This window comes from Acomys russatus, chromosome 9 (assembly GCF_903995435.1).
Source record: "Acomys russatus chromosome 9, mAcoRus1.1, whole genome shotgun sequence".
Classification (NCBI taxonomy): Eukaryota; Metazoa; Chordata; class Mammalia; order Rodentia; family Muridae; genus Acomys; species Acomys russatus.
Window position 1 is genome coordinate 32,039,391 of NC_067145.1, and position 72,089 is coordinate 32,111,479.

Genomic DNA, 72,089 nt, shown 5'->3' on the forward strand with positions numbered 1-72,089 from the left:
AAGTGCTGGACCATTCTTCCCAGGGCTTAGCTCCTCCTCCTCCTCCTCAGGAACACAGGATTGTCACAACCACAGGCGTCCTTGCTGTGTCCCTCTATCCAGCTGTTGGAAAGCCAGCTGATCGTGGCTCCAGAGCCTGGCTGAGGAGCCCTCCCCTTAGCTCCTCCCCTTCCCTTGTTCTGGAGAATGTCCACATGGCCAACCATGCATGCTTTCTACCAGGACTCATAATCTAGAATACAGAAGTCTGGAGACCGTTTCACCTCTGACAGTAGCAAGAGACCATCCCATCTCTAGCTTCCTCAGGAGCCTGCCTGGAAACACATCTTTGAGGAGTGCACAGAACCAGGGCCAATGCAGATATAACCCACTTGACTCCCCAGTTCCCCTCAGGAGCAGCTTCTTCTTTAACATATTATTTTCAAAATAATGAAGCAGGAATATGCATTATTGACAACATTGGCTGCTTCCCCAGTGCTCGTGTGTCTGTCACTGCAGAACAGAGTGCTCAAAAGCACACCACTGTAGTGGACGTACACATGTTTTTGTTTTGGTCCCAAGTGTGGGATATGTAATGGATGTAAACATGGTTTTGTTTTGATCCCAAGTATGGCATGGGAAACCAACTTGTGAGAGAACAGGTGATGTTTATCCAGTAGAAGACTAACCACCTTGTTCGAGGGCTTGAATTTTGCCAGCTGAAACACATCTTAGTACAGAGTCTTAGAGGATATATATAAGCCCAAAACAGAAAAAGGGGGCTTTTCAGGTCTTGATACTGTTTGGCTGTTCATTGCTCCACTTTGATAGGCTCCTAGAGAGGACCACTCCAGAGAACGCTTCGGGGCTCAGCCTGCTGTCCAGCCAGAACTTTGGTGGAATTGCTGGTTTGATGAAATCCTGCCGACTATGCCAGGTGAATCATTCCCAGGAACTGAGTCCGGTAGATGGGTTGGAAGGGGGTGTAAGCATTAAAGAACCTCAAATAACCTCAAATAGGTTTGGAAAAGGTCGAAGCCTACATACCACTATCATTTAGTTTGCAAATTAGGAAACACCCACTCTGGCTAACTGTGGAGAAGATGGAGGCCCTAGAAGCACTGTGGTCCCTTGAAATATTCCATCAAGTTGTACTGTGAATGATGGAGCCTCCTGTGACATGAAGATACAGAACTAGCCTCCACTTCATTGCTGGAACCGGAAGCCTTTTAAATTTGCAGAAATGTATCTGTTTTGACAATGCCAAGTAAGCCCTGAGTTGGGAAAATCTTTCATATGACATTTAACTGAATACACTGTATCAGTTCTGGACCTGCATGTCTGGCTGTCCGTCCTGCTGGACGCACACTAGAAAGTTGCTCTGAGTGAGTGAGAATGGTGCGTGGTGCTGATCAGGACCCCCCACTTGTTGCAGCCTTGCTGTGAATCTGATGCTTCTTTTATCTCCCCCAACATCTCACCAAACCTCTCCTCAAACCAGGCCCTGGTAGCCTCCAGCCCACTTTCTGCTTCTATGGAGCTATCTGTTTTATCTTTATTTCCTCCTATGGCCAGCACACTTCAGTCAGTGTGAACTTCATCCATGTTCATTTTGTTGGAGCTGACTCAACAGTGCATATGTACCCCATTTTCATCTGTGGGTAGTTACTCATGGTTAGTGCATGACAGGGTTAGCACATCCCTTATTGCTATGAACACAGGTACAGACATCTCTGGGATACATTGTTTACATTTTCTTAGGATATGCACGGACAGTGAAATTGCTGGGTCATGTGACCACGGCCTTCACACTTTTTTCAACAGTAGCCGTACTCCTCCTCGGTACTCCAGCTACCCAGCATAGGGCCCCTTCTTCATATTGCTCCCCAACATGTGAGTCTCTCATATATGTGAGGAACAGTCTTTTAATGTGTGTGGATTTCAGGCTCATATTATCAAATGACATATCTGTAAGTGATCCTAAGGAATTTATAAGATTCAATTATAGGTTGTTGAAAGAAATCAATTTTCATGTTGATTTAAGGTCTCCTAGTAAGGGGAGCAGGGGCTGTCTCCAACATGGACTCTGTTGCCTGCTTTTTGTTCACTCCCCGCTGGCAGAGCTGCTTCACCAGGTCATAGAGGAAGAGTATGCACTCAGTCCTGGTGCAACTTGATGAGCTGGGGTAGAGGATCCCCTTTTCTGAAATAGGAAAGGGGGTGTTGGGAGAGATGGAGTGAGGGTGAGACTTAGGGGGAGGAATGAGGGAGTAGGCTACAATCAAGATGTAAAGTGAATTAATTAAAGCAAATAAAATTGGGATGTAACTGGAATTTGCTTTCGGAACATTTTCGGGCTTGGTACTTCAAATTTGGGCCAGTGTCCCACGTTTGTCACTCACATTGGCACTGCTGCTTTGCTTTGCCTCCTCCAAGGTCACAGGCAATGGAAAGTGGTAGTTGGGATGTGTTGCTTTCACCAAACTGGCAGATTCTCAGGCCGGCCGTAAGGGCTTTTCACAGAGAAGAATGAATCCCTTGGTGTTGGTGTGATCAGAAATACGCTGTCTTGGCCTTGAAGGTAAAGTCGTTGTGTCTGCTCTGACATTTATTTTTTAATACATAATTTCAGAGCTCTTTCCAGGTTCCAGATGCTACGGATAAAGCCATCGGTACAACCAAGTCATCCTCAACTCTGTTGACTTTGAACTGATGGAGACAGATGGTGAACAAAGAAAAAGTCATAAGTCCTCCTAACAGCACTGCTTAGTCACTGTTCTAATGCTGTGAAGAGACACCATGGCCAAGCAACTCTCATAAAAGAAAGCATTTCATTGGTGGCTTCTCCAGTTTCAGAGGTTTCATTCATTATCATCATGGTGGGGAGTATGGTGGTACACAGGCAGATATGGTGCTTGGGAAAACAGGTTAGAGTTCTATCTGGATCTGCAGGCCACAGGAAGAGAGAGACACAAGGCTTGACCTTTTGAAACCTCAAATCTTATATACTACTATGTGAGAACAAGGAAGAGGAAGAACCAGGTGGAAGAAAGGAAAAGAAGGAAAAATGAATTTAAAAGTTGGATTTTTAAAAATAAGAAACATTTTTTTATATTGGGCTGGAGTCATGGCCAGGCCATGAAGGTGGCAGAGTCAATCAATGCCCTTTCAAACAAGTATAAACTGTTGATGTGCCCGAGATTTGTGGTGTAAATTCCTTTAGAGAAAAACACGAATTGAGACAAAGATCTTGTTTGCAGAAGATGGAGGAAAATGAAACTCTTTTACTAGGAGACAATGCAAGCACAGGGAGAGCCAAGTCTCCCCAGGGCTGCTAGGTAGGACACAGTGCTGCGTCACTGTCCTCCTCTCTGCCGCAGACTACCTGAAAACTCCAAAAAGCTAATAAGCAAACAGAAAGCCAATCAGAGGACACTGTAGACAGAATGCCCAAAGAAGAACAGAAGCCGGCGGCTAAATCCAGCCGTAATCACCCTGATCCGAGCACATGCCTCCTAAAGGCCAGAGGTCAATCTGGACACCCACCTGCTTGGGGCTGTACAAAGGTGCTCCATACCTGCACTGTCAGAGAAGGCCAGTGATAAATCTAGTCACCCACCTGCCTGGGGATGTGCAGAGGTGCTCCACACCTGCACTGTCAGAGGAGGCCAGTGGTCAGTCTGGGCACCCACCTGCCTGGGGCTGTACACAGATGCTCCACACCTGCACTGTCAGAGGAGGAAGAGTGGCAAGACCAGATTCCTATCACCATGAGCAAGGCATGGCCACCAAAGCCTGGTGCCACGTAGACTGTGAGCTGCTTCACACTCATCAACCCCGGAGATTAGGACAGCACCATGTGTCAAAGGTGCACAGGACAAGCCATGGCATGGAGCCTTGGCACGTGTCCGATGACTGAAAAGTGAGCTGGACCTGGAGCCCCACAGCAGTGTGCAGAAATAATGGGGTTATAGTCCTGACTAGCACAAGACACTGAGAACCCAGAAGATCAGAGACCGGACAAGACAGACAGTTGCCTAGTGTTGATATTCATGTGTTGGATCTTCTGGAATGAGCAATGTGAACACGCTTCCAACAAAAGAAGATGCAAAAATAACCAAGAAGAAACTTTACCATTGAGACTAAAGTGACCAGAGAAAAACTTGATAACAGCAAGAGGGCAGAGAATAGAATCTGAAAACTTGAAGACAGGATAATAGAAATCTTCCAGTGTGAATATGGGCTGGGAAACAGTTATCAGAGACCTGTGGGACTGTAGCTATTACTCAGGTCACTGGACTCAAAACACACACACACACACACACACACACACACACACACACACACACACACACACAAAACAGGGAGAGAAATAAAGGGTTGAAACACATCTAAGGCAAGAATCTACAAGTTGATGAAGCTGAACAGAGTTTCCCCAGAATATAATTCCCAACAAAATAGAGCCCCTAAAGATATATGCCAGGGCATGTGTAGATAAACTTCTATAAGCTAAAGATACTGAGAAGTCTCAGAGGAGGTGAAAGAAAATACTTCCCTATGACAGGAGATGATTCTCCAACCGAAGCCTGGAAGACAGGAGGAAAGGTGCCATTTTCAAGTGCTGAGCTCAATGCTCCATCTGTTCAGAATCTCTACTGGAGGATGGCATTCTTGAAGAAGGATGGTTTTGTCAGAACATGCTCATCCGAGGGAAAGCATTGAAATGCAAGGAGAGAAAAAAAATAAAAGAATGACTTTAAAATGGAGGAGGGATATCAGAAAAGAAAGCCCTGGGGTCAAGTGTTTCCTCACTTCCTGGCTTTCTCAAATGGTGCCCATGGTAGGACAAGCAACTCTAACTCTGTTTAGTTTTATTTTGAACATAATAGAAGTAATGTCACCAAATAGCAAAGCACTCAGCATACAACACCATCAACGACATCAAACCACCAAGTCCACCTCACTTTCCAGGCTGACCCTGGGGTCTATCACACAACCATGAGGTAGGGACAGGAAGGTGACCAACACACTCCTCAAATGGAGGTATAGTCTTCAAAGGCAACCCAGGATCCAGGCAAGGTTACTCTGTAGGGCAGGTATTAGATAGCAGCATCCTGGCTCTCTAGCAGTGACCCTTGGGCAGTTACCCGAGAAATCAAGTGAATAAGATGCCCTCCTTTCCATTGAAGTTGGGGACTGTTCTGGATGCTCCACCTAGAAGTTTTTCACATTTGCCAGTGTGGTCAAGGGAGACAGACATGTCGCCACACAGAAGGGCATCTAAGTACTCTGAGTTGCTGTTAATGTGTGTGATTACCTGAACTAAGAATACATCTGTGCTCTGTGGCTTTAGAGGTTAAACAGGAGTCAGAGCTGTAGAGATTGGTAAACAATTAAATGCAGTTGTGGATCCATGGACTAAAATTGTAGCAAGATCCATGGGCAGCATGGCAGACCCTCGTCACCGCTCCAGCTTCCCCTCCACCCACCCTATAACCGAGAAGACTTCCCTTCCCTCCAACTCTGGTCCCTTTGCTCTGAATATTTTTAAGCACCGTGGTTATAATTTAGCTTTTCTGAAAACCCAAGTCTAAATTAATTATAGTTCTGCTAAAGGGGGAAAAAGATATTAGATGGCCAAGCTGAAGTAAAACGAGTCAACTTTTTCTCTCCTTATTAGATTTTAATGGTATTATTATAATAATTAAGCTTTTCATTAATTTCTTCATGCTTATTGAGTTACAGTTCCCTGCAGATTTGAATCATATTAACATGTAATTATGGCAGTCCATTTTTAGAAGGAAATGTGGATGTGGATTGTGGAGTCACCAGGGTTCTGAGGTAAGAGAGCTAGGTAACTGGGCATGGTGGCACACCTGTCACCCCAGAACTTGGGAGACTGGCATAAGATGATTAAGAGCTCAAGGCTAGCTTGAACTACATGTCCAGATACTGTCAACAGTGTCACGAAAAAAAAAAAGAAGGAAAGGAAGGGAGGAAGGAGGGAGGGATGGAGGAAAGAAAGAAAGAAGAATTGCTTTCTGCAGTAACTCAGTGTGACCTCAGCATTGCACATATACGTATGTCAGGCAGAGAGAAATCAAGAGGTCAGTGTCCTTCAGGTTTGGGGGCTGTTGGGAAGTCACTAGTTCCTGCAGAGACTTGTTATGCTATGGTCACATCTACCTAGGGAACATTATTTGTCCCTGGTTCATCTCTTGAGCAGCCCATGATAACCTGCTACTCTACTCGAGTCAGGCTGTTTGTGGTACTATGCTCTCAACACACACACACACACACACACACACACACACACACACACACACACACTCACTCACACACATACACACATATATATTCATACACACATACACACATACATACACACATACACACATATACACACTCACACACATACACACACATATATATATTCATACACACATGCATACACACACTCACACACATATACACACAAACTCACACATACACACACATATACATGCTCACAACACACACAAACTCACACACATACACACTCACACATACACACACACACACACACATACACATACTCACACACATACACACATATATATTCATACATGCATACACACATGCATACACATATACACACATATACACATTCACACACATACACACACATATATATATTCATACACACATGCATACACACTCACACACATATACACACAAACACACATACACACACATACATGCTCACACACACACACAAACTCACACGCACATACACACACTTACACATACACACACTCACACATACCACCCCACACAATCAGGCACAGTACCACTGACCAAAGTTGCATACTCCAGCCTGGACTCAAAATTCTGCATCTTGCCCTTTTTTCCTCTAGACGGTGGGGCTCATAACCTGTCAGAGACTATGAGGTCATGCATGGTTCTCACCATCAAATCCTTCCTCCATCATCTTTCCTTTGTACATGGAAGCAGATGCCTGAGACGCTAGGTGAACCAAGATCCTGGGTCTTCAAGCCAATGCCATGAGCCAGGACCCGGATGAGACCGCACACATGATGCCAGGATGCCACTGCTACCTCTTGTTCCCCAAGCCCTATGGGAAGCTGCCGGGGGCCTTGGACAACAGTTCTGTGACTCCCTTTTAAACTGAACCTCAGAAAGTTTAGCAGAAGGTTAGCTTGCAGGGATAGGGAACTGAATGCCACTCAGCTCATGCACCTTGCCAAGAGGACCCTGGCAAATGTCCCCACATTCCTATGCTGGCATCATCCCCGATGTGCCTGGGTCTGCTTTACAGCTAGAGCAGATGGCACTAAGATGGTCGTCCATGTGACTATTGCTGAGTCCAGACTCACTGTGTGGTGTTCTCATGTAAGTGGTCTTCCTTCTTGTTTGTCCCGAGGGTCACAGTGGCTTCCTGTGATGATTTTGATGTCATAACCACTCTGAGGATGTGACCTGCATGAATGTCTCTCTGACCACAGGCATGCTCAGAGCAGCAGTTTGCCCAGAGGTAGGAAGAGGTGGCATTTGAAGTCTAGTGTCCAGATAAGAATCTCTTCATGGAGTCAGACAACTCACTTGGTTTGAGAAAGCCAAGTAAATAAAAGAAGACCAGGGAAATTCCACAGGGCCCCTGGACCACCAACTTCACCTGTGGTGCCTCCTCCTGCATGGTAGACAGCAGTTTTACCCCAGATGGGCAATGCAGAGTTCTAACCACTGTCACCCAGTTGAATGCATTGGAAAGGAGGCTCTGGTTGTCCAGTTTGCTTCACAGTGACACTTCATTATTCTCCTAGGTGTATCCTGGACACTAATGTCCCCAGGCCTTTGGATATAGCCAGGAGAGGCAGAGGGTCACCCTGAGTCACAGGCCCTACAAGGCAGAAGTGCTGCTTGAATACGATTTAGTGTGGACAGGAGAAAGAAAGGCAAATGAGGTGAGCCCTTAAATATTACCATATAAATGAAGACAGCCTGGGAGATGGCGAGATGCTTCAAACTGCTTCTTTTCTACAGAACAGCGTGCAAGCTGTGGTAGTAATCAGACAACCACCTGCTCAGGCCCACAGCGCCTTACTTTGAAAGCTATGTGGCATCTCCAAGCATACCATACAGAAGGCCTGGGCACGTAAGAAGTGTCCTGCCCCGCCCCCCATATGGATGGAGTGCACACATTTGCATTATTGTGTTAAAAAGTCCTGAGACAATTATGCAATGTATGAGTTGACATTTAAAGTGCAACAGCTTCCATGTAGACTCAGCCAGCATTTGTTCCTGCAGGGAGGGGAGAGCCAGCCATGCGCCTTCCACTTCACTCCTCCTCTGGAATAAATAAAAACCATGAGCCTTTGTGATCTGGGCTCCTTCCCGCATTAACAGTGAGGCACGAGGCATGCAGGGCTGAGATCTCTGTGACCTTGTTAACAAAACCAGGTCCTTTGGCAGATCAGATCAAGAGGAGTGCTTCCTCCTCCACCGAGTTAGGGTGTTTTTGGTAGCTACATTGACAAGTCATTGAAATGAGGCTTACGATGTCACCAGGCTACTTCTCTGACTCCCCTGGCATCCCTCCTGGGATGAGCTGGAGGTACAGTACAAACAGGGCCCAGGGATGCCTCATCCAACGTCAGAGATTCTATGTATTTCCCTCCTGCCTTGCCCTGTACCTGGGCTGATTCCTGAAGCTTTGACATAAGCAGATATAGAAAGACCAGTTGTGGGCCTCCACAGTTGCTGCTGCGGTCTAGGCCCAGTTCCCAAGGTTTTTCTTCCTCCGTGTTGCCACTGAAAATGGTTGTCATCCCTCAACTGTGACATTTAAAGTCCAGAAAGGCAAAAGACAGTCACCCAGGGGACAGTTGCCTACCAGGGTGTTGGTTTCTGAGCTCAGCCCACTACCTTGAGCACATAGCAATGGCCTTCATGCCAAATCTGACAGGCAAGGCTTCATCCAGCATGGAACAGACTCTGTTTGGTTCAGGAGGCCTCCCTGCCGAGCAGGCTCTTTGCACCTGATAGACCTGGAGGCAGACAGACCTACAGTTGCACTGACCACAATCAGCTGCTTTGCTTTGAGTGTGCTTCCTGAACAGCAAGATACATGGGCCCATGTGACCTGGGTGTGACATCATCCCAACTATGTCAGAGCACTCAGGACAGAAATAGCACTGTTTTCTTAGTATTTCCATCTGTGGCCAGTGGAATCTACACGTGCAGAAATGACAGGAATGGAGGCTGATTATTCCTAGGAAACACAGGGCTGGAGGCCAGCTTGTGTTCTCTCTGGCCCACACAACTGCAGGTACCCACAGTCCACCTTGTGTGCAGCCGCCATGCATGTGGGTGGGGGTGGCTGCCCATAGTAAGGTTGTCTGCATATCCAGAAGCCCCCACCAATGCTCTGCCTTCTTGGCTTCTTGAATTTCCCCCACCATGCAGAGAAGGGAATGAGAAGGTGTGGCCGTGGGAGGCATTTCTGCTGTAACCCCCAGGCCCCACATCCCGGACCCTTGCTAGGCTGGGTGGTCTGGTGTTCTTGACCCTCTAGCCAAGAAGCAGACCCACAATCCTCACCAGATGGTCCCCACCCATCGCAACCCAAACAGTCTCTCCAAAAGAGCAAATTTCATCCCATAAACAGCACTGTGGCCTCATTCAGCTCTCTAAACTCCAGTGTGACACTATATTCAGACATTCTGGTATGGACACCCAAAGGGACCTGGTCACCCTCCCAAGAACACTAGACAGGTTGGTCACCCTGCCCTCTACTCCACTGGCCATCTTCCTGGGATTTTTGTTTGTTGTTGTTGTTAATGCCTGGCACATAAATAAATAAATTCAGGGCAACAGACCAAGGTTTCCTATGTTCTCCTGAGGTGTTTAGGAACCAAGAAAAACTTAAGATAGGCTTAGTGAAAATTGTCATCACATCAGGTTGTCTGAGAAGGACAGGGACTGTGTGAAAGGGTAGATGGTGGCTAGCCTCACCACCCTAAGTCAAATGTGGCCCAACACTGCCTCCATGTGTCACAGCCTCGGGATATAAACAACGGAATTCTAACTTCAAAGTATGTGCTTGGGATAAACAGTTAAGTTCCTGCCATTCGCAGGAGTCCAGTACCAGCCAGTTGGAGATGGGACAGGCCATGGGAGCTGATCACATCTAAACCAGTCACAGCCGCCACGTTCCAGCCAGTCACAGTAGTGATCTCCAGCCAGCCACAGGTGGGGGTGAATCACTCTGAGCTAACCAGCCAGCCAGCTAACTACAAGGCTCAAGAGTATACCATCCACTGGATGTGATGGGTGGCACTCTCTGGACCTTGCTCTGTACTTAGGGCTGCTCAATTAATGAATTTGATTCAGATAAATTCTAGTGCTTAATTTACCTGGAGTTGTCTTTTTGTGACAATCTGGTGACTTCCATAATTAAGCCTCTGCCCTCATTGGTGGTGGGGAGTTTTCTAAGGCTAGCTGTGGAAGGCTATACATAGCAGTCTTCGTGCTTGGAAGACAGGCATTCAAGGAATATGTGAAACATATTGCCTGATCATTTCTTCTTTGCTGGTTCTGGGATGAGGCAAAATAGTAAAGGGCAGGGTAGGTATCAAAGTGGCTGGAAGGCTCTGTCTCATGCTGGTGGTATTTTAGCGTGGCCACGGTTTCTAAGCTCTGTCTACAGCAAAGTTCCCATAGATCGGTTGTCCCAAGAAACGCCTCCTAGTGTCACCAAAAGCTAGCTGCTGACTCTGCACCTGCACAGCTGCTCTTTTCCTGTAATTCTGCAGAAATGCTGCTTAATAAACATTCATGAGATCTCTGAAGCAGCCACCCATCTTTCAGAAAGATGTACTGGCAGTGATGGCTCCAGAAACACATTCTACCTGAGTGGTCCTGGACAGATGGATGAGCCTTCCTCCAACCGACATACTATTTGTGCAGAGTTGCTTGGCATGGCTAAGCTGCTCACATCAATATCTTATGAAAGAAAAAACAAGTTTCAAGCACTGTGGACAGACACATGTCATCCATACCTACAGTTTCTTTTCCTAGTGAACTGAGAGAAGTCAGCTCTCCAAAGTGCAGGCCATCCCCTCCACAAGCAGAGAGTGATACCTTTCTTGAATCTCTTCCAAAGATTGCCCGCCCTGCAGCCAGTACATACTCTCTCAGGGATTTGGTTGTCTTTGGGCAAACTGTCACGGTATAGGCTGTGGAGGCTGCTCAGCGGGTTTGAAGAGTAAACACAAATGAATTGTTCTTGACAAGCTAAGAACATGTCCCTCGCTTGTATCAGCAGTAGCATGGATCCTTCTGAGCCTCTCTGTGGCCTTCTTCATTTTTAATGACCATTCCTGAAAAAAAACAGGAAGAGCATGATGTCACCTGTCATAGTTCATCCTGGGCAGACAGGGGCTGGTGGCTACTCAGAAGGCCCCAATGCCCATGGGCTCAAGGAGGAGGACAACCCTCTTCTCAGCATGCCAGCTACTTCTCCTTCATGGATGCCCAAGCTGGGAGACCCCTGTCTTTATCTGTGAGTGGAAAAGACAATCGGATGAAACCATCAGTGGCCTTTGAACACATTTCTATCTTGTAGCACCATGTCATAGCCATTCTAGACACAAGGATATGTGTCAGCAGCCCCATGGTGATCTGAAGAGGGCATCTTTCCCTGCTAGGTCTTTAGAACACGCATGGCACAGAATGCTTCCGACCCCAGAACTGTCCCACTGGGTGAGGTAAGGCAGCTACAGACAGGTGCAGCCTCTGACATGCTGGCTGTCTCCCTGTCACAAGGTTTTAGCTCTGCAGGTATAAGAATTCAACAGGTGCCTTAGTAACATCTTGAGGCATAACCTACACCTCCAAACAGAACCCTCTAACTTCCTCAGGTGAAGGCACAACAAGATAAGAGGGGTCAGCCACACAAGAGGTCCAAACTATAAAGTAAGATAACTCTCTGGAAGGAATTTTTTTTAACTAACTAAAGAAAATCACTTAAAAATAACATTTTATCATATAGGACTTATTTGTTCAAAACCCAAACTGTAGTTAGTGTCCCATTATGAGGACAATATGTTGGGGGAGGAAGTGAAACAAACTTGATATAAATTAATTAATAACTGAATATCAAGTATAATCTTTGCTCCCTTGGGATTCTCTGAATTTTTTTCCTTAAAGTACTGCCCAAGTGTACAGGTATGTATAATTTTCATTTTTGCAAAAAATATTAATGGCAAAAATATTAACCAATCACACAAAAGAGTAACAAATTGCTGTGTGAGTAGTGGAGAGGCTGAAAGGACATAGCCCTGGAGGGAAGTGTGTAATAGGCTTCAGAATACAAGTAATGGGCTCCCCCTGTGACCAGATCTTTAGCCAAGCTGATGAGTCCAGAAAGGAAAACCTGCAGTCAAATGAGACCTGCAAGAGAATATCTACACTGGGTCTCAACAACCCCAAGCAGAAGTGACCAGATTAGATCCAATGGCTAGATACTACAGCACACTGGGGAGGGAAGAACACAGGTGTCACTCAGGGTGGACTCAGTACAGCCCAGCAGCAGGGGTGCACCTGCCACTCATTCAGAATGTCCACAGGACATTCAGAATATGATGCACAAGGCAGGATGAGGCAGTAAGGGCCAGGGTGTGCTCTGAATGGCACAGGTCAGTCTCTTCCATGGACTGAGACAGGAACTACTTGTGTAGATAAGATGCTCTGACCAAATACACACAGGCACATGTGCCCAAGCTAACCACATGTGTATATTTACCTGTGCATGCAAACGCACATATGCATACACACACGTTGCATGCTACATGCACACATGTGTACAAGAGCAAACACAGTGATAGAGGCGATTTCTGCCAAGCCTGACAACCTGAGTTCAATCCTGGGACTCATAGGTAGAAGAAGAGAAACAACCCCACAAAGTGTCATCTGACCTCCAACATATGTGCCATGACACAGTGTACTACCCTTCCCAACATAAAACAAATTACATGATGCAGTAAAAATAAAAAAGAAAAGCATATGCTGTAAACACACAGAAGTGCAGTAAACCGGTGATAACTAAAAACCGGTGTGGGTTGTTGAAATTGTAGATCGAGTTACACTTTCTGGACATGACATTTCTGTTATGATGTCACCACCGGGGACCCTGTGGGAGGCAGTGAGAAGGCCTACTAATTTAAAACTATATTATAATCTATTGTTACTCAAAGCATTTATTTTTTTTATTTCTGCAGACAGTGCACACATATTGTCCAGAATGAAAACACGTGCACAGATGTGGTGGATGCCATACCTATGCATCTGTGCCACTATCTCCCTGAGTAGTTTGCCTAGAGGAAGAGCGGTGATGGAGTGCTTCAGAGAAAGCCAGCATAGGCATGGCTTCCCATGGGCTCGCTTCTCAGTCCCTACAGTTCCACATCTGTCAGAGCAGGTGAGTCGCATGAATAAGAACAGATTTAGGTGGAGGCAAGTCCAACAAACCCAACACTGAACCCCAGGCCTTCAGCACCTGATCACCTGGCCACTCTTCAGCTGCCCTCATTCCACACTTTTCTATTGGTCCTGAGCTGCCAGCACATTCCACACCCTTTGTGGTATTGGAAACATACATCTAAACCTAGCTCTTTTTTTTTTTTTTTCACCAGAGCTGAGAACTGAACCCAGGGCCTTGCACTTGCTAGGCAAGCACTCTACCCCTGAGCTAAATCCCCAACCCCTAAGCCTAGCTCTTAAAACTGCCTGTGAAGCATAGAACCATCCTGGGCTTGGAGACAGAGTCTCGACTGTGGTGCTGGGTGAATGTGGTGTTGGATGGGGCTCGGATTCCTCTCTTTACCTCAGTGAAGCGATATCGTTTCTATCTTGCTCAAGACGTCTCAACCCAAACCCGTATGCTTACTGGATCACCTCGGCTCTTTCTTCTAGTTGAGGTATCTCTGAAGACACTGCTGACTCTGCTCCTCAGTAAGCAAAGGATCCACAGGTCAGCCCTGTAGGTGTCTCCGCTTGGGAAGCTCCCTTCTTTGGCCTTCCATCTCTGTGTGGCTTCCTCCAAACTCCAGGTGATGACATCGCTTGCTGGGATCTGACACAGTCACTTCCCTTGTAGTAGGTGTGGGGCCCCCAAATTGCCATTATCCTGAGATGGCCAGTGCTATTGTCCTTACTGAGATCCTAGTCAAGGTCCACATGACCAGGAGCCCTCCCCAGTGGCTTCCGGAGTCATAGGATGGAAGGAGTGGGCAGTGTGGACATCCCTCAGCATGGTCCTCTTACACAGGGCATTTGATTCCCTGTCGATTCCCTCTGGATATAAACTATCTGGATGTGTCACAACAGGCACTTCCATGGCCATCCTGCACTTGCTGTCAGCCAGCCCCTTAGCCCAGGGCTCAGTCACAGGAGTATATGCACTGCCCCACACTGCCCTCTCTGGTGGGACCTAACCAGACTGGGGTTGTAGGGAACATAACATCTTGAGACATCATTGCTGTGTCCTGATCCAGATATGCAGAGGGGCTTTGGGCGCTGTGACTCTCCTGTTGTTCTGCCACAGAGTAGTTAACACTGTGATAATATCACACACACACACACACACACACACACACACACACACACAAACACACACACACCACCACCACCACCACCACACCATACCACACCACACAGTAAGGAAGGTAAAATAAATGAGGTGGGCACTGGGCATAGTTGGCTTTAGGAGGGAATAAAGGCCATCAATTCAGCAAAGTCAAAGGTCAGTTAGGAGACCTTCCAAATCCCAGGTCCTCTCTCTCAACATACTGCATGTCCAATTCTGTCTTTCTGTGTAAATTACAAACCAAAGCCCAAAGAATGATGTGCTTGGCGTGTCAGGACAGTAAACTATCTGTGACTCCCTGGTAAAAGCATAGGGCCTCTGAGCTGTCAGTGTTTATGTCACTACCCCCACAGCAAAGACGAGAGGAGGAAGGAGAAAGGAGAGGATAGGAGGATTAGGAGGAGGAAATTAACAACCTTGAGACTAGAGAACAGGCCACAGATTAATCTAGAATTAAGCAAAATGAACTTCAGTGTAGAGAGAACTCCTCACCCACACGGCAGGGGAAGGAACACCAAAGACAAACAAATTGATGATTGGGATCAAGTAGACAGCTACTGTCTGCCAAGGTTGCTTATTGCATCTCAATATCAAGCATATCCAGAGAAGAAACACAACAGAAACCAAGTCTGCAGTGAGCTGAGGACAGGAAGCTTGCAGAGAGTTCATTGTCAACACAGGAGATGGTCCAGACTGTGTTCTGGATGTATCATACTGAACCATCCCCACAGCTCCTGGGCAGAATAAGCCAGCCAGACACTATCTCCATAACAGCCCTGCTGGCCTTTAGTGTCTCTGATGCCACCATACCCTCAGGGGCAGCCACCATACTACACACAACCCTGTGCATCTGCTCTGCATGAAGGAGTGCCCTTGTGCTGTCACATAGGGCTGCATCAGCTGGCTTAGCTTATGACTCGCTTTCTTCATGGAAGGAGGAACATCTCAGGCACATGTTAGGGCACTGGAGACCCCTGAACCCCTGGGAGTATCAATGTCATATTACCTGCCGCAAACAGTGAGGCTGTTGCTCAGCTGTCCAGTAGCACCTCCCACAAGGAGATCCTCATGTTATCCTCTGCAGTATGTGCATCAGGTGTGCCTGTGTCACACCATCTACTCAAGGAGATATATGCATCTTTTCTGGTATTCTGTGGTGAGAATATGAGTGATTTGAACCACATATTATTTCATGATTATACTCTAAGGGCACTTGCTTCTCTCCTGGCTTCCTGTAGTGGAAGAAAACATTCATGGTTTTGGGTAACACATCACCATATTAGCCATGAACTCCTATTAGCTGAAGCATTACTCTGTGGTTAATACATACAAGGATGCTGAACCAAGCCCCCCATGTTGACTACAGTTTGTTCATCTGCCATACACTCACCCAGTTTCCCCCCATCCATTTACTTATCCATCTATCCATCCATGCATCCACTCATCCATACTTTCTTCTATCCATCTACTCATCCACCTTGCCATCCAGATGCCCTTCCTTCCTTCTGTCCATCTACGTACTCATCCACCCACTGGCTCACCCATCCACTCTTGCCTTTCTACCTATTGCTCTCTCTATCCATTTCCCATACCTTCCAATCCACATATCAACCTGTCCAGTCAACCACTCACTATCTAGCCACCCATCCACCCATCCTCCTCCACTCATCCATCCATTGGACCGCTCACACTTGCCCCTCTCACTCAGGAAGTTCTACAGAATTATTGATTGATCTGAGACATGTCAGTGTCTGTCCTCCAGATGGAGAGTGGTACCTTGCACCCAGTAGACACTCCTAGCTTCTGTGTGTCCAGACATAAGGAATAAATCCCATGTTCTTACCCACGAGCATAGAGGGGTCTGTGCCTCCAAGGGCATGGGAAGTCCAGGGCTCTTGGGCACAGAATTCAAGGACAGAGTAAAAAAGCATGCATCTGTTTCACAGTACAGGCATGGTCTTGCAGGTACAACAGCATGGAGGGCCACAGGAGTCTGCCTGTTGACCCTGAATGAACACACGGAGTCCCCAAGCGCATCTTGCACCCAGCGCCTTTGTGTGTAATGAGATGCAGACAAGCGGTGACATGACTCTTGACCTCTCAATAATGAATGTGATGATGTTCCCTGTTACTTCTGCCCGTGAGGTTAAATGAGACTCTAAATAAACAAATAAACAAATAACCCTCCATAGAGGTCAATTACTTCACAGCTCTACTGAATTTTGCAGGGACATGAAGCCGGAAGCAACCACCAGAGAGTCTCCGCAAATAGCCAAGATACATGCTGGGCTCGGCCGAGGCTCCTGCTGCACTTAGTTGGCCCCAAACATGTGGCCCCATGTGTGATCTCCGCCTCAACATGTGTGATTCTCTCTGAAGGACAGGTTCTGGTCATTTTGGGGGACAGCAGGAAGGAGGCCCAGTGTGTAATCTAATTGCTTCTCCTCCACCCTCAGGTCTGCATATTATATTATATTGAAAAGTAATTATGCAGGGAAAGTAAAATGTCAGTGGTGCTGTCTGGCAAGCCGCGGCACAGATGTGAATTATTCTCTTCCCTGCGTCTTGCAGACATCTCTATACCTCTCTCGTCACACACCACGGTGTGTGCTCATGGGCCCGAGTATTTATGCACACGAGATGAGATTTTCAGGGTTTTTTTTTCCTTTCTCCTTCCTTGCAGCATCAAGATCCCAAGCTGAGTGGCCTCGTTGGCAATGATTGATCACCCAATATCTAATTAAACCTGATCCATCACTTATTATGCAGAGTGGAAACAAACAAACTGAAGGCAACTGTCAGCCTGGTGATTGATGATACGGCCAACACGGCTTTTGTGGCTCCTAATGTCCCGACGCTGTTACAACCAGGCAGAGCCACCACGCTGGACCAAGCGCCTGTCACACACACACACCCCAACTGACTTAAGATGTCTGCTGGATGGGGAGAGGCGTGGGGAGCTTGGATGGTAGTGAGGAGGGGTGAGGTTTGTTTGGCCTGAGCCCTATAATGGGGTCAACACCCCCGAATAGGGACCCCAAGCAATCACCAGTTGGGAGGGGTTCAAGACTGGCAGGTATGAAGGTGGGTGTGTCCATGTGTCTGTGTGGAGCATTATTGTGAGAAACAAGTGTGTCAACTGAGTTGTGTGCCCTGTGAACCCACGTGTGCACCCAGAAGCTGCAGGGGCCAGCTGTGCCAGCTGTGCCAGCAGATGACCCTCAGGGAGAGGGACAAATAAGACGTTAAAGTAACCCTAGTGGGGTTAAATTCCTTTTCTATTGTCTGCCAGGCAGGATTCTCTTAGCAACACCTCATTTATAAATTTTTCAGTTTTAATGATTTAATTATTTAAAATGCAAATAGTTCAAGAAGAAAGCCGAGAAAGTACAGATTCCCTGGTGAAGGGCCTCTGAGGGGTTGTGGGCTTCACGCCTGTTCTACTCTGCCATGTTTCTCAGCTGTCATGAGACCCAAGGTCACTTGGTATCAGTGGGGTCCTACCGGAGTATGATCAGCTGGATGGGTGGGGGAGAGACACAGGATAGGTGCCCAGGATCAAGACACACAAGCTGAGGACTGAATGCATATGAAATGAGTTCCATGTGTAAACCAGAGGAGTCCTTGGACCTCTGTGTTTAACAGGGCTCTTTGTCCCATCTACACATGATGATCAGAATGGAGGTCTGCAGACACACGCGGGTAAGACGGTCCTTCTCTCAGAGCGCCTCTGGGGGAACGTGGAGCTGTGTGACTCAACACCAAACAGTGGGGATTGTCCTTAGACCAGAGATAAGCTTGGTGGCTGAGTGGGCTTCAGGCACAGCCCTCTTGCTGCCTGCCTGGATAGCCATCTTTTTAACCCTTCTGATCTCAGAGTTGGGTGGAGCCTAAGAGACATCGGCCAGCTCTGTCTCACCAGAGGCAGCTTGGAAAAGGACAGTTAGAGTCACCCAGAGGTGTTAGCTTCCCTGCCATCTGTTCCCCAGCCCAGTTTTCTTTCCCCACATTAAGGTCATGGAGGAATAGGGGTGGGGAGGACAGGGACTCCCAGGCCTGCTCAGCACACCTGGGAGGACTGATTCTGTCTCCCTGCGCATTTGATTCTAGTGCCACCTGCTCAGTCCACTGAAACAAATGTGAAGAGATTGCAGTTGTGTTTCTTCTGGAAAGAATTGGTGTTTGTTTGAGTGTTTTGTTGGTTGGTTGTTTGTTTGCCAAACTGTAAGTGCCCTGTGGCGATGCTGTCAGTGTACCCAGGGCCTTCTTGGACCACACCAGGGTGCGTGGCTTATCCTTGTGACTCCTCAGAATAGAAAACGCCTGACTCCAAGCACCAGCCACCCGATGCACACCCTGACTTCTTGCATTTGGGCCATGCTCATTCTCTCTCAAGCGGTTACTTCACTGTGAAATGGATCCATTTACCCAGCACCAAATGGAGAGGAGATGCTGTGAGCAGAGACGCTCCGCTCAGGGGTGCGTTCGAGGTGAGGGAGGTTGTGCCCTTGAGGAGAGCATGGTAGAGGCGGAGCTGCAGATCCAGTTCCAAACCGTGACAACAGACATTTGCCTGAGCATGCGGAAAGGCTACTACCTTGTGCAGCCAGTGTGTCTCCTATCACCCTCCTCTGAAATGGGAGACTGGCCTCAAAGTTCTTTCTGTTGAATGGTGGAGTGACACACTCTGCGTAGCAAACTGCTGTGGCTGTCCCCTGGCCGTGTTTGGCACCACTAAGTGGATTACAGCATACAGTTAACTCCTTCCAGAAGCCTCATATTTTCCCCTCCACCAGCCCTTTCCCTGTCATGGGACCCCCTTCCCAGGCTTGGGGCTTAAACTCCTGATCTAGGTTTGATATAATCTATGCAGATTCTACATAATGCTCACTTTATAATTTCTTTTATTGTTTTGAGATTATATTATAATTACGTCATTTCCCCTTCCCTTCCCTTTTATCTTCCAACCCCTCCCATATACCTTCCTTGCTCTTTTCTTGTATTCATTGCCTCTTTAAATCTCTCTCACTCTCTCTTCTCTCTTCTCTCTTCTCTCTTCTCTCTCTCTCCTCTCTCCTCTCTCTCTCTCCTCTCTCTCTCCTTGTGTGTGGTGTGTGTGTGTATGTGTGTGTGTGTATTCTAAATATATAACTATAACCTGCTCTGTATTTTGTTACTTGTGTAAGTTTTCATGGGTTAATCACTTAGTATTGGGTAACCAATTGGTGTGCTCTTCCTGGGGAAAACTATTTCAACCATTCTCAGATTTCCTTAGTCACCTGTAGTTCTTTGTCTAGAGTTGAGGCCTTGTGAGTGTGTGAGCTGCTCCCCGCCCCCCCCCCGCCCATATTAGCAGGCCTTGGTTTCATCCTTGCTGAGATCATGTTTAAGCAGCCATATTGGTCAGACCTTGTGGCTGTGACTTCTGACATTTCCAGGACATGTAACCTCACAGCAAACTCTGTGCCCTTTCACAATGATCCCTGAGCTTTGGGTAAAGTTATGCTGAAGAGTCACCACTTGGGACTTTGGGTCATGGCACTGGAAAGTAAACTCTGCTGGGCATATGCAGAGCAGGAAAGTATCTCTGCAATAAGTTGAATCCATATGGACTTGTATAAACTCTGCAGAGCAAATGCTCCAACACAGCGGCCCCTGTGGCCATAACGGACTCTGTCTTGAAAGTTTCTGGCTAGCAGGAGACCCTGCCTCAAGAATAAAAGGTTGATGGTATCCAAGGAAAGGGACACACACACACACACACACACACACACACACACACATGCGCACACCACTCCTTGACACCAGAATTTAAACTGTTACATGACTACTCACTAATATCTGCCAATGAAGTGTTTCAATCTGGCCATCCTGGGGGACAGAAAAAAAACTGGAACCCAAAGTGGGTTTTCCCATCTCTGTTTTATGTGAGGACACAGTGAGGCCATAGCCGACGGAACACAATTTAACCCAGAAAGGTTACCTGGGGCTCAACTTCTGGTGACACTCTCTAAATTTTCAATTCAATTAATCTCTGGCAATTTGGTGTCTGAGCCCCATGACAGTCGCCTCTGGCTTCTTCAGAGTGACTGCCGAGGAAAAATTATCTGACACATATCAAACAAGCAAAGAACGACGCTGGACAGCATTAATCAAAACTTTCTCATTTCCCAAAGAATTAAGCATTAAATAATTAATCCCAACACCACAGGCGGCTGCAAAGGAGGCCTGATGCCTTCCTGCTGCTAAGAATTGTCCTTGTCTAAAGGACTAGATTGATATATTTATTATTTATCAGATTAATCATGGCTGGGAACATTATAGATTGGCAGCCGGACCCAGCCCATGACGGTGTCTGGTGTTATCTGAAAGGGAGGGTTATCCTGTGGTGGTGGCACAAGCGTGGTGAGGTCACTACCCCCAGCTCCCCTGTCAAAAGGCAAACATCTCCAAAGCATAATCTGTTAAAAGGAGGGAAAGGAAAGAGGAGAGCAGTGACATGAAGGGTGCCGCCCCCTGACATGATTCAGACTCTGGCTCCGGCTTGTTCCCGACTCCCTGTGGCAGTGGAAGGGACAGTGCAGAGGTCCCAGGCATCTGGGCATTGCTTCACATCTCAGCTCTTCAGCCCTGCATCTGCTTCCACGGCTCAGAGCACATCGCCTCTTCAGTCCTGGAGGCAGCTTCTTTCCGCCCATAGGGAGTGAGCGGGTTTGACTGAGGGCAGGAGCAAGCAGGTCTGGGGGAAGTTAATTTCCAGCTGATGATGGCCATAAAGCCTGTACAGTCCTGATCATCTCACAGAGACGACATGAGCTCCCTCATCCACTCCAGCAGAGCCCTCTGCACTGGGCTCCCAGCAACCTCTCCTTGACTATGAGATGAGAATTGTTCTCACTGGTAGGAATGGAGGGAACGGGGTGCCTGTGTGGAGAGGTATTTGAAGCCGTAAGGCCTCTGGGCTTATCCACAGGGATTTTTAAGGCAATTAAGGGACTCTTGGACAAACAGATTCAGGGAAAGCAGGAAAACAGGCTTACATGGGTGTCTAAGGCATTTGACAGCTGACAGGCTCTGGGGGGTGTGCTGGGATTGACACACAGCAGTTGCCCTGTGGGGCCAACAACACAGTTTGGCCATTGGAATGGAGTGGTTAATCTCTGGAAAAATTTCAGGCTCAGGGCCTCAGTTACCTTCCCTGGGCAGGAGGGTCAGACCACACCCTCTACCCATCCGAGATGATACTGTTGATAAGAGGTAAGTTAATAAACTTTGAAATGAGGAAGTCATGTCTAAAGGGACCAAAATGACCACCTTGCCTAACCTGCAGGCAGTTCTGCTGGGGTAACCCACAATGCCTCTGGAGAGACTTCAGAGAGCCCAAGCATGCTTCAGCCAAGTGAGAAACTGCCCCACGAGGAGTCTGGTCAGCACCCTAATTCCAAAAGTAAGGAATAAAAATACAGCCACAGCTATAGAATAATCATATTGTGTAACATTGACACAGTCATATGATAGAAAATACTGGGATACTTATTTCATGTTTCTACAATCACCACTGGGGGCAGTGAATGAGATTCAACTGCAGGATGCTCTCTTAGATGAGACCCTATAGCGGCTGAAGGCTGCAAAGCCTTCTTCAGAAAATGAGCCCTGGCCCAGCTGTGCAGGGGTCCCTAGAGCCACACCCCTCTGTACACACGGCACTTTCCGTGTCTACTGACAAGGGCTACAGTCACCTCACTGGCCTTCACCCACTTTCTGTCCCCTGCTCAACACAGGACCAGCCTCTGAACACCTGGTCTCTCATTCTTGGGTCAGCAGAAGGCGTGTACTCCTTGGGCATGGTCTTGACGAATCCTGAGAGAAGCTGTGCACTTTGAGTGGGGCTTCACTCTTTCCCTGCTGCCCTGATGTGGGCTCTCCAAGGTCCTCAAGTGCTCTTTCTCAAAGGTGAAGGTGAAAATAAGTGGGGTTTTTTATATTTTAAAAGATTTATTTTATTTTTTAATTATGTATGTGTGGAAGGTGAATGGAAAGGCCAGAGGCATGGGTTCCCCTGAAGTTGGAGCTACATATGGTTGTGAGCCAATATTGTGGGTGATTCAGGTCCTCCTCAAGAGCAGCATGTGTTCATAACCATGGTACCATGTCTCCAGCCCCTATTTTTAGTATTCTATTTTATTATTTGTCTATCTATTTAATGTACCATTTATGTGTACTTCTGCAGTCACACGTGGTTGTTGCCTGCCACAACACACATGTGGTGGTCAGAGGAAAACTTTCAAGAACTGGTCCATTCCCTCCACCATGTGGGTCTCAGAGGTCGAACTCAAGGCCATGAGACCTGGCAGCAAGGGCTTGGGGCCATGCACATCTTTGTCTTACAGATGGAAAAATCGAGGCACCAACAGCTGAATGCGAGTCTCTTCCAGATTTAATTCAACTACAGGCTCACCCTTGACTGAGTAATAGTGGAACTGATGAGACACAATTGCCCCTGTGTCGGAGCAAGATGGAGAGTCTGTGTGTGCCTCTGTGATAGAAACCCCATAGGTGAATTTAGAAAGGAGGTATGGAGTTGGCCATATAATCTCCATTGCCCAGAGGATTTGAAAATCTTTTTCAGTCACCTGTTTTTCCTCCCCTTTTCTGAGTACCAGGGTGTGCTGACCTCTGTGGATAAGCAAGAGCTGACCAGCGACCTGGGAACTTGTGTGCAGGTAAATGGACAGTGTGGAATGTGACACAAATTTCTGTTGCTACCTGCCATTGAACCTGCCAGGTGACAAAGGATGCTGCTACCGATGGGAGGGCCAGAGGGCCAGGCACAGGCCAGAGTGGAGGACGTAGTGAGTGGAAAGACATTCAGGCAGAGTACGAAGTACAGAGTCCAGAGTGTTTGGGGAAACCCTGGCACTCAGAACATTAAACGTGACCACAGTAAGGGGCAGTGTCACAAATCCCTGTGCATCCTAGACCTCATAGAATGAACTGCTCGACTCATGAAATAGGTAACAGCCTTGCGGCTTATTGTTACAGCCAGTAAACTTCTACGGAGCTCAGCTCCTTGATTCCTTGTGTGTAGAATCAGAAACCCACTGAGGACAGTCAGCAAACCATCAGGGAGGCCAGCTGGGTCAGATCTGAGAAGTTAGAGACAGTTAAAAGGTTAATTGTTAGAGGTGAAACGAACAAAAAAAAAAAAAAACCCAAAAAACAAAAAAACAAACAAACAAACAAACAAACAAACAAAAACAAGAAAAAGAACACATGGTCTCCACCTCTGGGGTCCAGAGGCATTTCTAAGTGTTTGCATCTTCAAGAAATGTGAGAATGTGCGTGTCACACATGTAGCTGTGAACAAGAAGCACACCCTTAAGAAAGCAAGCCATGTAGAAGGCACACTGAGGAAAACATTGCATCTGACATGATTAAAAGAATCTTTAGAACACAGAATAAGAAAAAAGAATGCTAAAGCTTCAGTTGAAGCGAGAATAAACACCAAGAACTTGTAGATCTAAGAGGTCTTCCCAAGAAGTCAGCCCCACAGACTCACAGGCAATGACGTGGGTAATTTGACAGTCAAGAAAAAAAAATCATTCTTAATTACTAGCTGGCTCTCAGCTTCCCTAGGTGGAGATTGGAAAGATTTCTCAGTTGATAAGGCAGTTGCCTCGCCAGCAGAAGGACCTGAGTTTGAATTCAGAGCTCAGGTAATTGAAAGCTATGCTAGTGACACATTCTTATAATTCCAGCTCTGGGGAATTAGACAGGTTTCTCTTGAGAGCCCTCTGGCTAGTCAGCTGAACTTTTTGGCACTTTTTGGGCCAGTGAAGGATCCTATCTCAAAATATAAAGCCAAAGAACACTTGAGGGAATCTACCAGAAGCTGTCATCTGGCCTCCCATTCACACCTATACACACTTGCACATGCACATGTGCATATATGCACGCACACACACACACATGCACATACACGCACATTCATTCCCAGATGGGCATTTGCACTATAGATTTCACTTCACCTAAACAAGACTCCAGAGCTTTCTTGTTGCTACTTATTTAGCTTTAAAAAGAACAAAAACATGAGAAATGGGGCTGCACAAATTAAGACGATAAGCCAAGCATTTCCATCCGCATGAAGGGATCTGGGCAGCTGGCGCCCTGCTTTGATAATAGGACTCTGATCTTATTTTAGTTTTAAGAAATAGGACATTCATCTTATTAAAAATAAATATTTTATACATGTTTTCATAATTTCCTTCATAACAGATTGCTGTTGGAATTGTTCCTCTCTTCTATCTTTTTCCATTTGCTCTGGTTACGGAGTTTGATTATTTCTTCATTGAAGTTGCTTCATCCCACTGAGCATTAATACTTTGAATTCGTGTCATTAATTTCGTACCTGACCCTGAGCTATATTTTTATTACATTAAAGACTTCTGGAGTAGATTGTATTCATTTAGAAACCAGGATTAGGGGGGAAATCCAGCCAAGAAAAGAGTGAAGCTTCTCTGTGCTGTGTGCATTGTTTCTCTCAGGGTGGCTGACAAAGGTCTGAGCAAACGTCCCACACAGGGAAGCTGGACAGGATTCTTGTCTCTTTGGGTTGACAGGTACTTGACACCACAAGCAGCCTAGGCTTTCCTCCATGCCCACATCATTTTATTCAACCACCATTGGGCTTGGGCTATAATGTATTTCAGAGCAGAGGCCCCTGGGACATCACAGACAACGGTGTCTCCCTGGCTGCAGAGCTTCTCCTTGCATGGCAAAGACCCAAGGAATACAATGTAGCCAGACATTGAGGCTGAAGTCCAGCCATGAAAAAGCTCTGCCACCACTTCCCCGGAGTCACCCTCACTGTGAGCATCAGCCACTGAGCTGTGTCCTCCACCAGGAAAGTTAACTTGTAATTAATCAGCACATCAAACAAGCCGCGTTTGTGTCCAGCACACGTCGCAGAATCATCTTTCTTTGCCCCACTGTCCCTTGAAGTCAGACTACCTTGTGATCTTATATTTGGCCCTTCAGGACAATCCAGGAGTTTCTAGGTCCTTGGGGGCAGGTGGCACATTTGAATCCGAAGTGCCTTAAGTCATTGCCTCAGTGTGGGTTCCAAATTCAGAAGTATTCATGCCTCCACCACTGTGTAGGACCTCCTTCCTCTTCCTAAAGGTCAACACAGTAGGTCTGGCTCTTTTTTACTCCCCTGGACTCTCAACATGGGGTGGAGAGTGGTGTGCAGGACCAAGCAGAGTGAGATCCTGGAGGAGCAAAAAGAAGATGCTAGGTACTATCACCGCATTGCATACAGTTTGCCCAGGACACAGGTAGAAATTGCAAGCCCCCAGGAGCCCTCACTGCAGGGACCTCATCTTCTAAGGTCGACAATGCCTGAAGCCCCCAGACCAGGCCACGATTACCACCACTATTTCCTAGCATGGGTTCAGATTCAGTCCACTGCCTGGCCCCCAAAATTTCCTAATACAGTTAGACACAGATCTCCTAAAATGGCCTGTCTGTGGCAGCTCTCCAATTCTAGGTGGGACCTGATTCAATTGGGATGTATCTCTCTATCTTGATCTGGGTTTCCTGGCCCAAGGCACCAGGAGAAGTGGCTGTGATAGCTGGGATCCCATCGTGACCCCAAAGGTCCCTTCAGCTCCAGAAAAGCAGCCAGAGTCAAGACTGTACTGTTGCAACTCAGTTGTCACCAGCATATGTCACCCCAGTGTGCAGCCTCACACCCATGCATGCACGTCATGCACATATATATAACACAGGCACACACATACACACACACACACACACACTAACAAATTCTCGCCTTCTCTTTCTGACCCAGTTCATTAGAAACCATGTGAGAAACTTCCTGCTGACATTCTATTTGCAAGAAGGATGAGCCACAAATGGCCCCTGGTTGACCCAGTTCTTCTCCCAACTTCTATACAAAAATGCCAAATGAAATAGGAGTTTGCATAAAATCCAAGAACCAGTCCACCATGTGGCCTGGAGGTCCTTCCATCCTTGACCTTGAAGTTCAGGATGTAATCTGAAAACCTCACACCCATCTCCCAGGGAACTCTTTCCCCCTGCAAAGATAAGCCTACTTATCAGGCGCTGAGGATGACACCTTGTGGGAGACCCGGCCTGCCCCACTACCCAGGCCTTTTCAAGAAAACTCTGACCCTTCTCCAGTTATTGACATAAAGACCTGGGTGAGATGATAGCAAGACTGAGACTCATACAGAGGTTAGCCATTAGCACAGGCCGAAACTCATTCGGAGGTTAGCCATTGGCATAGCCTGAGACTTATATGGAGGTTAGCCATTGGCACAGCCTGAGACTCATACGGAGGTTAGCCATTGGCACAGCCCAAGACTCATACAGAGGTTAGCCATTGGCACAGCCCGATTGTTGCAGCACTGACCATCTCCCCAGCGTGCCTTAGAAATGGCACTGCCAGTCACAGGACAGAGGCCATTTAATGGAGGTGGGAGGCCCTGCATGTCTGAGAACCTGCTGCTGGTAATTCCTTAGGCAAACAGCAGAGCTCTGCGTGCAGGCACCAGAGGGAGTGCCATCAGGTGTTCTATTTACAGACATTTAATTATATTTTCCATTAGAATTTGCTCTCTGAAGAATTCAAGCCAGCCGCATGGCACTGCTGTGCCTCTCCATGTCCCGGGTGGCCTCACTCTGAGCACCAGGCTCCCCCCGGGATTCTGTGCGTCCTTTGTGAATGGAGCTGAGAGGAAGACCAGAGGGCACCATGGTATTGTCACAGCCCCACCTTCCCGAGCCACTTCCAAGCCACCAGCTGACTTCCAACTTCCTTTTATCAATGTGTTAGTTTATAGAGGCAAGAGGATGTGGGGACAAACACTGCTGTTTCCCCATGGGTTAAGTACTTGAAGGCTACTTAGAAGTCCTCTGTCTAAACAGCAGGGAGATTTTGGCCATAAGATGCCTGATTTTTCACCTGCAGTGACCCTGGATCCTTCCACCAAAAAGGCTACATCAGGCAGGATACAGTCCTTTCAGGAGGATCAGTACCCACCTCAGAGGATTGTGCAGTATGTGTGCAGCAGCATGTAGGAGGGAAGAGAGCCAGCACATGGATGTTGCCCAAGGCCCAGGTCCCACACTTGGTACCACTTTGTGGTTCATGTCCTCAATACCTGGCCTGGAATCACGTAACACAAGGGAGGATGCTCAAAGTTAGAGAGGAGTGAAACACAGCCCATATCTTCTGTTCTCTAAGCAGCCTGGGATCAAGAGGACTGACCCAGGAAGCCAAGTGGTGCCAAGAGGGACGTGGCGAGTGTGGTGTCTCCAGGTACCCAACAGAAACAGGGGGACTATGTGCATGTGGACCTGGCCCATCTGAGAGCACTGGAGCTGCTGGGCACCATTCTCATTTCTTCTTGGAGTGTGTTGGGAAGAAGCAAACTCCTTCTCTAACCTCCAAGTGGAGATCCTGGTGGCTGGCTAATGTAGCAGAGAATTCCTTACAAACAAACATGCACACATGTGCACATATATAACTATTTCACCCATTGCCTGACAGGTAAAGCCACTGGAGTCCTGAGCTCTGCACATCATCTTGTGTCTGCGAATAGAGCAAACTGGGTAAGAGGATGCATTGAAGAGGCATTCTGTAATAAAACAGGCATGATGCTTCTGGAAATCAGATGCTTCTCTGAGAACAAGAACTTATCTGACCACATCCCTGAATGGGGAGGCCTGGTGGCACTCAGAGGAAGGATAGCAGGCTACCAAGAAGAGACTTAATACCCTATGAGCATATACAGGGGAAGAGGTCCCCCTCAGTCACAGTCATAGGGGAGGGGAGTAAGGGGAAATGGGAGGTAGGGAGGAACGGGAGGATACAAGGAGGGATAACCATTGAGATGTAATATGAATAAATTAATAAAATAAAATTTTTAAAAAAAAGAACTTTACAGACAAGTGTTTGCCTTAAGTCTTCTGACCTCCATGCACCAAGACATGACTGCCTCCTATGGAATGAAGGCAGAGCCTTGCTCTGACTCCAAGAGTCACATGATAGGGGGAGGGAGTGGAACTCAATAAAGTCATTTTGTTTCTGCCTCTTAAGTCAATTGTTTTTTGCCTGTATCATAAGGACTGCTGTGACAGTTTTAAATTATATATATATGTGTGTGTATATGTATATATATATATATTTTTTTAACTTACATCTTAAATTTGGCACAGAAAGGTGTTAATATTTCTTAAAGGAGATGACTAGGAAACAACTAGCAAGGTTGGCAATTGTGTAAATTACAGTTACACAAATGAAAAGACTAGAGAACGTAATTATAAAGATGTAGTCAAAGATGTTTTTTTAAAGCCTTTAAATCTTATTTTCAGCCAAAAAGTAATTACATAAAGGGAGTTGTTTTTATGACTCTGTCCAACCCGCAAATGCACAGTGACAGAGAGTTCTCATGGTTTTGTTTTGGTTTAGTTTGTTTGCCTCGTCCACAGTCTGATCCTCCCAGCAACCTCCAGTAGAAGCCGAGAAGACACGATGATTCTTGATTGCTCTCTCACCTCACTCCTCCCTGACTGGACTTTCCGCAATTAATTTCTACTCCTTGATAAAAAGGATTCTGGGGAAAGGACATTGACGCCCTCGCTGAATTCTCTCTGCTGGTGCAAGGCCCTTAGCTTTCCAACCTGTGATTTTAATAACTGAATTGTTTTACGAGAGAAGCCAGCATAAAAAGCAGAGGGCAGCTTACCACATGCAAACACAGACACACAGCTGCATACACACAGACATGTACACGTGCTTACATGTGCACAAAAGGAGAAGGAGAGGGAAAAAAAGAGGGACCATCAAAGAGTTTGTGTCAGTCTTTTAAAAAAACCCATTTGTGATCACAAATGAAACACTTCCCTTCTCTTAACGCGTAGCTTGCTTGGTTTTATTACCAACCACGCAAAGCTAGACCCTGTCAAAAGAAGCGCTGTGTGGAGGGTCCCCGCTTTCCATTAAAATAATTTCAAAAAGCTTTTTTTCCCCTCCCCTGAAAGAACCCATTTTGCAAGATGATTTAGCTCAAAATCTGCTGGGAGTAACCCTTGGCATAAAGTCAGATTGTGTTGGAGTTAGGCCTAAATTCATACATCAATTATTTACTGTCGACGCCGATTGTATAAGTGTAGAAAATTACTAGGAATGATATTTTCTCTCAGGCAGAAAAAATGTGATACAGCGGACCCACCCCTCCTAATGTGCCGCCCACTGTCCGGGCCCAGAATTATTTATGCATTAGAAAACAGTGCGCCAGGGCAAAGGGGAAAAGACAGGGAGAGACAGACACATTATTTTAAACCTTTCATAACACCCATAAATATTTCATAACAAATAAATAAAGAATGTCGGGCCGTGTGGAGACAGCTGTAGAGGCACGGTTCAGTGCTCCGCCAGGCTCCGGGGACCCCGCGCTTAGCCTCGGTTAAGCCCCCATTTCTTTTTAATCATCCACTTAGTGCATTATGGGTAAGGGCTCTGCAGGTGAGCGGGAATGCTGAAGGTTACAGAGAGAGAATGCCACTTTCCATGGGAACCAGTGTTTTCCTTTCCCGTTTAATCTTTCAGACAGACACACAGGAAGGGAGCCTTTTACGGTCTATAGCTCTATCAGGGGATCTTGCTTTGGGTTTTCACGCTGCCCCCTGTGGCACTGCGGGTTTCCTTAATAAGAAGTACTGACTTGGCAGCACATACTGTCCACTTCAGGGAGCAACAGCAAGTGAAGGTTGAGGCTCTGTGCAAGGATGACTGTGCTGAAGGTGCCCCTCCTGCCTTACAGAGGTTTGAACCTATGGTGACACATGGTGGCCAAAAAGTAAAAATAAAAACTAAAGAGAAATGAAGAAAGGAGAAAGAAAGGACAGTACACGGACCTCAAGAGCAGCACAGTCTCTTGTAATGGGTGTGTGGCTGGCCGATGCGCTCTGGCCGCATCACCCCACACCTGTAGCATGCGCATTGTTCACCAGGGAACAGAGGCCTGGAAGGTTGGCCACACTGCTCACACATGCACGTGCTGTGCACTCTGTTCACCACAGAGCAGAAGTGTGGTGTTCAAATATACAGAGAGGAAGTGTCCTGTGAGTCTGGCATCAAAGGTCTTGAAAGGGCCTTCGGTCGTAGGCAACGTGCATGGCCACCCTTAGGAGAAAAGCCTGTGGGTTGTGGCCTCCCTCTTTCTATCCTCAGTGCAGGTAATGGTTAGGCAGGTGTTTACACAGTTCATCTCAGGTACAGTGGCTGGTCAGGTGGCTCTACTGTGACCACTCAGCATCTGACTGACCAGGGCAGAGCTCCAGGATGATTTCTCAGGTTTCTGTCCTAGAATGAATCTTACTCAGTGGCCTCTTGATCACAGGCATGAACGAATTTCAGTGACATGTACCAGAGCCCCTTTCTGTTGTGACGCAGGCATGCCAGGATGCAGGTGTGCTGGGCCACAGGTGTGCTGGGCTGCAGTTACACTGGGATCTCAAGTACCTCAAGTACAGGTGCTCTGTGCTCCAGGTGTCCTGAGCTGCAGGTGTGCTATGCTTCAGGTGCTCTGAGATATAAATGCACTGGCTCTAAGTGTACTTGACCCCATGTATTCTCTGTTCCAGGTGTGCTGGGTTGCAGGTACAGTAGGACCTAAGTATGCTTGAACCTAGGTGCTAAGTGTTCTAGGTGTGCTTTGCTCCAAGTATGCTGGACTGCAGGTGCTCTGTGCTCCAGGTGCTCTGGGCTATGAATGCACTGGCTCTAAGTGTAGTTGACTACATGCACTCTCTGCTCCAGGTGTGCTGGGTTGCAGATACAGTAGGATCTAATTGTGATTGAACCTAGGTGCTAAGTGTTCTAGGTGTGCTTTGCTCCGACTATGCTGTACTGCAGGTGTGCTGGCATCCAGGTGTCTTGGGCTACAGGCACAGTTGGCTCTGAGTGTGCTTGACTACATGTGTTTTGAACTCTAGTTGTTCTGGGCTGCAGGTGCGTTGGGCTGGAACATATATGGCTGGGTCAGTGTCAGCCAGGTGACAGGTTTCAATCAGATGGCCTGCACATTACTAGGCCTTTCCTAGTCCCTTAGGTATTGGTTGGCCTGTGATTTCAGGTCTGTGGAAGCTGTCTCTGCATAGGGTCTAAACCCAGGTTTAGTAAACACAAAGAACAGGGCAGGGTCATTCTGAAGACCAGGTCATGGAGATCTCGCTGCCGGACACTGACATGCGGTTTCCCTTAGCTACAGGGGAAAGACCCTGCTGGACGGTCTTTCCACAAGACTGCTCTCGGGGACCTTTAAACTCCTCTGCATTGAAAACTGAGTGTCTCTGTTCCCAGGGGACGATCAGGCAAAACTTTTTAGAAGTGAGTTAGTCACAAGACTAGGCTTCATTTAGATTTATGGCCTTAAAGAGCTGGCACATGGTTCCCTCCCCTCCCCTACCTCTCTGCTCTTGAGAACACAGAGTAGATGGACACCAGAAGACCTGGAAGCCTATCCAGTTGCCATTGATCTCAGCTCCAGACCCCTGGGAATCCAGCTTGTCGTTTACGAGTGGTCCTACCCTCTGCGGAGTGCTTGTCACAGCAACCCTGGTTACAGAGCAGGCCTGAGAGTGGCTGCTCCCTGGGGCATGCTCTGCAGTGGGAAGGTCTGGAGTCCCGGGCCTCAGATAGAGGTCCTCAGCTGGCTTCAGATTTCAGGGCTCTTCCTCTGTCCTGAGTCCTCCTCACTGACCAAAGACCAATGTGCTGTATTCCTAGAACCAAATCCCAGCTTCGGGCAGATTTTTAAAACTGCCAGTATCTCTCCCTTGGTGTACACACAGCATCTCTCCCAGAGATGATTGGCCCACCTCTCAGCAGTATCCAGGCCTCCACTCTGGGACTTCAGGGTGAAGAGTCCTGTGAAAACTCCTGTACTGAGTCATAGCTTGAAGTTTTAATAAACCTCTCATTACTTTTTAAACATCAGAGGATATAATAAAGATCTCAAATAACCTGCTAAATATTTATCTCATTAATACTTAAGTACGCATTTGTTTCTTACTAATTATTGAGTGTGTTGCTGGAGTTTCTTTACTGTCTCTCATCAGCAGTTGACATCAGCATATGAGACACAGGCATCTTGACCTCCTGTCTCCAGCCCTGGAGTAAACACTACATCCCTTCTCTCTTTCACTATCACTGACATTAAAGACTGATGTCCTGCATGCAACATACCTCCCCAAAACACTGAGGTTGGGGAAGTCCCTTGCCAGTTGTCAGGACTCCTGACTATTTTTCACACTCTCACTCCCAAAAAGAGAATTTACTGAGCTCCACCTGAGAGACACAAACACAGGAGGATTTCCGCATGTTGTGAATGTAAGGAAAGGGGAGCATTGGGAGAGAAAAGGCAGTGACAAAAAGGACACTTGACCAGGTTCCCAGTTCACCTGGAAAATGCGAGGTTTGCATGTGAGCCACAGGGTAGACTCCTTGCCAAGCTGTCCGCTGGCTGCACTTCCTGCTACAGCCTGATTTCTGTTTCAGAGCGCCCCTGTCTGCTATCATTTCCAGATCACCTTTTCCTGAGCAACCGTTTCAGTCACACAAAGGCGAAGGAAGCTGAGGTTTGCTTTGTTGATATGCGATGCGAACTGTTTCTAATAGGAGACAGTACTTTCAGATGAATGTTCCAGAGAGACTGAAAATTTGGAAGTTTGGTGTGTGAGGACTTAGGGTTTTCCCAGGACCTCTTGTTATATTAGCAGGATTTGGTAATAGTTTTAGAAGGAATCCATCTGTTTTTATTTGCATGTCCATGTGTATGACTATATCTTGTGACTGTCTTGATATTTCTTTTAGAACAAAACAGAGCCCAGAAGTTTCCATATCTAAAGTGTTTGCTTGTGGTTCCTCCTGGAGACCTGTGCAGCTGTCCTGGGCTGGATCCAAGAGCCTCTGGATGAACTTGTCCCATGACAATGACTCTGAGAATCCCAAGGAACAGAGGCTGGGAAATGCTGGTTCCACAGTCACTCACTAGCAATGAATAGTGATTTTTCCATGGCCTTTCCTCCTGGGGCTTGGTAGATTTGTGCCTTGTAGGGGCAAACAGATGCCCATCCAGGTGAGTTGTCCTGGGTACCCCCAGAGAAACCAAACAAGCCAGGGCACACAGAGCATTCTTCGCTGCCATCCACCCACATGTTGCTGGAGGCTAGGCTTCCAAGGACTACAGGGACGTCAGAGTACAGAGACGTTGCTGTCGTTGCAATAACAGAAAACTAGACACAGTGAAATCAGGGAATTACCTTTATCTGTGTGAGAACTGAGGGTTCCAGGCAAACTGCTACTGTGAAATCTATAAGGAGGGAAACCCAGGAAACCACAGTCAGATCAGCTCACCAGTGGGCAGGCATTGGCCATGCCAACCCCAGCTCCACGAACCTCACTGCCAGAAACTCCACTGAGCTCTCCTGATGAGACTGCAGGAGGACCTTCACAGTATAACTGGGATGGGAAGAAGAGAGGACTTTAAGTACTGTGACGCCAGCCTAGAGGTCATGCCATGACAAAAGTATGTCCTGGCTATTTTAGGACTATGGATAGCTCTCTTCCACAGGCTTCCTGAACCTTTGAAGGACAGAAGAGGAGTAAGAGGGGACTAAATACATGTCATGTGTTGGTACTCTATTAGTCCCCAGCAACCGACATCTGCCTTCTCCATACTCTCCAGTCTTCTACCACCTGAGGGAAGCCTAGTACAGCAAGAGAGGACCACCAGAAGGTGCTGAACACAGGATGTCAGATGAAAAGCTCCTAAGGGAGGCCAATGCCGAGAGGAGAAAGAAGAGCAGACACAAAGAATACAGAGCACCACAGCTAAAGCCACTAGGTTAATTGATTAATTTAAAAAGAAATAAATAAATATGCTATATTTAAAAAAAATAATAAGGCTTCAAACCAAGACCCACATTTCCCTCACCACAGTCCTGCTCACCTCAGATTGAGAACACATAAAGTTGTAAACAGAAAACCAGAAGGCGGGCGAAAATGCAGACGAGACAACCTGAAGGACAGAGCTAACCTGGGCAGCAGACTCCGCGATGGCAGCAGCACCAAGGATGGAGAGCAGGTGAGGATGGGTAGCAAGATGGCGGGAGATGCAGGGGGGAGAGGCAGAATCCAGTCACACAGGCATTGTGAGCAAAGGCTAGGGGCTCAGACTCAGATGAGGCTGCCGAAAAAGCGCTAAGAAATGAAAGGTGCCCATCATGGCACCAGCACCTCCAGCAGCCGAGAGCAACCATGAGTTGAAGATGAACTGGAAAGAGAAAGCAGAGTAGAATAGATCTCTGAAATAAGCTCAGGGCGAACTTCCTATTTCAGTGACAGCTAACACCAAAAGGCGGCAGTTACAGGAGTAAGGAGACAGAACACAAGACATTTGCATAGTGTTTCCAAGCTGCAGAGAGCCAATGACAACAAAAAAAGATGTGGTTAAAGCCACAGGGAAAACACCTCACCCTCAAAGACCAAGGGGAAGAATCAGAGAAGTGGGAATCTTATCAGACTCCCCACAAGCAAGAAATAAGCAGAATGCAAGATTGTAATTGTTAGCAGAAAAATCTTATACATGTTTAGTTAGTGAGATTAGCCTTTAAATGAGAAAGAATACAAATTTTTTTCTCAAACACACAAAAAATAAAGTCTCCAAAGAAATGTATCACTAGTGGATCTGTCCTCCAAGAAATAGTCATGGAGGGTGAGAGCGCTTCAGGACCCTCTTCCCTCAGGATCTTGTATGTGCATGGAAGGGACCCATATTGTCTGTAACTGGGCTTGGACTAGACCAAAGAGACACTGTGAACTCAGTGGCAACAATTGATTTTTTTAATGGGGGCTTTATACATTAAGAGAGGCAATAAACATCATAAAACATTTTTATTTAAATCACAGGAGTCAGAAATAAAAGTCTCTAGAAAATGGCCACAAATACAATTCATTTGAACTCAACTAAGCTGTAATCATTTCGAATCTATTGTCCCAAATGTCACAGAGAAAAAAAACCAGAAGAGTTCAGTGAGATCAGAAAACAAGACTTGGCTTCATGCTGTTCTGTAAAATCTGTGTTGACGATGGAGACATGAATGACCTTGTGGAGATGGCTGGAGAAAGACCCTGCGTGCTCATATGGATTCCAAAGAACTGAGAGAGCAGCAGCAAGTTCAGCAGAAAGACAAGGAGTACAGGTGAAGTGAGCTGCATCACACATGGTTGAGGGCTCAACTTTACAAGATGGCATGATTCTACAGGACTATGCCCAGATAGCCTGGCAAAGTATGGGAGCTGGAAATCTGAAAAAAAAAATCCCACTTTTAAAGCTAGGACCTCAGCAACCTGGCAGCCATTGGTAGGGCAAGAACACAGGCAAGCTATAAAAATGTTGTCAACTGGATAACACTATCAATGAGCCTTATTGAATGAATGTCTCAGAACATTCCATCTACCAGCAGCAAGACTCTCTCTTCTTAAGCTCGGATGGAACATTCTCCAAGAATGGCAGCATTCTGGCCAACATGGCAACTAACCCATCCCAAATAGTGGAAGTCACAGGGGATGTGTTCTCAGATGACAGTACAATTGAAAGGGGGAAAAGTTCCAAATACTTAGAAATTATGTCCTATGAATTGTTTTAGCTAACATACAAAATAATGTTTCCCTATGACAATTTCAGACACATGTCATTGTACCTTGCTCTGATTTGCTCAACACTCTCCCGAGTCCATCTCCTTGAGGGTTTGAATAATACATGGGCAACAGACCCTCATGATAAATGTGCAGCTATAATGAAGTGAAAATGAAAACACAACAGCCATCGTTAAGAGCTGTAGAGAAGCAGGGCTTAGAGAAACATTTGCAGGAATAGAGCCGTGTGGTAGAAGAAATTAAAATCAGTGTTCTTAGCTTCCACCTCAGCAAAGTCAAAGAAGAGCCACAGGAGCTTAAAAGAAGCTGAATCAAGGGGGCAACTGAATGAGGGCAGAAAGTTAGAAGAACAGGAAACTCCAAGACACGAAACTGAATGATTTATAAACCACCTCACAAATCTCATCTAGGAAGCAATACAAAAAGAAATTTGTAAGATCATTCGTGTCTCTGCATCTATCTAGTGAATGGCTTGTGACTCAGTAAGTGTCCTAGCAGAAACCACAAGGTCCATTGATGTCAACAATGGATCTTTCCAAACATTTGAGGAAAGGTAATGTTCGCGCTTCACAGCTTTCCAGGAGCTTTGAACAGAAGATAGTATTTTCTAGCTCATTCTGCAGCACCAATCCTCTTCACAAATGCGGGCAGAACTTCAGGAAGGAGAACTACAAAACACTGCTTACCATGAAACAGATGAAAAAGTCCTAAATTGTTGAAATATCAGCCAGTGAAAACCAATAATGTGTAAAGATAGTTAGATACCAAAACCATGAAGATTCGTTCCCAGTATGCAAATTTGTCTCAACATTTTAAAATGTGAACTTAGGTATAAGTAGGCTAAAAAGATAACTATATTATTCACCAAAAGGAATCATATAAATTTGGACATAAAACCATTTGACAAATTCCAGTGCTAATGCAAAGAAGAAAAAAAAGAAAACAAACCTCATTGCAGCAAAAGATTAAGATAATTTTCCACAGTTTGATTTTTTTTATTCATAAAAGGCACACAGTTAAAATTATCCTAAAAAGAATAAAAACTTGACACTTTCCTTCTAAGACCAAGGTAAGCATTGTATTATATGTTATTTTATCATGCAAATAAATGAATAGAAAGAAAGATCTAGCTTTCTTTCACCCCTCCCTAAAGAAAAACTAACCTAAGTAAAAGACAAACCATGGAGACTGAGGGAAAAGGAATGTTTCTGATCATTGGCCATGATGTGATAACTCATTTAGAAAATCTACAATAAAATCTACAATAAAAAACTAGAAACAGCCTAGATGACCCTCAACTGAGGAATGGATAAAGAAACTGTGCTACATTTACACAATGGAATACTACTCAGCTATTAAAAACAAAGAAATCATAAAAAATTTCAAGCAAATGGATACAACTAGAAAAGATAATCCAGTGTGAGGTAACCCAGACTGATCCAGAAAGACACGCATGGTATGCATTCACTTATAAGTGGATTTTACCCATATAGTACAGGATAAACATACTACTATGCTCAGACCCAAAGAAGATAAGCAACAAGGAGGATCCAAAAGAAGATGCTTAAATCTCACTCAGAAGAAGAAATAGAATATATACAGGTATTGGTTGAAGAGAGGGAACAAAGAAGGAGAGGGAGTACAGAGAGATATGAGGGTGGAGATCAGACCAGAAGACAGCTGGAGTGGGAGGACAGAAGGCCTATAGAGAAAAGAGAAACTGCAGTCAGGGTCATCTCTGTACCAAGCTGGAGACCTAAGTCAGGGTAGGCTCTTGAGAGGATAGTGGAGAGACTCTAGTGAGACTTCTGGTAGCAGGGGGCATGGAGACTCTAACAAGACAACTCTCCTAATAGAGGGAAGGGAATGCCAACCCACCCACAAAAAATGTAACCCAAAATTTACCCTGCCTACAGGATGTGTAGGGAGAAAGATAGAGCAGAGATTGAGGGAATGTCCTACCAATGCCTGGGCCAACCCAAGACCCAACCCAAGGAAGAAATCTAACCCCTGACACTATTAGCGATACTTTGCTATTTTTGCAGACAGGAGCCTAGCAGAGTGGTCTTCTGAGAGGTTCCACCTAGCAGCACCTTGAAACAGATGCTGAGACTCACAGGCAAATGTTGAGCAATACATAGGGAGTTTTGTGGAAAAGTTGGGGGGAGGCAGGAGAAAAAGACCTGGAGGGGACAGGAGCGTAACAAGAAGATCAACAGAGCTAACTAACCAGGGCCCAGATGGGCATGCTGAGACTAAAGCACCAACCAAGGACCTTGCATGGAGTGGACCTAGGCCTCCTACACAGATGTAGCCGATGGGCAGCTCAGGCTTTATGTGGGTCCCCTAGTAAGGGGAGTGGGAGCTATCTTTGACATGGACTCTCTTGCTAGCTTTTTGATCACTTTTCCCTGGAGGCAGAGCCTCACCAGGCCACAGGGGAAGAGGACATATTCAGTCCTGATACAACTCAATGATCTGGGGTGGATGGGAAAGGGGGACTCCCCTTTTCTGAGTAATAGGTGATCAGGAAGGAGGAGATGGGAGATGGAGGGAGGGTGGGACTGGGAGGTGAGGAGGAATGGGGCTATGGCCAGGATGTAAAGTGAATAAAGGTTTTTTTAAGTTAGAAGCATGAAAACATAAGTAATATATAAGACTATGATAAGAGAAATAATAAAATATACTTTGAAATGTGAAAAAAATCTGAAGTTAACCAGGTGCAGTGGCATACTCCTGTAATTCCAGCACTCAGGGAGGCAGTGTTCAAGGTCTAGAAGGTGAGTCCAGGATAGCCAAAGCTACACAGAGAACCCTGTCTTGAAAAACAAAACAAAACAACAACAGCAACAAAAATCTGAAGTTAACAAATGAATTTTACAAAGTTGTAAGATAGATAGTTAACAGACAGAATCTAATCACTATCTCCTATTACAGAAAACACACTGAAATTTAAGGCATAAAGTATGTCTGCTTGTCATGGCACTGAACAAGGGACATAACTAGTTACAAACCCAAGCAAGTACACAGAGGCCCTGAAAGCTACATCAGAAAGAATAGAGGCCAAGCAAGAGCAAACAAATGGAGAGCTACTCCATGTTTCTGGCTAAGAACATTCAATAATGTTTAACACCACTTTCTTGCCTGGATGGAGGGTCTCTACAGCATCCCAGCAAGGGATTTCAGAGAACAACGCTGATTCTAAATGTATATATAAGACAGACATTCTAAAACAGACAAATTGCATTGAAGAAGAGTAGAGTCGGCCACAATTGCAGGTGTTAAATATAGGAGAGAGCGGCGTCAAACGCACACACCAAAAGGATTACCTCATCTTCAACCAACCAGCAATGTGGAGAACCAATGAGCCTTTTCTACCAACGGGACTAGAAAAATAGTTCTGTGTGCACAAAGCACACCGTGGTGGAGACTGTGACCCTTCCAGACTTACCAACTCAAGCTGGGACACATTTCTGGATATAAGATGTGAAACAATACAACTTCCTGACAAAAAAAATGTAGAATCCTGGGTCTGGTGGTAATTTGTTAAACACAACACTGATAACCAATCCACCAAAGAAAAGAAGCGTATATGTTCTGCTTTGTTGTATCTTGCTTTCCTGTCTCTATGCAGACGTCTCTGATAAAAGCAACTCAGGAGGAAATGGTTAATTTGCCTGACACTTCCAGGTCACACTCTTATCATTGAGGTAACTCAAGGCAAGAACCTTCTGGCCCATGCTCAGTTAGGTTTCCCATGCAGCTCAGCCCCCCCCCCCCCTTCCTAGGGATGCTATTACAAAGACTGTGAGAAGAAACACTTCCTCTTTTGTCACTGCAAAACTGCAGATCTGAACAAGACAGAATGGTGCATGCAGTGTGCACTCATTAAAGTGGCTGAGTGAGAAATGTACTACTGTAGAATTAGCACGGGCAGGGGAGGAGGAGCTGAACAGATGAACCCGCAGGAAGGCTATGTTTAACTTATCAATAGCAGAAACACATTGCTTGTGGTTCTAGTGGTTTGGTAGGTCCAGGATCAGGACACCTGCAGTGTTCCCAGGAAGGTTTTCAGGACATGAGACTGTTTCTTCTGATACCATCATGGTGAATGAAAGTCATTATGTACTGGTGAAAACCCACAGAACTTCACAAAGCTCAGTAAATACCAATTGATTCAAACTTTTTAAAAACATCTATTTAATTGTGATTGGAACAGAATTTTTATCTCTAGTAATGTCCCCCCAAAAAAGATTACATAGTTCCATTAGGAGAAAGACGTTACAGAGCTCTCCACTGAGGCACTAGCCTTCATTAGAGTTAAGGTGATGAGACACCGTGACCAAAAGTAAGTTGGGAAGGAAAGGGTTTGTTCAGATTACACTTCCACCTTGCTGTTCATCAATCATCAAAGGAAGTCAGGACAGGAACTCAAGCATGGCAGGAACCTGGAGCCAGGAGCTGAGACCATGGAGGGGTGCTGCTTACTGCCTTGCTCATTGTGGTTTGCTTAGCCTGTTTTCTTATACAACCACCAGCCCAGGTATGGCACTAGCCACAATGGGCTGAGCCCTCCCACACCAATCACTAACTGAGACAATGCCCTAGAAGCTTATATGTAGCCCAGTTTTTATGGAAGCATTTTCTCAACTGAGGCTCCTTCCTTTCTGATGAATATAGTTTGTGTCAAGTTGACATAGTAACAGCCATCATAAGCACATTTTATAAACACCCGAAGAGTGGTTCTCAAAATTCTGCACAGGGGCATTAGTTCAGTTCCTATGACTATTTTAAAAATACCTGAGATAATCAATTTTAAAAGGTTAAAGGTTCATCCTGTCCCATAGATTTGGGGTCTTGTGATCAGGTGGCTGCTACATCGTAGTGTGGTTAAAGAGGGCATGGCAGGGGAGACCCATTTACCTGCTGACTGGGAGTGAGGGAGCAAGTGGGATTGGAGTTCTACATTGCACCTCAAAAGCATGCATCCAATGACCTAAGATTCCCCCAAACCCCCACCTGTTACATTTTCTACTAGCACTGCATGTGAGTACCAATTCTTTGAATGGTTTGGGCTATGAGGGCTACCTGATACCTAAAATATAGCAGGAAAAGTATGTGGAAGAAAGGGAACATTGGGGAGAGAAAAGAAGGGAGAGATGAAAGAAGCAGAAGGAGGGAGGGCAAAAAGGAGGAAGGGAGGGAGAAAAGGAAGAGTGTGGATTGTCAGGAACAAGTGGAGCTAAGCTGAACTCAGCCAAACTGAATCCCTGCTAGGTAAAACATAGGTAATTGGCACTCACTGGGACAGTTCAAGAATCCGTTCTCTATAATGCATAATCGTTGGTGTCATATAACACAAAATGGGTAAATGGGGAGAAAATACAAACTGACACTAAATGTGGCAGACATTGGAACAACAAGTGTGCAACTACAAGCTGTCACCATGCTCTTTCTTATTCTCAGCTGGCCCCAGGACCAGAGGGTAATATACAGCACCACTGTGTGCCATACTGCTGAGCCAGGAGCATTATAGCTGCAATTCCAGAGGCTTTGCTCAGGCACAGCTCCTCCATGATAAGGTATAACGCCTGCTCAGTCCAGAAGAATAGTAAGAAGAAAAGCTGAAAAGCAAACAGTAGGAAGACGAAGGGGAGTCCAGTGTTCTATGTGTCAAAGACAGGGCAATGGTGGGAAGCTCGTCAGGACACTCCACTCATGCCTTTGACACAAAGTCACAAGTGCCCCTAACAGGACCTGTCCTGAGACTCAGAGGCTACCACAGAGCAGGGCTCCACCTGAGAGCAGACTGACCAGTCTGCTTTCATGGGCACCCTTGCTAGAAGCCTCCCTTGCTGGAGCTTGGAGCAGCCTCACATCCAGGCACATGAGTTAATAGCTGCATGGGATACATCCAGGGTAGCAGAGAAGAAAAAGACAAAGGGATCCAATGACTGGTCATCTTCAAACTCAACTGGCATCTAACGCGATGGGGATCGACCAGCCATCATCCACTATAGTTCACTTTGCATAGAAGGAGGCTTATGAGGTCCTGAGGCAGAGACTAAGAGAGAAATTAAAGTGTATGTATCCCTTGGGCAAACCCTACAGTGGGAACATGTGGGCAGTGGTAGGTGAGGGGTGGGCTTTCCAGAATGCAGATGCCCTCAGCACATGTCACAGGAGGAGTTGGCATGGATTTCTCCTTAAGCATCTTAACAGGCAGAAGCCTCTCATCTCTAGCCAGTTTTTTGGGTCTGTGCAGTGGTATAATGAACATTATTAAGAAGACTAAAGCATTCTGATATATATACCCCACTGCAGGAGAAGTGGGACCTAGGAGGTCAGTGACCACAGGACTCATTAGTTCTCTAAGTACTGGGGAGTGCTGAGTCTCAGCCATCTGCCCTCAGGTCTCAGAGGCCCGAAAACACCCAGAGAACACCATCTTCCACTTGTTTATCATGGCTGCCCAGAACCCAGCAAAGCCTCCCTCATCAGAGGCCATGTCTGAGAGCACATGCTTCTCCTAGTTCTTTTTCCTCTTGTTCTTTCCCTCAGCAAGTAAGGTGAGAGGTACAGACCAGAATCTAAGGCCACCTTGGTCAATTTCACAGTGACTTCTGTAGGAAGGAGGCTGGGCCAGAAGCACCGGAAGGCAGCCTGGGTTTGCCACTTGGCAGTTCCATTACCACTTATAATACAAAATGGGCCAAATCTGGGGGTGCGATTGGATTGGCAGGTACCCTAGGAGCTGCCAGAAGCTGAGAACTGGTCCAGTCAGTTTCTGCACCATCCCCTGAATTGATTCCAAAATGACAGTTCATTGTGGCACTTAAGTCATGCACACATACCTACAATTCCAGCAATGCCAAAATACACCCTGTCAATGGCCAAATACACTTTATTATGTTCTCTTTTATGGCAAAGGAATAAACTATCCGGAAAGAGCCCAATTTAGTCACCCATGAGCAAAGACACAGGCTTTCTTTAGACATGGAGGTGTGCACATCCCTTGGACCTCTGGCTGTGGCTATGCACAATTACCTAATAGAGAGGTCACATGACTTGTTCCGTGTAGTCTAAAGCATCATGGATGAAAAGCCCATGAAGTTGAGAGCACTCAAGCAATCATGAAAGTTTTCAGTCCAACAATCCCATTCGCCAAAAATGAACCAAGTTGTTCTATTTGATTCCCCAGCCAATTATAGCTCTCAAGCACTGAGCATCGACAGTTGTGATGGCTTGATCTCAAATAGATCCTGAAGCTGGTTGGCAGGCATCCTAGCCAATCAGTGAGCTCCAGGTTCAGTGAGAGACCCTAAATAAAAAAAATCACTGGAACTTAGATACCCAATGTTTACCTCTGACCCCCACATGCCTATACACTTAAGTATGGTGGACACCTTTTTACTTATATGCATATATGCACACACATACATATGCACACATGCATACACACACACACACACACACACACACACACACACACACACACACACACACACACACACATATATATATATATATATATATATATATATATATATATATATATATATATATACACATATCTTTGTCTGACTTTATACATAGAGGCACAGGGAAGCCTGTGTGTGAAGCTGTGAAGGTCAAGGTTGTGTTGCATTGGAGACCCTAAGAGGTTAGATATGCCAGAGCCGTGCAATACCTGCTGAGGGGAGCTGCTAACAGGGAGTGCAACCAGCCCAAGCAAAATAAGTGCGCTGCAGTCAATAGAGCTGAAAGGAGTTGGAGATCTGAAGAGTATTTTGACATCAGACATGGAAATGCAGGGTTTGGAGTTTGCCCACCTGGTTTTCAGTCTTGCTCTGGTCCAGTACTTCTTCACTATGCTCCCTTACCTACATTTTAAAACAGTAATGTACATCCTGTGCATAGGTTGGAACTATGTGAGGTTTTTTATTTTGATATTATAAGGTATTACAGTTAAGAGATTGCATGAATCTCAGAAGAGACTTTGAACTTTGGACTTTTAAATGTTGCTGAGTCTGTGATAGACTGTGGAGACTTTTGAAGTTGGGCTAAATGTACTTTTCATTATGTTATGACAACAAGCCTATGGAAGGCAGGGAATGGAATGTGGTGGTTTGAATAGGTTTGCCCACCTCCATAGACTCGTATGTTTGAATGTGTGGCCCAAGAGGAATGTCATGGTTAGCTGTGGCCGTGTTAGGGGAAGTGTGCCACTGTGAGGGTGGGCTTTGAGGTCTCCTATGTTCAAGCTACACACAGTGTGGCACCCAGTCTCCTTCTGTTGCCTGCAGTTCAAGATGTAGGACTCTTAGCTCCTTCTCCAGCACCGTGTCTGCCTGCACCCTTCCTTGTTTCCCACCATGATGATATTGGACTAAGCCTCTGAAACTGTAAGCCATCTGCAATTAAATGTTTCCTTTTTTATAAGAGTTGCCCCGGTCATGGCGTCTCACAGCAATGGAAACCCTAAGACACCTACTTTACACGCTTTCTAATTAAAGCACATACTTCCAAATCACTGCCATTGAAAACTAAATCAACTGGGATATCTTGACCCCCCCCCCCCGCACCCCTAAGTTCAGGGAATGTAATGGTCGAGAGTGGGTGGGAAGAACATGACAGCTAAGTATGGGGAAGGTGTGCAATGAAAAGACATAGCTATACACTCGCTGCAACTATGGTTATCCACACAAGACATTTCACAGCATTGAGTCTGCCTGCATTTTATCATGGGGAGGGGATAGACTCATAAGGCCACACCCCTCTTTCAGGGGCCATAGGCAATCAACAGTTGTTGGGGAATAGGTGTTTTTCTTCAATGATACAGCCATGCATAAAGTTGACTTTGTTCCACTGAGTATCATTCCACCCTCACTCATGCAAGAAACTGTAACTAAACGTAGTGGACTCCTCCCAAAAAGAAGAATATGAGGAACTTTGAAAAGAAGAAGGGAGAGAGAAATAAGCCACAAAAATAGCCCCCAAAGACTTATTATAGAAATGTCTATAAAACAATTAAAATTGGAAAATAAATTTATAATGGAAAATATGATAAAATATTTTAAATATTTAAAATCATACACACAAAAAAAGTTACCTATGGGGATTCTAGGTTCTGGTTGAGGAGGATGCCTGCTTAGTTCTGCATGCCTGTTTCACCTTTCAGAACATGATAACAAGAGATGACTTTGAGAAAATACCCACAAGACACACTTCAGTTGGACAAGGCTTCAGTGTGCCTGCAAAGGCTACCAGCCTGAGGGACACATGCTGTAAATCTGAGAAGGCTCATGTACTGCAGTGGCCAGACCAGGGGACTCAGATATACCCAGAAAGACAAGGTTTACCCTAATCACATGGCAATTACTAAGGCAGGAGTTTGGGTGACATACGGCAGGAAGTAAAGATGGAAATGACTTTAAGAATAGGATGGAGTCAGAGGATGACTCAGTTGCTCAAGCTAACCGGGCCTGTCCTGGCCCCAATTCTGTCCTCGATGTTGGGTAGATTCCAAGTTTTACCCCTTCCCACGATTGAAACCATGTGTGACATGCATAGGTATGAATACTGAAAGGCCCCCGAGTGAGTCAGAAAGCTGGAAAATACCAGGCTGCTCTCAGCCATGCCACCCTGAAGCCTGCTGTCAGCACTCTGCCACGTACTCCGCTGGCTCCTTCTCTGCATCTACCCCTGAATAGAGGACCTTGGAGAGCACACATAGAAATTACAGGAAAACCATGTGCTCAGAACAGCCAACAGGTTTGTCACAGGGTGGATACCAGGGACACAGAGTAACTAGCAGTTATTTGTACAAAGAATATTTAACTATTTGGAGTGTAAGAGAAACGCTTGTTTTGAGTCTCAGAGGTTCGTAACATCAATCTTTTATGAGACAATGTATTTCAGAGTGTATTCAAGCCCAGTTAGATTTCAGTTTGTTGAGAAACATTCCTCTCTCTCCTCAGTATTTTGTGTATAGCCTCCATACCTTCAGAGCACATGCTATAATTCTCTCTCTTTCCCTTTATCTCTTGTTTCTACAAGTCAGCTTGAATAAAGGAGCCATTATCAGCAGGCTCACAATGGGCTCACACATCCTCAGTCAAGACGTCCCACAGATGAAATATTGATCCATCCTCTGTAGGCAATAACAGTCCATAAAAGAACACATGGGAGTTAATGGGTCTGGCCACACAAGGTGCAGATGAGGCACTCAGCCACTCCAAGAGCCTGGGACATGGATCATAATCAAATCCCACAACTATAAACATCAACATTGTGTTTATGGTCATCTGTGGGAGATACGCTGAAAATTCATTTCACAAACCAGCATCAGGTAGGGGGACAGGACCCTTTGGCTTCTTCGGGGACTTCTGAGAATTAACCTTTAAGCTGCTGCCAGCCCTGGCCACTCTCTGTTCTGCAGAAGGAAATTAGGACCTGCAAAAGAATGGTGGTCCCAGAAAGAAAATAAAGGCACCTGCAGGCAGGGGAGGAAGAGGTGTGGCCACTGAGTGAGACTTGGGAGTCTGGCCATAGAGTGTGAGAACCAAGAAGCCTCACCATGTGGCTTCACCTCTCAAAAGGGCCACTTGGCCCATATGTGCCGAGGGCTGTGCCTTCTCCTGATGGATACACTAAGAAAGAGCATGAGATCTCAGTTTCCACACAGTGACTCCTTCTTCCCTGATGGGCTATGTGGTCTGTGAGAAAAGGCATTGAAATGAAGCTGTTGGCAATGCATTCCAAGGGCAAGACACTGACAGGAGCTAGCAAAGAGTTTAATTCGTTCTGGATCCGAGCCACATGCTATTTCAGGATTAAGCACACCTTACTAGCCTAGTTGTAATGTGCTAAGGAAGCTGTGCCTTCATGGGCTTGGGATGCAGCCTCCCTACAAATGCAAAAATGGTTGTGTTCAAGCCAGAGCTTCCAGTCTGGGAGGTGACAAGTATCTCTAGGATCCCAAGGGCGGCTGATGATAGGTAATTGGTAAATGGGATAAGTGGGTACATGGGTGGGTAATTAAATAGATGGATGAATAAATGAATGAATGAATGAATGGTCAGGTAGATGGATGGGCAGGTAGATAGGATTGGCATATGGGTAGATTAGTGTTTAGTAGAAGATACATAGATAGATAGATAGATAGATGGGAGTATATGTGTGGGCATTCATCCATGAATGGATGGGTAGGTGAATGAATGGATGGCTATATAGATATATGTGTGGATGGATGAGTAAATGTGTGGGTGGATGATACACAGGTAGATGGATGTAAAGATGGATAGGCAGATGGATGGATGGATGGATGGATGGATTGTGGGTGGGTAGACATATAGCTGGATATGCAGGTGGATGAGTGGATAGAAGTGTGTATAAATGCATAAGTAAGTGGATTAGTGGATGGATGCATGCATGCATCCATGGATTGATGGATGGATGGATGATTGAGTGAGCTGATCCTTGAGCCAATCAATACAACATATTCAAGTGTCTGAAGTTTCCTAGAACATTGGTCCACAGTATGGCTCCTCTCCCACTTCACATCTAAATAGATTACACACACACACACACACACACACACACACACACACACACACACACACACACACACACCAGGACCTAGGCCTCCCATACCTCCATCATAGTCTTCCAGCCTCCAGCACTGAGAGAAACATTTTCTGTGATTCTGAAGTTACCAGGCCTGTGGTTTTGTCATAGTGGCCCAGCTAAGACAGGGTAGAAAGGGATGGGGTGTGAATGAATCAAAATGGACTGTGTAACTTTTGAGGCTTGTCGATGGACCTCAGGGCTCACACCCTCTGCTTTGTGCTGTCGGCTGAAACATGCCCCTCAAGAATCCACTAGGTTCTGACCCATCTGGATATAGGTCTGCAAGGAACTGAGTGACATTAAATGAAGTTTCTCATTTAATAGACAGTCAGCTGACCAAGTGTGCCCCCCTCTCATCCTGCAAGCATTCTGGCTCTTTCTGAAAGGACAGGGAGCTGCAGGCGATTGGACCTGGGTTTAGGAAGCAAACTGCTCCAGTGACTAGCCTCTGACTCTCCTGAGCTCTGTACAATGACATTTTACTGAATTTATGATCCATCCATCCTTCCCACAGAAGCCCTGGTCCCTTCTGCCCTGACCTTGCCATGTCAACACCCTGATAACTGTGGCAAGAAGACTAAGTGGGACCAGTGACTCCTGCTCGCCAAGTGGAGAAAGCTGTTCTTCGGGATCCCTGTGCCCACAAAATCGCAAGCATTGCCAGCCTTTCTGTGACTATCAATTTAAAGTTGGACACAAAAAAAGGCCATTTTTAAATTAATTTTTAATAATGTGTAATAATCTGAGTGGCTCTGGTCTGTGTGCAGAATTAGAATTCCTCTGATAGAAAAGGAATATTTGTGTGGAGTTTTATGAGCAAAGCTGACCTGAGGCTTCCTGAGGCTGATTGAGAAATCGCAGGCAATTTAACTCTTCCCTACCTGGTTCCCCATCCCCCCAAAAGAAAGTGTCCAGTAACTTTGCTTTTATTGTATAGACAACAGCTGAAGTGAGCAGGCTTCCAGACATTATAAAAAGAGCCTTGATATTAAACACAGATCTGGCTTTAAACTTCCAGAGACTGCAGGTCAACAGTGACAAATTTATTTCACCGGCAGGAGGTCAGTGGACTCCTAACAGCATCCTTGCATTCAGGAGTAGACAGCATTTCCTGGTCCCAGCAGTGAGTATGAGGCAAGTCTAATTCTTATTACAGGTGCACAAATCATGGACCCCTCAGATAAAGACCTTGATGAGATTGTCATGGGTTGATGAAGCTCTCCCCAACTCTAAGCCGCCCAACCAGAGTACCCTAATACTTGTTCATATCTGTGCCCTCTGCCATCTACAAAGTGTGTCATGGATGGCCTATCAATTATCAATAAGAACATTCACTAATGATTTCAATTGACTCAGGAGTCCTCACTCAATGCCTAGGGGACAACTTGGTAATAGAATGTTTCTAGGCTGCCAGGCTACAGGTTCTATTCCCTGAGCTTCAAATAAAATACAAAACCCAATATCCAAGAATTGGAGCTGGGAGATGGCTCTGCTCGTTACGTGCTTTCTGGACAAGCATGAGAAGCAGCGTGTAAATCTCAGAATCTGGTGAAAAGGCTGCATAGCTGCACCACAGGGAAGCCTGTGGAATCTGTGCAGGAGGGCACAGAAGCTAGCAAGGCCCCTTTGACATAGCCAGGCTGCCTCCCTAAGATGCAGGGCTAGTCCTCAGGCTCTCAATCCACTCCCGTGACCATTACAATATCAGGAGCAGAGTCTGCCTGACCAGGGTTCCTGGGACAAGAGACAGAGGAGAACCCATCCGTCTCCTGTCCTTCCTTGTGTTTCAGTGTTTCCTGAGCTCTCGCCTGCATAGCAGAGTCTAGTCTGAGCCTGGGAAAGTGACAGACAAACTCCAACAGAATCATCTGTGAATCTGCTGTTTAAAGTTGCAAAGCAGTAGGCTGCCACCAAGAAGGAAGCCAAGTGCCAAGTAAGAACACCACCAAGTAAAACAGACGGCACCATTGTAAAGCCCTACCCTCACTCACACTGAGCTTATCCCCTGCAGCTTATCCCCAACCCACGCTGGAAAAAGCTCTCTAGAGCTACAGGAATCATGGAAGGAAGAGGATACTGGGTGGGCCAGGCTGAAGGCAGAGGTAAATTCACAGGGGTGATGTGGTGGGAATTATCTTTAAGTGGAACCCATTGCTCAGCCTGCAGAGTAGTGATGTGTTGGTTACTTTCCCTTTTTCTGTAACAAAAATGTCCACTGAAATCACCTTAATGAATGAAGGGCTAATTTCAGTTTTAAGATATATGATGGGAGGAAAGTCAAAGTACAAGGCAGCTGGAAGCAGGGAGAGAGAGAGGGAGAGAGACAGACAGACAGAGACACAGAGACACAGAGAGACAGACAGAGACAGAGAGACAGAGAGACTCTATGTTTAGGGTTCATATTCCAATGTCAACTATCCCAATCTAGAGTCTCTAGAAGTTTATATCCTAGATGATTCTAGGTCTTGCCAAGTGGGCAATCAATATTAACCATTATAGGTAGGAAATGAGTGGTAGTAGGTCCACCCAGGCCTCAGAGCAGCTAGGAGAGGCTTCAGCAGAGCAGAGTGTGGGCATGAGGGACTAAGCTGCCCGCTTTGAAGATGTATGGCCTTCAGTGTAGAAGTAGCACCAGGCAGCCCTGTCAGAGGCAGCTGGGATCTCTCCTGACACCTCAGCGCTTCTTGGTCATGGCATTGGCTTTAACATTGGCCTTAGCATTGGCCTTGGCATTGGCCATGCATTGGCCTTGGCATTGGCCATGCATTGGCCTTAGCTTTGGCCTTGGCATTGACCTTAGCATTGGCCATGCATTGGCCTTAGCATTGGTCTTGGCACTGACCTTAGCATTGGCCATGCATTGGCCTTGGCATTGGCCATGCATTGGCCTTAGCATTGGCCTTGGCATTGACCTTAGCATTGGCCATGCATTGGCCTTGGTATTGGTTGGACCTGACTTGAGGCAGCCCTTTAGGTGCTTTGTGGATGCAGCACACCATAGAGGTGAGGGTTTGGGCAGGTGGCGTACAGTCAGCCTGTCAAGGGACAATCGCTTCTAGCTCATCTGAGACATGCTTATAGAGTCTTTGACATAGTTGCTGAGAAGGTTTTAGGGTCATTAGTTTAAATTTTTTTAAGTGAAAATAATAGACTCCAGTAAGCCTGGCATGAGAGAAGAGCCTTCCTCTGTAACCCCAATAGTACAGTGAACAGGCAATGAAAATGGATCTCAGGAGATGCAAACCCAACCAAGATTGTTGTCCACAAGCTTCTTTGATCATGGGACATCTGTGCCTCAGGTTCCCTCATCTTATGAGAAGCCACAGGCTTCACAAGAATAGGCTACCTCAAACTCCTTCCTTAAAAGGTCACTATCAGCACTGTGCATGGCCCTCTTACAATGTGCTTTTTAAAAACCAACTTATGCCAAAGAGGACCTCCTCCCCCACCATATGATCACAGCCTATCAAGTCTCATCCAGATAGCCTGCTCCACCTTCCTCTGAGTGCCATCAGGTCTCCCCACGAGGAGAAGTGGTCAAATAGGGGGCACCAGAGTTCATGTCAGAGTCAGTCCCTGCTTGCTCTCCACACAACTGCGGAGAGTGTGCTGTCCATTGGCTAGATCTGCCTAGGTTTACTGCATGGATTGTCCTTGGTTGATACAGTAGTTTGCGCACCACCCCCAGGTCCAGATCCACCTGCCTTGATGGTCCTCTTGTACAGTTTCAGGACCCACTGGGTCCTTCTATCTCCCTATTCTCCCAGATCGGTCACAGGCCTAGGGGAGGGGAATAGAGTGAAAGAGGGAGGGAGAGGGGAATGGGAAGATACAAGTGAGGGGATAACAATCGGGATGTAATCTGAATAAATTATTTAAATAAAGAAAAGAGAAAAAAAGATATTTTTCCTAAAAAAGAAAATCAACTTACAGACATAATGACAAAGATAACAAAGTCTAACAGAGCAACACGTGCATTATTACCAGATGCTACTGCCCTACATCAGAGGCCAGTTGTCACTGTATGACTGATGATGTGTTTTGAGTTTTGAGCTGGACGTAGCTGTGGGGGGTCTAAATGCCCAGAACAATGTCAGGCAAATCTCTTAATGTCTAAGGAAAGCTCCTTGCCTACACTATATTTCCCAGGCTGCAACTACAATGTCTTCTAGCCTTAAAAATTACATGGCCCGCTAAGCGAGATGGTGATCAACTTTAATCTTAGTGCTTTCAAGGCAGAGGCAAGCAGATCTCTCTGAGTCTCAGCCTGGCCTACATTATGTGTTTCAGGCCAGCTAGGACTACATAAGAAGACTCAGTCAAAAGAAAGAAGGGAGGAAGGAAGAGCTTTAGCCACAATGAAACAAAGCAAGGCCACAGAAGCAAACTGCTGTATGCACTCAGCCCTGCAAAGTATGAAATATTAAACAGATTTGATGCCTGCACACATATTTTAATTAAAATATTCAGCTAAATCTTTACTTCTAATATCAACTTATTAATTATAGTGAGAGGGGGAAACGCTCTTAAGAATCAAAGGGTCCCAGAAAGAAGTAAAGTGCTGATAAGACACAGGATCCAAGTGCTTCACGGAGAAGGAGACAGGTGTGAGAGCAGAATCCGTACTGTTCACTTCTCACAGCCTCCAGTTGTACTGTTGCCACTCTGAGGCTTTCCTGATGGGGAGAATTCCAGAGTCCCTCTGTGGGAGGGAGGGCTGTGATCTCAAACCCTCTTTAAGCAGAGTGCACCCCATCCCTTTGCAATGGTCCCTGGCTGTCCTATCTTCACTTCTTAGGGAGCAGAGCAAACAAGGCGGCTTCTACCCCTCCCAGGGCAGAGTTTGAGTCCCTGAAAAAAAAAAAGGTGGTAGGCTCCAGGAGGATGTGTGGGACAGAGCCACCTGCTGGCAGGGCCGGACAAGCTGCTGCCAGTCCTAGTGCTCAACACTAAAGGTTCAGCATTTGGGATTTGCCCCTGGCCAGGGGCGTATACACGCATACAGTATGAAGGTGTGCAGGTTGAGTTCCAGGCACAGCCCAGCCAGATCCACTCTGCAGCTTCCTCTCTGGAACCAGCACACCAGTCACGGATCGAATCCACTGAGAGGTGAGGAGAGGCCATTGTGAGGAACTGGGACCCCTGTTTTCCTTTCTGTGGTTTGATGTTTGCTGAGTCAGCTGTGCTTTCAGGATGAGGCACTAAGGCTTAGAGATTTATTCTGTGAGTGCAAACCTCACTGACCGTCCTGAAACCTTAGTCTTGGGGAAAGCGAGGTGGGCGCTGGGCAACAGGGCTGGAGTCTACCCAGGTGTGGGAGAAGGTGATCTGCTCCAGGCTTCCTTACTTACTCCACTCAGCGTCCCACTCAATCTGCCAGCCAGCACAACACAGGACACCGACTGCTTCTGGACATCCTTGCTGACTTGCTGTCACATCAACAGCAAATGTACCTGGGAACTCTACTAGGATGGCAGAACTATGTGCCATATGTGTTTGTCCCTGAGCTCATGTGTTCCTTGTGTGAATGGCACATAACTTGTTTTGTAATGTACAGCAGAGACTGGATTCCAGAACCCAGTGACAGCAATGGTTCTTCCTATGACCTGGGTACACACATAGGCATGGCCTGGACATGAGGGGAGGGTTGTGCTATGTCTTGTCTCTGAAGGGCTTCCTCCCAGAGACAGGTGGCTCCTGGCTGTATGGTCTACTCTGCTGTTAGGTGGTGGTCAGCCTGTGCGTTTGGGAGGGGAGAGGCAAATTCTTCAGGCTTTAGGATGATCCTCCTGGCAGGCTCCCGGAAGCCATTGACTTCCAGGGAATAAGTGTATATCATGGCACCGGGCTTTTAGGGCTCCTGGAGTGGAGACCCAAGCCTCTCTTCAGCAGCAGGGACCCCCAGCTGCCACCTCAAGTCCAGTGGTTGGAATGCATTCTTAGATAACCGCTAAGCAATGGTTCCCAAGGAAAACTAACAACAAAACAACTCACCACCCCACAGAGGTGCTGAGCGGTGAAAAGAGTGCCATTGGGAGCCGGCCCTGGCCCCTGAATAGACTTGTTAAGTACCATGGCTGATGGATGCTGCGTGGGAGGGAGGCCAGGCCAGCTGAGCTGAGCAGGATGGGCCCTTCCACGAGGTGGACTGAGAGCCAAGCTCGGCCCCCTCCGGTATTTTTCTCCATTTCTGCCATGCAAAGATAATCAGGTTTATGTAAAGTATGTGTGCTCTTTTGACAGCCCTGTCCCTCATTAATTCAATCACCCTCATCCCCATTGTTCCGAGAGTGTTTGAAATGCGGATGGGGACCCGCTCCTCTAATCCTGTCAATCACTGTTAGCATTTTCCCGCAGTTGCCATGGCTGGGGCCAAAGTTCATGAAAACACAGAATGAGAGCCAACAAAACAAGAATAAAGACTTATTTGAGGTACTCTTTTTAAAGGACATCGACCATGCACAGAACATGGGAAGTGACTGTAGACAAGTTTGGACACTCTGTTCCTAGAGAGGAAAGAGGGCAGAAACAGAATTTGAAAATCAAATAGGCCCATGAAAACTTGACCCAAGAGTCTCTGGGAAAAACCCGGTGAATTGCTCCCTCGTAGAACAATGTTCTTTCTTTCGTGTGTTCTTCATGGGGACAATGCCTCATATATTATAACACATGCCACCGGGGTCTTTACACTGTTGTAAGCCAGCTCAGCCCCCCGAATGCTGATAGCGGACAACAGGAGATTGTGTGCCCGTAATGCACTCTTTCTCTGGCCCCACTAAAAACAAGCACTGGGAAAATTATTCATGCGTAGAGGCCGGACAAAGCAAGATGGAGATTTGAGATGTCACACAGGGAGATCATGTGACACCCTCAAAAAAATAAAAGGACAACACGCATTCACCCAGAGACATTGTTAAATTCCCATTTCATCTGCATCAGCATTCTGGCAGGCAAGTGGCTGCCTCATCTTGGGGCCTGGGGAGGAGGGCTAACTAGGGGTGGAGTAAAACCCTGGTAGCAATGTCCAACTTTTCTGTCCCCCAAGATATCTGATGCCAAGTCCCTGCCCCATAGCCCATACCATTCTCTGCAGGGCACCGCTGCCTCCAATCTAGAGGCAGAATCAGAGACTGGACCCCTCCAAACCACAGCCACCTCACGGCCATCCAAATCCTGAGGCTGCTTAGCCTCTCTCCTTTTGGCTACTCTGACTCCTCTCTGTCCCCTCTGTACCTGGGTATATATGGCTTCCCCATCCCTGGAGTACAGGCCTTTGTCACTGTCACCACCGTGTGCTCTCTGGCTGCTTCTTGCCCCTACGACCTCCACAGATAAAAGTCATGGGACAGAGTGAGGGTTCCCCTCGTTTTAACACTTGGCTTACAGGTCAGAAGCACCTCCTACTAAAGGGCCTAGAAGTCACAGAGCCTGAACTCGGTTCCAACGCACAAGGTTGCTCGTGTCTGGGGACCCTACATAATGGATACCCTATGTGCCTACACCACCACATTTTAGTCAACGCTGAGATGGAACAAGGTCTTCTGATACTTCTGATATACTAGGCCTTTACTCTGCCCACTGAGCTCCATCCCCAGCACGCACAGGGTCCTCCACTTGAGCAGGAGGGCAACTGCACAGGCGCCCAGCTGGAGCCTGCTGCACCTTCTCTTACGTGTCAAGGCAATGACTGCAAGTATTGATTTGGATCCAGACATGACATGGAAAGAAACGACCCTTAGATGTCTGTGCTCATGAGGGTGGGTCACAAACATTAACTGAAGACTAGAACAAATCCCCAACTCAAGAAAACAATCATTTTTAAGTACTAAAATTTTCTTCTTACCCATCTCCCTCTATAGTGTCATACGCTGGGTGCTGTCTCTCTGGGATCAGAGCTCTGAATCTGCCCCCAAAGGAATCTGGCTTGGTGTTTTTTCTTGTCCAGGATCTATCTGGTTATCATTTCCTCCTCTAACGGTGCTCATCCCTTGAGGTTTTCATCTCTGACCAATAGCTGGCAATCTCCTGGGAGCATCATAAATCCTGGTCTGTTGAAGCCTCCACGAACTGACCACCAAGGAGACCTGCTTTCAAGGGCCCAGACACTCAGGGACTTTGTAACTGCAGATGTTTCTTTCTCTCCAACTTTTCCTGTTGAACAATTCATAAGAAATACTAACTCAGCTATTTCCACATGTTTTCACTGACTTCATCACTTTTACTGAAGCTTACATAGTTCCCCGCTTAATCAAATGGTACATTAGCTTAATAAAGAAAAAAGAAAGAAACTGGTCCTATTCTTTTCCACGCTCCCACACTGGCAGGCTGTGTTTTTTAGTCTGAGTTTCTCCCTCAATGTCTTGCAGAGCTCAGAGCTCCTTATAATAGATGCTCTGTGGGCGGTATTTGTAATCAATTACTTTCCTCTGGTGCCGACCTCTCCACTCATGCTGGGTCACTGGGTGAACTATTTCCACCTCCACTCGGCACCTGTCCTCTTCCCCTTCCTCCTCTCTCTTTTCCTCCTCTTCTTCCTATCTGCTTTTGGGAATAGTTCAGCCAGGTCTCAGTTTCTTATCACCAGGAAAGGATGGGAGTATATCAGTAACCCAGAAACACAGGTGAGCTTAGGAGTTTCAGATCTGATCTCACAAGACTTTGAATGTAAAGTTATCATGTTTAAGATTTCAATGTGTGATAATTTTGAAAGTGGCAGTCTGAGTTGGCACGGATGTCACCGTGGCAGTGAGGTGTCTGTGGTTTAAAAGAGTTTGCAGATCAAATCCTATGAATTTTCTTTTTATGAAACTGAGATTTTTGTGGGTCTTTTGAGTTTGAGACTCTGGAATTAAACTGGATGGGATGGATACTAAGCATTGTAAGTGGTAGAAATGGGTTTTCACAGAATATCCAAAAGAACAGAACCAAGTCATGAGTACATGGGCCTTGAATATAAAAATTAGCTTAGCCCTTAAACACAGATATGTGGATTATATCCCTATAGAAGCCACTATAAGTCGAAAGTGACATAGGTTGAAAATGTGTTAAATACACCCAACTTAGTGACTATCATAGCTCAGCCTCCATGATTTTATTAGTCTATAACTGGGCAAAAGTATCTAACAAAAAGCCAAGTTTTTAATCAAATATTGATAGCCTCATATATTGCTATAAGGGTGTCTTCAGGAAACATACAAAATAAAATTCATCCCAAACTTTGGTGACACAGAACAGCATAGGAGTGTGAACTGTTATCCACCATCAAGCTGCAGAGCTGGCAGGGACCTGGGTTTGCTGTACTGCCCAATGCAGCAAGTTCACAGTGCTTATAGCTATCCCAAATAGAGAACAAGAGGCAAAATCCATGCCATAGGTTCTCCTGAGTGTGATGCAATTTTGCAATATCACAACGTAAAGCCTCTGTAGGTCAAGAGCCAGAGCCCTACCCTGTCTTCCCTGATCTATGACTACAGCACAGAAACAGGAGCCATCTTGTGACATTCTCTCAAGAAGCCACTAGCATCTGTGCTCTTAGGGAAGAGGGATTTGTGTCACCAGCTGCCTCCCAACCATGGTGTGAACCTTCTAAGGATGGTGTGAACTTCCCAGGGATGGTGTAAGCCTCCCAAAGATGGTGTAGATCTCCCAAGGATGGTGTGAACCTCCCAGGAATGGTGTGAGCCTCCCAAGGATGGTTGAATCTTTCAAGGATAGTGTGAATCTCCTAAGGATAGTGGGAACCTCTCAAGGATGCTCTGAACCTCCCAAGGATGGTGTGAACCTCTCAAGGATGGTCTGAACCTCCCAAAGTTGGTGTGAACATCCTTATGGCAGCTTTCTGCGTTAATGTTAATCTTTCCCTGTAGGGTCTAGTCTTTCTTCTTCCTTCTTGGCTTGATATATCAGGCAAGAGTTGGAGAATATGCCAACCAGTTCATGGACCTGCACTCTACACCTACCTCACCCTTGACCCTTCACTAGCTCTTATATTGATTTGAAACCAAAAACCTGATTGTTTACAAAAAGGAAACAAAAAAAATGCTAGCTTAAGTAATGGCAGGTCTGCCAGACTGGACTATTATAGCTGTGATCCCACAGTATCAGAAAGGTGATTTAGATCCATTAAAAATTTAGATTCACAACACATTCATTGTCAAGAAGTGAGTCACCAGCTGCTTCCCAAGGATGGTTAAAAAAAAAAAAAAAAAAGTCTGAAAATAGTGTTATACATTTTGGCAAATTGTCTCCTATTTCCCAGTAGGTTCAGTGCTCCTGACAATCCCTTACAGACAGAGGGAAGAAGGCATCTTCCTGGACACAGTAAGCTTGGCACATGCAGAGGGCTCACCTGCTGCCAATCCAAAATAAGTGTTAGGAAAACCACCTGATATGAATAAGACCTAAAGTAAGATACCACCTCAGAATGCATCTCCATGTATGCAGTCCATCTGGGGAAGTACCTTCAGGGCAATCATACAATTGACAGCTGGCTACCAGAAGCCAAGGTACCAGTGCTAGCTCAGAATGCTTCAGCAGATCCCAGGAAGGCTCAAAGTTAGCCAGCTGAGCATTTCCAGGCAGTCGTCTCCAGGAAGGTGGGCATCTGGAGGGGCTAGAGCAGCTGAAAGGGGGTAAGTAGAGGTTCCTGGGGCCACTGGCACATCTGAGACCCTTGCAGATTGGCCATGCTACCTCAGTCCTACCTCTCTCTAGGAGATGGGCAGTGTCCATGCAGAGCACATACTGCCTCCATCAGATCCCACGAGGAGAGTAAGTGTCCCTGCTAACCTGCACTGAGACTGCTGGACCAGAATGGCCAAACTGGCAGTGAGGACAGCAGTCCTCTTACTTCCTCTACTCTCAGAGCCAATATTGGCTTGACTAAGATTTTGAGGTGTGCAAGGGGTGATGGTTAGTCTTATGTCAACTTGACACAGAGTCATCTGGGAAGACAGAAACTCAACTGAGAAAAAGCTTCAGATTGACATGAAGGCAAATCTATGGGAGCATTTTTATTTTTGTTTTTTGATAAATGATTAATGTTGAAGGACTTAGCCTATCTATGATGGCTAGGTGGTTCTCGGTTTGTGTAAGAAGCAAACTGGCCAAGTCAAAAGAGCCAGCTGGTAAGCAGCATTCATCCATGGCCTCAGCATCAGTTTCTACTTCCAGGTTCCTGCTTTAGTTCCTGCCCTGACTTCCCTCTGTGATGAACTATGACCTAGAATTATGACCCAAATAATCGCTTTCCTCCCCAAGTTGCTTTCCATCAGAGTTTTTGACCACAGCATCAGAAAGCAAAGTAGCATGTGAGGTTTCCAGGAAGGAACCGTGCACATAAGACCTGCCCTATTTTCACAGGAGCAGCTGAGACAGGAACATACCAAACCTGAGCCATGGGTCAAAGCTGGTACCTCTGTTAAGACATTACCTATCTCACTATGGAAAAATGTAATTGATTCGAACTCAAGCCCTGCATTTATTTTCTGTCTCTATCTATATTCCCTTTGGAAGATGATTTGTCCAGCCTGCCTCCCCCACCCCCACTCCCACCCCTTACCAAAGCTTGGGCAGCACCAGATCCAGGTGGAATTGCATCTACACAGGAAGCAGGCTTACTCCCTGGAAATGGAAGTGCAAGAGGAAAGGAGCTGTTTGGCTGGATAAAGATTTCTAGCCCTGATCTTCATTACCCGTGCTATGTGTGTGTAGCACCTGCTCAGAGGCCCTTGTTGGCCCAGAAGAGATTGATGGGGAAGCCAACAGTTGATAATCATAGCAATAAACGGGAGAAAGCTGTTCGTTGAAGCCATTTGCAATTGGCTGGAACCTGTGGATCCTGGATCTTAGTTAGCCGAAGGAAACGTGAGATTTCTTTCAATTCTCCTTCACAAGCATGAAAGCAATTTTTTTAAAGAGCTTGTTCTCCACCTGCCACCTGCTCAAGCAGTGGGCATGCATAAGGGCTGGGGCCCCCCAGAGTGCCTCAGGAAGCTGCGCCTCAAGTTCTCTGGGCACCGTTGGATGTTTCCAAAAGAACACCGTTCTTAAACCATTTCTTCTTCTGGAAGGCGTGAGTCAATGGTCACCCTGATGCCACGCTCCTCAAGCGCTCGCCAGGGAATAGGACCAGCTTCTGTGGCTTGCGGTGCTTAAGGAAGGTATGTTAGACTCTTTGTCAGTGAGACAAGTGTCCAAGAGAAACAGCCAAAAATAAGGAAGGCTGATTCTCTGCTTCACAGCCCATGCCTGGCCAGCTCTCCTGCTGGCTGGCCTGTGTCAAGGTCAACATCACAGAACAAGGGCATGAGGGAGAAAAGGTTCTCACGTCATGGCAGCCAGCAAGCAGCAAGAGGCAAGCCCTCCGTGACCCAACTTCCCCCAGCTAGGCCCTCTTGCCTCGGTTTCTACCACGTCCCAAAGTAGATCTGCCAACTGGGATCAGTACGAAGCTAGAAGCAAATCGAAATTCTTCCCGAAGTCATCCTGGCTCCCACATTCTTTGTAGAAGTATCCTATAAAAACCTCAGCCGTTCACCTCGGGAGATTCACTGCAGATTCCGTGGGCCTCTGAACTTACAGGATATTGTTCGTTTGCTCTCTGGGCATGAGGAACTTTCTCCAGATGAGTCAGTGCAGGCTCTGAGTCGACTGAGAAATAAAACCCTCGTGCTTAATTCTAGAGCCTTATTACAAGCTGCCTGCCTGACCACGGATGTTCTTTCCTATTCTCTATCCTTTTGGCTTCAGAGGAGATAAATGGCGTCCAAAACTAAAGCACTTCTGCCATCCATCCCTAGTGTGTGGATACAAAAAAACGAGGCATAGCCTGGACTGTTCAGAATGCTACTTGGGCTCTTCTTCAGAAAGTATCTTCCAAGAAGACAGGTCCCAGGCATATGCCCATATGTTCCAAACCTATGTAAACCAGCAGGCATCTGTGACAGAGAGGAGTGGCACATCCTCTTCAGTCGTCAGTTCTTCGAGGCAGGGTGGGTGACAGCAGCCTTGAACATGAGAGACCACCTGCCCCGTGCCCTTTCCTCTCTCTTCAGAGTGGGTGTTACATCTGATGGTATTTGAGCTGCCCCGTACCCCACTGTTCTAGGTGTTCTGCCTCGCTTGGTCTTCAAACCACAAAGCAGGGGTAGAGAGCATGAACTGCTGCCACTGCTGCTGCTGCTGCTGCTGCTGCATGGGGTGAGTGGGCGTGTGCCCTGTGTCCAGCCATGGAACCAGGCCCGGACACATGTGCTACTTAGTGCAGGGCTGGGGAACCAATTCAGAAGAGGTGGTGAGATGCCCAGAGAGAACAGAAAGAGGAGAGAACACAGTGGGTGGGTGCATGGATGCATGGTACATAGACTTTAGGCACCTTGATTACCTCAAGAAAATGGGTAAGGCTGCTCAGAGTGCAAGCCAGGCCCCATGGGGGGGGGGGCGAGCTGGATTAGCAAAGCCAAACTGTGTCCCCTTTGAAGAGCCCTTGATGCCAATTCGACTGTGTCGGATTGTTAAGAAAAAAAAAAAAAAAAACGCTAACATTGTGCCTGTTCATTTTCGTCACCTGCTCTTGATTAATCCCCTTCTAAATGGCATCTGTAGACCCTGAAATCTCATACCACTTAATTAAATTAGCAACACATTTGTCTCCCCCGTTTTCCTATCAAAGGGTTGTGCTCAGGAGAAATAAAACCTTTGTTCCCCACTACTCCGTATAATTTACACTCTTTTCTCCCCCTTCTCTCGTCCAGCTCCTGGCTCAGATGCTAAATTGTAGCTGGTAATAGGGATCTATTAGGGGTAGTGAAGCGTGTCGAGGAAGCAGCCAGTGGGCCCCACTGGAGGAGCTGGGCTCCCAGGAAACTGCAGGGTCAGGAGTCTTCTGCCCACATCACACCGCATGCCTTTGTATCCATAGTCACACCTTAAAACCAGGACATTTGACTTCCTTAAGCAGAGGGAAGAAAGCCAACCCTGGGCAGAGTCAGGTTTTGGAGGCAGAACTACAATCGGCTGGCAGAGAGCTCCCCACAGCAGAGGCAAAGGCAGACTCACGGAGCTGGTCTACGCTCAGCCAGACCCAAACACCGACCTGGGCTTTGTTGCCTGGACATGGCCAGGTGGCCATGGAGCATGAAGGAGAGCATCCAAATTCACTTAAACCAGGTGTCTTATCCCCTAATAATTCAGACTAACAACTAATTAGAGCTGTGGTTTAAGTGGAGGGCAACAAATGTTCTCCTATAGGAAAGTCCAGCAGCCTATGCATTTGACCATCAGCCTGCAGATACACACGTAGAAGGCAGGAGCCTCCTGTGTCCACAGCCTCATATGTTCAAGGGATTTGGACGATCTGTGGCTGGCCCTTGGTGGCCTTTGTGTTCTGAGTGATGGATATACCTCAAATGTGCTACACCCCTGCCAGGATCCTAATATCATCCTATAGTTGTCTCAGCCGCTTCTACTTCCTAGCATAGCACAAAGGGGCGCCATCAAGACAGTAGGCAGAGCCTGTGCTTTTACAAGTAGGGAAGCCACAAAGTCAAAGATTTGTGTGACCTTGTTATCATCACCACAGCAAAGACACACAGACACCCTGTCAAGGCAGAATGGGGTCTGCGACTGGCCTGCCCTTTCTCAGAGGAAGAAATGCCACATGGGTCTGGAAGGATGCCAACCTCCTCACAGCTTCTTGTGCTCTTCCTGATCTTCCCAAGTCCCAAGTTGCCCCGAAGCAGACCCACAGGATGTGCGCTGGCATTCTTGGGGCGTAAAGCAACTGGGTCCACTCCTGACAGCCTAGATTCCATGGCTGCACACCACCAGGTTACAAGGTACACTACCAACTACATTACAGCACACACCAGTGCAACCTGGACCCCAGGTACACTAGGTCTGCTCATGAATAAAGGCCAAGAATGGAGCTCAAACAGATTCAGTCAGAAAAGGAAACAAAACTACACACGGGCAGAAAATAAGGTTAGAAGGAACCAAGTTTGTGTCTGTGGGATGTGTGTGTATGTGTGTGTGTGTGTGTGTGTGTGTGTGTGTAGGCCACAGGAGAACCCCCGGTGCTCTTCCTCAATGCTATCTACCTTCTATCAAGACAAAGTCTCTCACCACCCTTTTATTTACTGATGAGGTAGGCTAGCTGGCCAGAAAGCCCCGGGGATGTGCCAGTTAAATACATATGTCACCACACTTGTCGTCTTATGTGCATTCTGGGGACTGAGCACAGGTCCTCATGTATAAAGACGAGCACTTTACCAGCCCCAGTTACATCTTACAGGCAAATGAATGAAATTAGGATAGGAGCCAAATGCCCACTGCCATCCAGCAGCAATCCCTCAGAGCCTTCCACCATCTATGTCACGTCACATCCTCACAGGACCCATTCATTCCCTTAGGAAGACAACTTGGCATCTGTGTCAATGTTAATATGAGCATGCTGTTCTTGCTAATGATAAAGTATCATTGATTCTTGACAAGAGGGCTATTATCTACAGCTTATCTGACAAATGGTGTGCCCAAGTAGGGTTTTCATAGGTACTTTGGAAATACACTAAATTAAGTCCTGTTCATTATAAAAAGCCAAGACACTCTTACTCATTATTTCTTATTAAAATGCGATTTGCTGAAAGGAACCCAGTGGTGAACTCACAGATCTGAAGACACACAGGCGGTGATGACGGCAGAGAGAGGAGTGGAGTGAGGAAAATATTCCTGAGGATGAGCTGGGGTGAAAAGGGAGTGAAACATTACACTTACGACAGAAGCATCAAGCTCAGAGTGGTTCTCCAGGCAGCCAGAGCAGGCGCAGAGGAGGGTGTTCTCAGCTCCCCTTAGATCAGCTAGAAAACAGATGGCAGTGCTCAATACTCTCCAGCTCTCACCAGGCAGAGTCCTGGACTCCGGTCTCCTCTTTAGGAAAGTGCTGTTTCTCCAACATCTACCCCCTGACTCCCAGGGCTGCCTCTGTCTTCCAGATCAGGGCTGTGAGAAAAATAAACTCAGCAAATTAGAGCACAGCGTCTGAGAGAGGGGAAGGTCTTCTGAGGCCAAGGCCACCAGACGGCCTGGCAAAGCTGTGCCTCATGAGTGAGTCAGGCTGGTGGCCCCAGCAGACTCAGACCCCACCTCAGAAGGGCATAGAGCACATAAGAGTTTGGGGATCAGTCCCACCACACAAGCCTATGAGGTGATCCAGAAGTTGTTTATACAACTTGCTAGCAAATAATTTTTTGTTGTTTTTGTTGTTGCTACCCCACAATATGATGTTTTCTGTACATCAGGAAATAACATCTATGTTTTTTTTTTTCTTAGAAAATACACTTCATTGTGGATTTTCTGGATGACCAGATTACAGCAAGTCTCAAAGAGCATCTGTTCTCCCCAGTGTCAGACCTCCACAGAGGCTCTGGCACTACCCTCAGCCCATCCTGACTTTGGCGGACACGATATTGAGCCGTAATCCACACGCCCCTTTCCCAGAAGGGATTTTCTCCGATCCAGGAATCTGAGTGGCTCTTCCTAAATCCAAGGATTGAGCACACACATGCTTATCTTACCCCCTGAGTTTTCATCACCACCCCATTGGCATCCAGGAACTCTGCTGGGTTGCAAAGTTTGCTGCACAGATGTGCGGTGACCTGGGGGTGGGAGGGGCCCACTAGAGAGGACCCTGAGCCTTCCTTCATGGTGTTTCTGAATACAGCAAATCACCATTTTAGTCACCTAAATTTGGTGGCACCTCACATCCACATTTAATTACCTTGGTCATCAAGATAAAATAAGACTTCTTCTTGCTGAGACTATGTAGGGTCCCTCCATTAATAATCCTTTTTTGTTTGAGAAATACTTACATTCCCACAAGTACATAGGTATATAAAATAGCCAAACAAATCAAATATTTACTGAATTTTATAATTTTAAAGAAATCTATTTTAAGGCAATATTTTATATAATATAATTATATAACTTATTAAAAATGAAAACAATTTTGCATACTAATAGATGATCTTGTTTATTTTTGCATTAAGAATTAGATATTGGCTTAATATTTTAATCTTACTGCAAGACACAGCATCTTCAACATTGTTCAGAGTTAAGTGATATTTTCATTTTATAATTGTCATTGAGGAGGAGGCAGCTTTGTGGAAACATAAAGTACAAAGTGGCAAAACTATGTTTAGGGTCATTTTGGTAAATTTTGGAAATTCTGTCCTAACAATAAGCCAAAATACATTTTAGATATTTTAAATAAAATAAAAGCCAGAATTTGAAACCATATGTTTAAAATAAAACTTTTTTTTTTTTTTTTTTTTTTTTTTTTTTGGTTTTTCAAGACAGGGTTTCTCTCTGTAGCCTTGGCTGTCCTGGACTTGCTTTGTAGACCAGGCTGGCCTCGAACTCGCAGTGACCCACCTGCCTCTGCCTCCCAAGTGCTGGGATTAAAGGCGTGCGCCACCACACCCAGCAGTTAAAATAAAACATTCTTAGCAGAGACACCCAGCCCCATAGGCTAAATAACTACAGGATTCTTGACTTTCTGACTCAGATACCCATTGAACTACCCAGACTACAGCCTGTAAGACGGTAGCACACACACACAAACACACACATACACGTGCACACACACACACATGCACACACACTCATCAACACACATATTCACACTCACACACTCATCATACAGATAGACACACATACTCATGCACACATTCACACACACACACAGGGCCATACACATGCACACTCACACACACATTTCTCTCTCTTGCGCTCTCTCTCTCTCTCTCTCTCTCTCTCTCTCTCTCTCTCTCTCTCTCTCTCACACACACACACACACACACACACACACACACACACCATTCTCTACCTTTAGAGAACTCTGACATCACCCAAGCATACTGTTGGTAGAGGTGATTTCTATTGTGGAAAAAAAAAATGTTCTTGCTTTTTGTTTTTTGATTATAATATTATTACATCATTTCCCCCTTCCTTTTTGTCCCTTCAAAACCTCCCATAAACCCCTTCTGGCTCTCTTTCTTCATTTGTTGTTGCATACATACATGTTTACGTATATTACTAAATACATAAATACAATATGTTCAATCTGTACAATGTTACTTGTGTGCATGTTTTCAGGGCTGACTATTTGGTATTGGACAGTCAATTGGTGTGCTCTTCCCTGGAGAACACCATTTCTCCTGCTCCCAGCATTCTGGCATCTCTGAGGGATACAGTCTCTCAGCAACTTGCTTCTCTGGCTCTTACAACCTTCCTGCTTCTTATCCCACACCGATTCCTCACGTGCAGGAGTCATTTTGTAGATGTGCCAGTTGGGCTCCACAGCTCAGCATTTTGATTGGCTGTCCCTTTCTGTAATGTTCCCTTTTTTTTTTTTTTTTTAAACAAAGAGAAGCTTCCTAGGTTCAAAGTTCTGCCACCATCTGGATAATTTCTTTTTAATCAAAACTATAAACCAGCCCACGGCGTCCTTACTTATGATCTTCTGATAAAATTGCTATAGTTTGGGAAGGCTCATGTGTTGAAACTTTGGCTCCCAAGCTCCAGCTTTTGGCAGGGAGTGGAACTTAGGATATTGTGCCCTAAGAGAAGTCCTGATGTCACTGGGGATGTGTGCCCTTGAAGAGAAACTGCAGGACTCCATCTCTTTCTCTCCTCTTTGTTTCCGGGTTCATGAGGTGAGCAGTTTTGACCCATGAGTATTCCACCATGCTGTCATGTCCTACTAAAAATCACATGAGGCCGATCAGCCCATAGCTTCCAGAACTTCAGCCAGATCACTTTATAAATTAACACCAGTTATTTCATTACAGTGATGGAAAGTTAGTAACGTGCCTCTCCCAGGCTCTGTATTTAGTCAAAGGTGTCTGCTGAGAAAAGGGGCATGGGGTGTGACTTGTGTGTGTGTGTGTGTGTTTGTCACACACAACTACAAAACAGGATAGGTATTGTCATCCTACCTCACCCACGAAATGATGAGTATCACAAAGCCAGGACTAACACATGCTGGTGAAGATGCTGGGAAAATGGAGCCCCTATTCACTGCTAGTGAGAACGTAAATTCATGCAGCCTCTGAGGAAACAATACTCAAACTAAATGACCCAACCCTACAACCTCTGTGTATTTTCCAGAGAAGATGGTGGATGGTGGCCAGTCAGGGGACAGAATGGAAAGAAGAGGGAGTTTTGGGGTGATAGTGATACTTGAACTTTATCTAGCATCATGTACAATGAATTGTGTCAATAAATGAATAAATCGTGCAGAATAACATGGCACTGAGATGTTCATGGAATTAAGAAAAAAAGAATGAAACCAATGAAGAAGTTGGAGGAAGAAAAATATGCAAACAAAAATAATAGAATGGAAGTCTTCCTAAAGCTAAGAGTTTTCCAATGAAAACCCAATGGCCCCAAGCCAACCACAGATCCAGGAAACATAATAAAATACAAGGCTGAAGAGCCCTGAAGCACAACACACAGACTAGAGAATAAGCAAACGAAGCCTTGGGGTGAGAAACAGTGGGTCCAGCAGAAAAGGGAGACAGCCGTGTGGGGAACCTTATCAAATTTCAGTGCAGGAATAAACATGTGGATTGTGGAGCTCATCAGAAAATATACCCTGCCATGATGAAATCCGATTTCTAAAGGTGAAAGGGAAATTCCGGATGCTTCCAGGGATGAAGGGAAACTCAATGAGTATCTACAAAGAAACAGAGAGAAGATGGAAATCACACTGCGTCGGACACTCCTGGATAGAATATGGCAGGCGATGTTGGCCGTGTTATGACTAGCACAGACGCCAACGTCAGCAGGCCAGAGGTCAATACACACCAACAATTGCATCCCGTTACCTACTCTGATTTGTCTTCTAACAGGAGGCAATGTTTCAAAAGTCTTCCTAACCCTTGATCATTCCTCTTCCGGGTTCTTATCTGAGCAGTTTTCACACTATCCTATAGCTCAGCCCAGTGTGCCTCTGTTAGCATGTGTCTGCATGTACACATCTGAGCGTACATGTGCATGTGTACACAATGGTGTGTAGGTGTGCGCAGGTGTATGTATGCACATTTCTGTTTCCATATCTATGCATCTGTGTATTATGGTGTGCATGTGTGTGCACCTATGTTTTATCAATGACCGTGTGTGTGCCTTCATCCATGAATGCGTGGGATGTAGATTGCATGTCTGTGAGGTATACAGGTGTGCCCACGTGTGCATGGATTTGTGTGTGTGGTGTGGATATAAACGAGTCTCTGATAATCAGATCACTTCTGTCCACCCAAAGCACAATAAATCCCAGCGAGTCAGCAGTCTCTAAGAAAAGACACTCAATTCTGGCCTCAAGACCCTGGAACAGCTCCTGACTGGAATGTGGCGCTTCTAACTATACAGGTAAGACTAAGAATGTGTCTCACAATTATCAATTTAAAACATCGGGAGATTGATTTACATTCAGCATTTGAGACGCACCAAGATAGAAAAGATGTTTTCTTCAAGGCTGTCAAATACAAAAAGCCAAAACACTAAGAATGTAACATTTATATAATTCCTGATTGTGTCATGGTTCTTCTTGCTATAGGTAGTTTATTGTATATATTGTATATATTTATTGTATATATGTGTATATGTAGAAAAATAAAAGGTGTTTAATTTAAAAAAGAAAAAGAATCTATAACTCTTGTAGAACAGAAAGGTATATTTCAGAAGGCATTTTTGCATATTTGTCTCATAACTGTGCTTTAAATAAATGGGTTACTCATGTTTCAAATTTTTTTAAAAAATGTGTCTCGTCTGTCAGCTTTTCTCTTGACACTTTTCAGGTCTGTCTCTACCATCACCTAAATGTTCCGACTTCTGTGTGTCTTCCAACCTTTGTTCACCTCCCCAGATGTCAGAGTTCACTCACTCCACACCCACAGAATCCTCATGCTGTCTCCAAGGGCTGTCCCAGTGAGTGGGAGAAGCTCCAAAATTAGGTGAGCCACAGCGCGAACCATCTCCCCAGATCCAGCCACTGTACTGCCGAGCGAGTGCTCAGGGTCCCTCTTGCCGGGCCTGCCACATGCCTTTAGTCTCCTGACATGAAAAGGGAGCTTGAGAAGCCCCAGAGGCTGAGTAGCCAATTTACTCATAAAAGGGGCAATGCATTATGATAGAATCCGTCTCTTCAATTGGATGCTGAGAAGGGAAGTTTTAAAAGTCACATTTAATTTGATTTAATAGGGTTGCACCCCTGCTCAGCAGGAAAATGGGATGCAGACAGAGTGTGACCCTCATTTAAATATCCTCCTATGAGAGATGACGTGCTCCATCAATCTCCTTATGACAGGGAGGCCGTGCCGGATTATTGATGGTTAGTAGCCACAAAATTAAAACAGGGAAATTGAAAGTGATCCTTACTTGACAAGGCCTTTCTGCTACCGTGGGAAAGGGTGGCCCTGTTCCCACAGGGTCCGTGGGGAGACTTCCAGGTGCATGGCACAACACTAGCAGGAAAGATCCAGTGACGACTTAACACCCACACATCTGCTCCACAGGACAGCATGAAGCTCTTTTCCGTAATGGCACAGGTACAGGTAGCTGAGCTTCCTCAGCAGTGGCTAGTGCAGGTCAGGGACACATGTGGCCTGAGTAATGCTGTCCAGACCAAAGTCCTAGGATCTGAATGTCACACAGCCCATGAGGCACGCACCGGCAGTGTGTCTGCCCTTGGAGGAAGCTCTGCAGAGCCAGGCTTCACTTTTGAATTCTTATTGCTGAGCCCCAGGATGCTAAGGGCTTCCTAGCTCCACGTTATGCAGTAAGTTTCTATCAGGGAAAGGCCATGGTTATCTACAGAATCCATTCACAGAGATCTGTGGATAGATATAACACCCTGCTCAGACACTGGGGATGGGACAGTATGAGGGCATGCAAAGCAGTCACATGCACAGCGTCTGGTAGAATACCTTTGCCCCCAACCTATCTATGCAAAGTCTCCTTACTGACAGAACCAGCCCTAGGAAGACATTTAAAAACACATTAAGGATCAACAGGGTGAGACCCCCTCAGAGACAGACAGAAATCTGGACAGAGGCTTAGAAAGCTGGTGCAGGGTCCCAGGCTGGTGGCCCAGATTAGAAAGAAAGAAAAAAAAAAAAAAAAAAGGTTCATGTGAAGGTCTTTTAGAAACTCAAGCTTTAGGATGTGATACAAACAGAATGAAGGGTTGTCATCTTTTAGAAGTCCATGAACTGCCTCTTTACAAGGACAGAGCAGGTAGGCACAAAGGCTCGCTGGGTGGCTTGATCAGGAGGAGGCAGCTAGGAGCTGGGCAACACCCTAGTGTGCAAGCTGGGGATGGGAAGGTTGCAAAGGTATCATTTCTAGTCTGTGACTACTTGGGCCAAAGGAGCCTCTTCAAGGACGTGAAGCAAGGCACCATATAGGCACTAGATCTAGAGGCCAGGGTTCAGTAGGAACTATGCTGGTTCAGTAGACAAGAGGCCAGTCCACAGGCCACTCAGACACAGGATAACACTAGAAAAGGGCTAAAATGGTACCTGAGCCTCCTCCTTGAGGAATCTTTAAAGAAGCTAGAATTCCTGTGTAAAGCACAAAGCATACCGAGATCTGATGCCCCTGTGGGTTTTATTTAATTTATTTAACATTGCGGGATGTCACCTTCGAAGATGCAGTAGCATCTCCACTCTAAAGATCTGGCCACTTCCCAGTTTCCTCCATAATGCAGCTAGCCTCTGAAACACCACAACCTGTGTGAATTCTTGTGTTTAATTAATATCTTTATGAATCAGAGTCTCATGTGAGGTGACAACTGAGAACAGACTGAAATATACAGTTACAAGCTTTGGAATAACCTTCATGGTGCAAGCATGGTGGGACCAAGAAGCCCAAGGCCACAGGATCTAGTAAATTAAATCCTCTGCCCATCCAACTAGTTCCTCCTGTGGAGTGCCTTCCACTTCTGAGAAACAGCAGACACTGATTGATTCTCAGTGCAGCCCATCAGCCCCCTTAAGGTCTCATAATGCTAACACTAATTACAGCACTTCATTAGCCATTTTCCTATGCACAGAAGAAACAGGGTACCTCCAGGCTTTGGAAAAGTAAATATAGTTGAAACAAAGCCTGGCTCATCTCCTTTCCACCACTGGGGAAAGAATCACAAAATCCTAAGACTGTGTTTTAGGAAAGAGTTGTAGGAATCTCGCTCAGAACAAAGGCTCACCAAAGAAGCTGCTGTGCTGTTGGGAGCAGAGATGTACAGATGGATGGCACGCCCGTGGGTGGGTTTCTGATTCAGAACAGTTGAGCCTGGCTTTTTCAGATATGACAAATGACTCTATATTTATCCACAGCTGTCTACTGACAAAGCTGATGGAAGCTCAACACGGCCATGAAAACACCACCCAAGGGCAGCATGGTTCTGGCCTGCCTGTTCATCTCATGCCTCTTGGTCTCCTTCCCCGGCCCAGATCTGTACAGTGAAGGAGGACGCTGCTCTGTGCACCTGGGCCCTGGGGTCAGTCTCTCCCTGTGTGTCCTGGAGATAAATGTGTCTCTTGGACTTGAGTTTCTCTCCTTTAGAACAGATGAGATTTTTCTTCCACACAGTGCAGTTCCTGGGGAGATAGCACCCTACAACTTCCATACTTCTCAAAGACTTCTGGAAGCCTTAGCCACTGTTCATTTCCTCTTCGTGTCTGTCACCTATAAAGCAAAGTCTTAATGTGTGGAAAATAATCCAGATTACACTACAGTGCCATAAATTATTTTTCATCAAGGTTTGGGGGGTGTTGGAAAGAGTGGCCACACCTCATTCCTGACAAATGACGACCGAGACAGTACCACACACAGAGCACTAGGAGAATTAAGCCAGTCTGGAGAACTTGATGTCACTGTGAGGATTCCGTCATCACTGAAGCCTTCAAAATGACTGACATCTATGTCTAGAATTTAAAATGCTGTAAGTTTGGAGCAAAACTTTGTAATTAAAATTTCCCTGCTGTTTCCTTTAGTCCTCATGTGTAATGGATCTAACAGTAAATA